Source organism: Pectinophora gossypiella, chromosome 8, assembly GCF_024362695.1.
Source record: "Pectinophora gossypiella chromosome 8, ilPecGoss1.1, whole genome shotgun sequence".
In the NCBI taxonomy this organism is placed as follows: domain Eukaryota; kingdom Metazoa; phylum Arthropoda; class Insecta; order Lepidoptera; family Gelechiidae; genus Pectinophora; species Pectinophora gossypiella.
In genome coordinates this window covers 9,370,684-9,442,772 of record NC_065411.1, presented here as the reverse complement: position 1 = coordinate 9,442,772, position 72,089 = coordinate 9,370,684, and the positions used below count along the sequence as shown (strand labels likewise).

At 37.0% G+C, this 72,089-nt stretch overlaps 4 protein-coding genes and 1 long non-coding RNA gene across 6 annotated transcripts; 2 read left to right on the top strand and 3 right to left on the bottom strand.

Annotated features, from left to right (window-relative positions):
• The first annotated feature begins 8,206 nt into the window (after positions 1–8,206).
• LOC126368773 (uncharacterized) lies at positions 8,207–12,160 on the top strand. The gene is made up of 2 exons (XR_007566632.1): positions 8,207–10,312; positions 10,546–12,160. It is a non-coding gene; the product is annotated as an uncharacterized LOC126368773 (long non-coding RNA).
• A 1,430-nt stretch (positions 12,161–13,590) lies between these two features.
• LOC126368746 (uncharacterized) lies at positions 13,591–39,184 on the bottom strand. Its single transcript, XM_050012887.1, has 5 exons — positions 38,880–39,184; positions 23,361–23,487; positions 20,558–20,875; positions 16,839–16,953; positions 13,591–16,249 (listed from the first exon to the last, which is right to left on the bottom strand). Exons 1-5 carry the CDS (start codon positions 38,935–38,937, stop codon positions 16,124–16,126), a joined length of 744 nt encoding a protein of 247 aa, XP_049868844.1. The 5' UTR covers positions 38,938–39,184; the 3' UTR covers positions 13,591–16,123.
• Positions 39,185–39,518: 334 nt separating this feature from the next.
• Positions 39,519–41,806, top strand: LOC126368726 (evolutionarily conserved signaling intermediate in Toll pathway, mitochondrial). Its single transcript, XM_050012861.1, has 5 exons — positions 39,519–40,081; positions 40,309–40,535; positions 40,698–40,905; positions 41,025–41,147; positions 41,340–41,806. Exons 1-5 carry the CDS (start codon positions 39,697–39,699, stop codon positions 41,510–41,512), a joined length of 1,116 nt encoding a protein of 371 aa, XP_049868818.1. The 5' UTR covers positions 39,519–39,696; the 3' UTR covers positions 41,513–41,806.
• A 29-nt stretch (positions 41,807–41,835) lies between these two features.
• Positions 41,836–43,166, bottom strand: LOC126368750 (TM2 domain-containing protein CG10795). Its single transcript, XM_050012894.1, has 4 exons — positions 42,791–43,166; positions 42,617–42,698; positions 42,377–42,542; positions 41,836–42,262 (listed from the first exon to the last, which is right to left on the bottom strand). Exons 1-4 carry the CDS (start codon positions 43,014–43,016, stop codon positions 42,140–42,142), a joined length of 597 nt encoding a protein of 198 aa, XP_049868851.1. The 5' UTR covers positions 43,017–43,166; the 3' UTR covers positions 41,836–42,139.
• Positions 43,167–45,193: 2,027 nt separating this feature from the next.
• On the bottom strand, positions 45,194–70,636 carry LOC126368685 (nuclear pore complex protein Nup214-like). 2 transcript variants are annotated; one of them, XM_050012788.1, is made up of 28 exons: positions 70,479–70,636; positions 70,151–70,289; positions 64,681–64,847; positions 64,282–64,454; positions 63,764–63,975; positions 62,708–62,828; positions 61,863–61,950; positions 61,273–61,375; positions 60,437–60,599; positions 59,971–60,040; positions 59,034–59,178; positions 57,893–57,966; positions 56,980–57,186; positions 55,899–56,068; positions 55,089–55,253; positions 54,459–54,641; positions 53,802–54,124; positions 53,378–53,527; positions 52,549–52,770; positions 51,714–52,262; positions 51,367–51,501; positions 49,985–51,104; positions 49,542–49,729; positions 49,140–49,277; positions 47,955–48,015; positions 47,259–47,422; positions 46,939–47,059; positions 45,194–45,519 (listed from the first exon to the last, which is right to left on the bottom strand). In XM_050012788.1, the coding sequence occupies exons 1-28, from the start codon at positions 70,515–70,517 to the stop codon at positions 45,489–45,491; spliced, it is 5,421 nt and encodes a 1,806-aa protein (XP_049868745.1). In that variant the 5' UTR covers positions 70,518–70,636; the 3' UTR covers positions 45,194–45,488. The 2 variants fall into 2 exon arrangements, with proteins under 2 accessions (XP_049868745.1, XP_049868746.1); XM_050012789.1 differs by having other exon boundaries at positions 47,259–47,398.
• Between the last annotated feature and the right edge of the window lie 1,453 nt (positions 70,637–72,089).

The following is a 72,089-nucleotide window of genomic DNA, read 5'->3' as shown; positions in this document are numbered from 1 at the left end:
TTGTATAACATAGTTTGTCACAAATCCATTAGGGAATACAAATGATACAAAGTAACCCCAATAGCACTAGTAATTTCCGATCAAACCTTTTATTGCTTTAATCCCGTCACCGGGGTCTCACGAGCTACATCTCTTGTATCGACTTTTAGAACCAGACAGGACCGTACTTGGGCAATCTAGGTAATGGTGCCAATTCCTGTAAACACCATCTAAATTTATTTTAAGTTTTATCTGTCATTTTCTTATCCGAAAACGAAAGCGACGGGTAATCTACAAACATGAAATTAAATGTAAAAATAAGATCTATATAAGAATAAGATTTTTCTGGGTAAGCTCGTTCCAACGTCGATCTCTTCTTCTTGTAGAAGAACGAAGTCAAGAGCAAACCCATCATAATTAAAAAAAAATAAATAATGTAGTACTAAGTAAATTAAAAGTAAGATGATCCGTGCTTCGGAAGGCATGTTTAAGCCGCTGGTCCCGGTTACAGGGGCCTTTGGCGGCTGAATAATAACCCTGACACTAAGGTTGATGAGGTTGGTAAGTAACCTCACAACCCACACGATAGATTATAAAATTTATGGAACACACGTCAATTTTAAGCACAAATATAAAAAACCTTATAAAAAAAATGCATTGGCTAATAACCCGACAGAATTAAGTTGACAGCACACGTCAAACGCTTTGCATACCAGCGAGATACCTTTTTGATTCGCCCGGTTTATACATTATGTATATGCTTATTCTTCCTAAAATTAAGAGCTGTCAATCATTAGTCCCTTTCCTTTTCGGTGGATAAGAAAATGACAGGTATAACTTAAAGTAAAATTAGGGGGCTGCAGGAGTCGGGGGGAATAATTTTCTTAAAAAAACTTAACCTTCTATGTGCCTAATGAAAAATAATAAATATACCTTTTTCGTCGCTGATGTCGCGAACTGACGTATCTGCAATTTTTGGCGAAACTAATTTGCACTTTTTGCAATTGTCAATAAGGCACAAATCACTTTAGCAAAAAAATTTAGATACGTCAGTCAGCAAAATCAACCACGATATTATTACCCCACTATCAGATTTTTTTTTTATTCTTAATTGTTATAGAGGATTTTTTCTTATAAGAAAATGTCATCCTCATATTATTGATACAAAATGATACATCAATCATAAATAACAATACCAGACTTGCGCCTAGTTATTATCTTAAGTGCAGTTTTCAACGGCGATCATAGACGGCGATATGGCACACCACGTTGGTATAACAGAAAGCTCGGTGAGGTGTGGGTACTTAGTTCAAATCAAATCGAAATCAAATCAAATATACTTTATTGCACACAACAAACAAAACAAATTAACGCAGATGATGATAAAAGAGAAGGTGCAGGTCGTGTCGTATCGGGAGGTGAAGGTTTTGGCGGGAAGAAGAGAGGAATGGCGGTTACTCCACCGACAAGAGCGCAGCTCTTAATTAGAGAGAGAGAGAGATGATAGATACAGTACAGTTCATCTTGATGTAGGTACTTCTGACTACCCCAATTGGGATATAGTCGTGAGCTTATGTCATGTTAGGTTAATATATTAACATCCTTATTATTCTGGTATTTTTTAAATTGCTTTTGTAAAGCAATTTCATCTCGAATGTCAATAGCTTTTAGCATAAATCTTTTTATTTCTTTTTATTTGTAGATTTGGAGTACTTAAATGGCTTTAACTACTTGGCCGGATAAAAAACATCACCTTCGTATCACCTTCGTGGTAAAAGATAGGGGTTCATTTCGCCTGAACGAAGACGACCTCTAGATTTAAATTGAAACTGTAAGTAATGCGTTCAAGGGTGACAGCTTCAAATCCGACAGCTTTAAATATAAGCATCTACTAATTTAATTAAACTTATCCTATAAAATTATACATACATAAACTCACGCCTATTTCCCACCGGGGTAAGCTGAGACTATGGATTTCTATATGCTTCGATCCTGACACACTTCTCTTGCTTCCTCCACATTCATCAATCGTTTCATACACGCACGCCGGTTCAGAGTAGATCGTACTGAACCGTAAAAAACATAAATATGTATAAGTGATGTATAAGTATTAAAATGTTCGCTCTGTGAAGCGATGTAAGATACCTACAGACAAATATGAATACAAAAGTGAGAATCCCCAAAAGATACGAACTAATTAAGAAAGGTTCGTTTTATTAATTTCATTAATTCTAAAGGAGAATGCACTTGGGATACGGCAAACAAGGTGCTGAACTACACGAACTATTATAATGCTAATAAGAAAGAAAAAAAATATGTAAAATAGGTCTTCTTCTTATCGTGTGGGTTGTGAGGTGGAATACCAACCTTAACAATCCTGCTGTCAGGGTTATAATTGAGCCGGCAAAGACCCCTGACATGGCAAAAAAAACTACTTGTTTGTACTATTTTTTGTAAAATAGATTTAAAATTACAATGTTTCTATTTCGCATTTCCGAAAACAAACGAATGCGAATTTTCATGTGCATTACTTTTGTTATATTTTTATCGTGTATCAGAATTTGAATTCAGAACAAAGTATTTTATTGTTGTTTTGATCGCGGAAATCCACACAGAATAAGAATACAAAAAATATCGTTAAGTTTCTTCCTTATAAAAAAACTGTGTGACTTTTTCGCGCAATTATAGGTCTGAGTGCATAAATAATAACCGAATGCGAACCGAACAGCATTAAGTATCAGATATATTAATCGCACAAATGGAAATTTTGGCTTGAAATGGAACCTTCAAATTTCATTATTTTTATCCAAGTCTCAAAATAATACCAGCCTTTCATTAATAATTACTTATTTTCTCTCTTTTCAGTTCTATAAACGGACCTGAAGTGGAACCCGGTGATCACTTGTCTTGTCGTATCGTCCAAGGAATAATCGGCTTTCATTAGGACTCGACTGATTTCTCTGAGCAAGCGAACGATTTCCAGCTTAGCGCTTCGAAGGAGATTTATATCGCGGTTTTTCAATCGCATCATCCCGGCTAAAGCCAAGTTAAAAGGACTTTTTTATCATTCTGTATTAAACATTTTTTTGCAAACGGAAATCTAATAAAAATGTGGTTCAGTTCTTTATATTTTATTTTTGAATAAATTCTATTAAAAATAAGAAACAAAAATAGGAAAAGAAGAAAGAAAGAAGAGTAGTTAGTACTTAGTATAGTTATAAGTTATAATAAGTTCTAGGAGAAGACCAAGAAGAGCTTACATTGAACAGATTAAAAAACGTGAACGACGTGTCTTATAAGGAAGTATATCTTCTAAAGAATTGGTGTTTGATAGACAAGAATGGAGAATACTACACCGACGAGAGCGTGGCTCTTAAATTAATGAATGATAAAGTTCTAATAGGCTACTTGACAACCTAAACAAATGAGATACTTTTACGAAACGTCATAACGAAAGTTTTCTTTGGAGTTTGTGGGACAAACTGTCCTGTGACGTCATCAACAAAAGCTGTCAAACGTCGTACTCATTGGTACTTAATTCATAATATTCTAAAATAAGTCGAAAAATATAATGAAATTGATTTTCGATCATTTTCGACTGACTCCCATTTCTAGTTTATCTTTGATCCGGCCAAATACCCTATTGAAGTGCTTATTTCACTCAAATTTAAGTTTTTATATAAATGTTAGTAATTCACTCGAATTTGCTAGCAGATGCTACAACGTTTCTCACTGAATAACTGAAGACTCAAAACATGACGCAAAGAAGCATTTTTAAAATGATACTGAAATATTCCCTCACGTCTGTACGTAAAGTAGTTTATATGCAACGTGAATCCCGCGTATCTTTTCAGTAGTAAAATGTTACATTCAAAACTGCTGTTTAAAATTTGATGCATTTTACCTAGGCGCTATACGGTTGCGTATTGGCAGCCGTAGGCACATAGCTCGAGGCATTTGCTACACAAAAGTATCTACTTTACTGCCCCTATCTCTAAAATGAACCTTTTTGGCTGAGACCGAGTAAGGACAAAAAGGCCGACTGTTTTTTTTTTATATACTGGCGTCATATAGCTATGTAGCCTACATTTCGGAATAGCACATAAAAGTGTGCTTGGCTACATTCTATGAGTAACTTAGGTACTAAACTTTGATTATTATTATATCTAGTTATAGAATAGAGAATTTATAGATATTCAATACATTAAATTTTACTGAGAAATATCACCTAGAATATCAAATACCAAATGCCAACATGCCAGACAACACGATTTTCAGATTTAGGAACCTATAATAAGTAATATCATTCGGAACATATTACTGATAATATCGTAAATCGTAATTCCCTTTTGGGAAAAGCAATATATTCACTGCCATAAATCATAATAAATCGTAACTTTTGGTAAGTTGTCACCGACTAAAATACCTCTATAATACCCTGGTAGTTATAAGTTGCGCTAGAGATTGATACATGGTGCTCTTCGTAGAGCAAACTACTCCATTTCATTAAGGCCATCTCTTACCTACGTCTCCAGTACAATAGCAGATAGAATGTCACGGAAAAGTTCCCATTCTTCAGATCTTTTTCACAAAAACTTTTAGGTACTGACCGACTTTTTGCTTTTGGTACAATGGGAACACGTCGTCAAAGTGTATTTTACTTTTCCTGGACTATTGGGATGCTGGCTACAACAACATTTGAGAACTCTATTGTATTTGCCCAGCTTTTTGCTTCTACTTTATTTAATGTAAATAGAAAAAGTCCGATCGTAACCCTGAAGCGTACCACATACCAACATTGTACGGAAAGTGTACTTGTTAAAAAACTGCGCAGTCTGCCTTTGTTTTAATGCCAGCTACTACGGTTTTTATTTTAGATACTTTTCGGATACAGAGCTTATGACTGCCACACATATGGTCTTTTTTATTTGTTTATATTGCATTCTAGGTACTTACTTTTTATTTTTTGTAGTTACTTTAACTTAGACAATACAGCGGACTAGCTTTATACGCGACTACACTATTATCGGCGTTATATACGTGCGATTTTGTATTACTACAAATTTAAAGCCTAACATTGAGCATTGTTTATTGTCTGTGTCCGATTATGAACAAGTGACTACTCTTGGCTTAATATGTAGTTAGTTTTTTCTCTCTCTCTTTATTTAAGAGATGCGCTCTTGTCGGTGGAGTAATCGCCTTCATTACTCCATAGATAGGGCGTGTAGTTCGGTGGTTGCCCCAATCGCCTTCTGTTCCGCAGTACACCGATCAATTTCCCAATCGGTGATGTCCTAGCTAGAGCCCTACCAGAATCCATTTCCTCGGCCTCCAACCAGTACTGATACCGCTGCTACCCGGCATCAGGGATGCGCTTTTGAAGTAGCGGCGCCTACTCGCTACGTCACAAGATCGTCATAGAACCTAACATCGTATAGTTAGTTTTTTAAATAATTATAATATTTACTTAGTTTAATACACAAGCAGATTAGTTGCAGACTATAAAACATTTGTCCGTCATTAATTCCACTGTGGTTTGATCAATAACAATAAATCTAGGAGAACTGTCCCGGAACGAAGGGAAATGTATTATTATCCTTACTTAACTATATTACTGAAATTAATACTTTCTATGACCCGGCGTACGCGTGTGTTATTGATGAATGTGGAGGAAGCAAGAGATGTCAGAATCAAAGCAAATTGAATTCCATAGTCACTGCTTACCGCATTGGGAAGGAGGTGTGAGTTTATGTATGTGTACAGGGTATTAGTGACATCGTAACGAATACTCAGGGGGATGATTTGATATTAACTCAGAATAATCAGCTGAATCATTCCTCTCAGTATTCGTTACGATGTCACTTACACGGTGAAATCAGAAGTGAATCATTTATTCAACGTAATTATCATGGATTAACTTGTTGAAGGTCAATGTAACATTTTTGAATTTACGTCATTTCGCAAGGTGTTATGGCTGAGGAGAAGAAATGACAAGAAACTGCAACAGCAACACATCTTTTAAAAACCAATGAGGATATACATTACAAGTTATTTAATAACTAGAGGAACACATTCAATACCAGACATTTTTATCATTTAGGTAGTCATTAATCTTATAATAAGCTTTTTTACATAAAGTAAGCTTCACATGAGCTTTAAATTTATTTTCTGACAATATTATATTATTTTATTTTCGGTTTTCTGAATTTTCCGTAGTCGAGTTTTAATTTTTAAACTTATATTTTTATTTATATTATTATGGAGTCTTATTTATTAAGATAACAAGAAATTTGTGGAGTAACTACAAACACCCCCATCCCCAAACCCGCGCCGCTCTTTACAACCCCTATTGGGTTATAGTCGTGAGCTTACGTTGTGTATTGTTGAGTAGCTAGTAAATACTCTATAGGAAAAGGTATTAGATAATTATATTGGACAAAAAATGCTTGAAACTAGATAGTGTGTTCATCATGTCAAACATGCGTGACCCTCTTGTTAGAGATCTGTAGACATTATGATAATTGGTAGTGTTTTTATCCGAACGACTTTACTCATTGTTGTCGGAAAAACATGTCAATTAGGAAAGAAAAATGTAACGGACAACAATGGAGTAAGTATTTATTTCTAATATATATACACTTTATATACTTTATGCCCAGGAAAACCTTTTCCTCTAACGCCTTTATATACGGCTTATTTTATTTCATATTTTGGGACGTCTGCTATTAAATTGAACCATTCTATCTATAGAAACTAAAGTATATTTTCAAAGTGTCTACCATGAAGATCTGTTATTTAAAACGACAGCTGGACTTCGTTTTCCTCTCTAATATATCACTAACACCCGTATTGTAAGACGTTCGACTCATCCTACACTCGACTCAGCCTCAGCTGATCATTTTGGTATTTTAAATTGACATTTACGTTCGATTTGAGGACTACTCACTGGAATAGAGCATAATCATACTGCCAACATAATGTGGAAAATAGTGACGTCATGCCAAAATAGAATATATTCGAGTTAAGTTTGAGGCGCCGTCTAAAAATACCGATTTTGAGTTGAGCTCAAGGAAGACCTTAAGGTCACTTTAACTGAGGACTGAGTCAAGGAAGAGTCTAAGTAAGTGAGAGTAATAATATAATATGTTCGTTGTAATTGCTCTGAAGATTCTAATAGGAAGACTATACAAAAAAAAAACAATTTAATATTCTAAGATGACATAAGAAAAATGTGTAATTAAATTATATTTCTTTTTTTTATACGGAATGTTGCGTTACACGTACCTACTTCAAAGCATGTTCGTTCAGGCGTTAAATTTGTTTGCCCTTTGAAGAGGGTTCTTTCTTCAGATGGAAAAATAATATATTTGTATTTTCTTAATATAGAATTCAGGATTATATTTACTTTAAAGTCAGTAATTTGTTTTAAGGATTTGGATCTTAAAATACCTTTAAGGGAAATGTAAATAAGGATAAACGTTTAAGTAAGTACTCTTGTAATGAGAAAATACGAAATTAACATGTTAAATATTGACAACGCCATCTATACTATTTTTAGGGAACGTAGCCGTAGTAGAGAACGTAGAAAGTACCTCATTCCTACGGGGGACGAATCTACTCATCATAATCATCAGCCGTACGACGCCCACTGCTGGGCATAGGCCTCCCCCGAGGATCTCCACGACGATCGGTCCTGCGCTGCCCGCATCCAGCGGCTTCCCGCGACCTTCACCAGATCGTCGGTCCACCTTGTAGCGGGCCGACCCACTGAGCGTCGTCCGACACATGGTCGCCCAGCGGCCATCGGTATCTACTTATCAAAAGACAATTTGAATCCAGAGTAAGTGGCCTAAAATAGCGAATTATGATAAGCTTGACTACCAAAAAAGAATAGAATAGAATAGAATAGAATAACTTTATTCCCAAAACAGTGCAGTACAATAGTAGAGAAGATAAAGATAAGTATACAAATCAAAAATACACTGCCAGGGAAAAGGGACTGACTCAGCATGTTGTTGCGAAGAATAGTAGAAATACCACTCTTAGCAACACTGATATTCTGCCAGTACCTAAGTTATGCTTATAAATACTTTGAACTATCGTGCCAACAAAAAGTGTCGGGATTTACTTACAATAAATAAGAAAATAAGCAAATATAATTACTTATGAAGAAAATATATGTCGGAGTTAGTTATGAATTAAGAAGAGAAATTGATCAAATCGGGAAATAAAATGAAGTTACATCACTTCCGTCATGAAGTTGCATCGCTCCGACGTCAGGTGGCGTACGGCCAGAGCTGCGTGAAGTCGGGGAGTCACTACAGAGTCGTCGTGTCGAGCGGACGTGTACTGCCGTTCTAGTCGGGCAGTCTACCGCGAACCATCGTCATGAGCGGACGTGTCGAATAATTACGAGGAGTGCTATAGTCGCTCACCTATAACTTGTAGGGACGTCAAGAAAGTGTGATCGGAAAAGAGTACCTAGCAAGTACGTTCACATGTCCCGATGATTCGGTCCGAATATAGGAACCATGGGTGGTGGAGGGCAAGTAGAGGGCGAGTAGCCCCTTCGCGCTAACGTCCTTATGCGCGCTAGATAACGAGAGACTGTGTAACCGTTACGAATACCGTGACGTTGCCGTGAGTGTGTACCTTATGCTGTGACTTTATTTAATCGTGATACAAAAACTATGTGGAAGTAAATAAAATGATTGTGATACTGATGACGGCCATTATTGTCTTCTAACGCCCACTCTTCAAACGCCCACCCATCCCTTCTGACATCACACCACTGTTACGACATCAGAAGTGGGATTAGTGGACTTGGATGAAGACAACGTGATGCGACGTTCACAGCAAGACAATGCAAGTTTCGATTATCACAATCAGAAGAAGATTATGATGATTATCACATTCGTGTGACCACGTGATGAAGATGTAGTGTCATGCCTGAATTTGGAGATGGACCTGACTTTGAAGTGACCTGGACCTTGTTAATGATCGGCATCACTACATGCCGTGAGATATAATGGCGTGAACATCACAATATGTCCATACTGTGTGCTGTCGTGTTTGAAAATTATGGAACCTGAAATTGAAAACTGTTATTACGGTGAGTCGTTTTCATACTGGAACCTTATTGTTATTGACTTTATTGCTGGGTAAATTTCCGTTTCTAGTAATGAGGAAAATTGCTTTTTTTAAAAACCAAATTGGCGAGACATATTGTGTCAATCCGTGTCAATCATACCGCGTTTTCCAATCTGTTTTCATCATTGTTAAATCTTTGTATTTTGGTCTAAAAATATTTCGAATTGGTGTAGACACGCTTAACCTGCGTGGTTAAAGTTGTATTTTCTCACTCCAAGCGGGTGGAGGTTAGTCATGATATGATGTCTTGTTAAATAACGTGTTTTGTAATCTACCGTCATTCATCAAATGTTTCAATATTCAACATTCTTTATTGTAATCTTTTTAAACTGATTGAAAGAAAGTCATGTGAATACGATAATACAGTGAATTCTTTTGTTTCATGTCATAACTTGGTTCGGCAATTGGTGGATTGCAAGCGGGGAAGAAAATGGCGCGGGATGAGCCGTAGCCGTGTAAAGTGACGACATCATGGCAGCGCGTTGTATACCAGCCGGACTTGCTGCGCTGGTGCTGTTGAAGACCTAAACCATGTCACAAGACCAGTGGTTGATCTTTTATTGGAAATTCTTATACGTCCCGGTGAGTCGTATCTGTTTTACCTGATTTGAATAATGGATTTTTTTATTAGGATTCAAACGAATATAGTGCAGAAAGTTCTCTTTTGTTAACTTTAGTTAAATTGGAAATCGTAATGAAGTGAAGTAAACATTGCGAAGTAAAATGATTTGGATTATGATTACTTAAATGAAATAGGCTTAGAAAATGCCCGAAACAGTAAATCATTAGTGAGAAAATTGGAGCAAAACATTCTAAATGATGATCATACCGAATCAGTAATTGTGTAAGTGCGGTAATATTTCCTCGAGGTGTTGGTCGCTACATTGTGACTTTATGACTTGTGTGTGTGAGAGCAGGGTGCTCTGTCGTTTTGTGGTCGTGGACCATGGTGGCCATCCCGGGAGGGGATGTTGTGACTCATGACTGTTTTGTAGCGTAACGGCAGTTTGGGGAGGAATATTACAGCCTGTTGTGCTTTGCAGTAGATGTGTAATGTTGGTTGATTTAATTGAGTAATGAAAGCTATGATTGACCTGTTTCGGAGCAACTCTGATAGGAAGCTGCGCACTTGTAGTGTTCGGGGCTGCAGCCACTTTTGTGCTGCTCGTCTTAGAAACTACAGGTATGCGGTCGAAGCCCGGATTTCATGTTGACTTTGTATTTGGTCATGACATTGCACCTGAATCTAAGTCATGTTGAACTTCGGTAGAATTACTCAAACGAATTAGAAATTAGTGATGTAGAAGAAATTGTGTAACCCATTGACTTGTTTCGGAGCAACTCTGATAGGAAGCTGTGCACTTGTAGTGTTCGGGGCTGCAGGCACTTTTGTGCTGCTCGTCTTAGAAACTACAGGTATGCGGTCGAGGCCTGGATGTCATGTTGACTTTGTATTTGGTCATGACATTGTACCTGAATCTAAGTCAAGTTGACCTCCGGTAGAATTAGTCGAACTGCACAAATTAGAAATTAGTGATGTAGAAGAAATTGTGTAACGCATTGACCACTATTCTACCAACTAAAATGTAAAGTTTGTGTGCTAGCTGTGTTGAGATATCGTCACTTGGTGTAAGTGGCATGAGTTGCTGTCGCTCGATTTAGGTGGCAGTGACGACTGTGTTGAGATATCGTCACTTGGTGTAAGTGGCATGAGTTGCTGTCGCTCGATTTAGGTGGCAGCAACGACTGTGTTGAGATATCGTCACTTGGTGTAAGTGGCATGAGTTGCTACCGCTCGATTTAGGTGGTAGTGACGCCTGGTTTTGAGATATCGTCGCTCAGTAAAGTGGCATGAGTTACTATCGCTCGTTTAGGTGATAGTAACGACAGACGTGTAAAGAGTAATTGGATTTTCAAGTTTGGTTGTTTATAGTGTGTGAATACTGGTCAATGGTCCGTGTATTGTTAGTTGATGATTTATCATGATGTCATGAGAGCTCGTGTAGAGTCACAAGTAGAGCTCGTGTAGAGTCACAAGTAGAGCTCGTGTAGAGTCACAAGTAGAGCTCGTATAGAGTCACAAGTAGAGCTCGTGTAGAGTCACAAGTAGAGCTCGTGTAGAGTCACAAGTAGAGCTCGTGTAGAGTCACAAGTAGAGCTCGTGTAGAGTCACAAGTAGAGCTCGTGTAGAGTCACAAGTAGAGCTCGTGTAGAGTCACAAGTAGAGCTCGTGTAGAGTCACAAGTAGAGCTCGTGTAGAGTCACAAGTAGAGCTCGTGTAGAGTCACAAGTAGAGCTCGTGTAGAGTCACAAGTAGAGCTCTTGTAGAGTCACAAGTAGAGCTCTTGTAGAGTCACAAGTAGAGCTCGTGTAGAGTCACAAGTAGAGTCTCATGTTGGTCAGGAATGACCGAGCGAACTTGGATACTGTGCTGTGGTATGTTGTTTCAGATTAACACACGAGGACGTGTGTCGCGCAGGATGGCCGTGTCGGAGTTAGTTATGAATTAAGAAGAGAAATTGATCAAATCGGGAAATAAAATGAAGTTACATCACTTCCGTCATGAAGTTGCATCGCTCCGACGTCAGGTGGCGTACGGCCAGAGCTGCGTGAAGTCGGGGAGTCACTACAGAGTCGTCGTGTCGAGCGGACGTGTACTGCCGTTCTAGTCGGGCAGTCTACCGCGAACCATCGTCATGAGCGGACGTGTCGAATAATTACGAGGAGTGCTATAGTCGCTCACCTATAACTTGTAGGGACGTCAAGAAAGTGTGATCGGAAAAGAGTACCTAGCAAGTACGTTCACATGTCCCGATGATTCGGTCCGAATATAGGAACCATGGGTGGTGGAGGGCAAGTAGAGGGCGAGTAGCCCCTTCGCGCTAACGTCCTTATGCGCGCTAGATAACGAGAGACTGTGTAACCGTTACGAATACCGTGACGTTGCCGTGAGTGTGTACCTTATGCTGTGACTTTATTTAATCGTGATACAAAAACTATGTGGAAGTAAATAAAATGATTGTGATACTGATGACGGCCATTATTGTCTTCTAACGCCCACTCTTCAAACGCCCACCCTCCATTCTGATGATGATGTTACGACCCCCCCCCCCACTGATACGACATATATATAAAGCAACAAGTTAGGTAGGCATTCCATCGTCTAATAAAAAATAGTTTATCACGTTAGGATACAGACAACATGATACTATAGAAGAATGATAATAACATATTATACATCAATGGTCTGCGCATAAAAAATAATATATAGTCATACATATACTTACATAAAGTCACGCCTTTTTCCCACCGGGGTAAGACCATGGAATTCCATTTGCTTTGATCCTGATACATTTCTCTTGCTTCCTCCACATTCATCAAACGTTTCATAGACACACGCTATGAGACGTTTGACGTTCAGAATAGATCGTACTAAACTTTTTCTACAGTTATGTAATAATAAATATGTAATAATTGTATATTAATATACATCGTATCAACAGCGTGGCTGCAAGTTGTCTTTGATTACTTGTGGCTCTGCCCACCCCATTAGGGATTACGGGCGTGAGTTTATATATGTATGAATGTATGTGTAATATATATATGTATAGCAAGGATGTTAGGGAACTCCGTAACCGTAACCGAAACGATAGGTCTCTTCTTATCGACACGATAAGACGACCTATTTGTATTTTACTTTTGAAATTCATTAAAAAAATAATATCCGTAAGCGAAATTATTCGAAACTGACGGATAATTCGAAATAGTTTATTATCCGTATCCAGTATAATAAAAATTCTTAAATCCGTATCCGAAATCACATATCCATAACATATTAATATACATATTAATGCTCGTAACTGTAATTCATGTCATGTACTTACGTAATAAGCATCTGTTCGCAAGTAGGTATGTAAAAGAATTATTATAATACCCGATCGGGCCGAAGGCTTTAGGATTGGGCAGTATATTAGCACATCGGTTGGTCGTGGCTACGATTTCACAATATGTATATTGTATACGCCATGTCCCGATGGTTCCGGTAGTGCCATAAGGCCTTTAGTACTTCCGTGTCATGTTCCCCAAAAACTATATAGATGGCGTTGTTTAGATTTATTGTGATTATCTATTTTCTTATTGCTAGGGTATATAATTATTTATCCAAAATATAATAGCAGAGCTGTATATAAAAATAATTATTGCGTGATATTTGGATCAGATATGGTATATTATTATATTGCTTCTCTTTATTTTGATCAGAATAATAATGGTAAAAGATGTGTGTATTTGTGAGTATAAACAAGGCTCATCATTTATTAGAAAACAAAGATAAAAGATGTATATAATGTCTGTTATTCACGAAGTTAGAAGGTTAAATAAAAGGCAGCTCTGTTTAGCGTCATCTAGTTTTTTGGGAAAAAGAAAGGAATACTTCAATAGGGTAAAAGGAAAAATAACAAATCCGTAAAAAGCAAATTATTTATTCTTTAACCGAATAATCTCTAGAAGACTAAGTTTTTTAATTCATTTTATCTATGGATGCGGATTGACTAAATAACTCATAGGAATTTCATACAATTATAATATGTATTAACAAACTTGCTACATATTTACAGTACTTATTGGCATGCTTAGCACGACCTCTAACTTAAAATTATAATGGTAATGATATGTAGATATTTATGAAATGTAAGGACCTAGTTAGTTGCCCTGGTACATGGTATGACTGTAAAGCAATTAAGACGCAAAATCGGCTAGCAATAAAAATAATTCATTAGTTTTAAAAATAAAAATATTTAAATAGAGAACTAAAAAAACAACAAAGTATTGCAATATATTTTCAAATATATATTTTTGTAATATATTTTTTATACTATCAAGCAAAAATTAAATTAACAAAACGATTTTAATTGAAAAAAAAAAGAAAGTACAAATGCCAGTATTCCCGCCAACTTATTGTATAGTGGCGATAAATACATGTCAAGTTATTAACTTGTTAAAGGAATAAAACCATTTTTGTGATAGTCAGCCAATTTTACGACAACATTACTGTAAAATACAAACGGGATATCATTACTAAAACTTTTTTTTTAAATACTTAATACAATCTAATTTGTGGGAAAATAGCAACATAAACCATATTGGTGTGGCAACACCAACTTTAGTGTTGCCATTTTCGGCACTTTAAATTGTACCAAATACCTTTAGAAACAATTCATTTTAACAAAAATGTATTGATTATAAGTAGTTATAATATTAAAAACTAAAATATGCATTGAAAGTTAATTCAGTTTATATCTATTCACATTTATGCAATTTCTAGATCCTTTAAAATTTACAGACTAAATAGTCAAATGATTAAATTCACTGTGTTTATATTAAAAAATATATATTTTAGGACATACATACATGCCGCGTTTGACAAAAAGATATATACGTACTTAATGAATATGTTTTTTTCAAAAATTAATCACCTAGATACCAACATTTTAAAAATACAATGCAGTTTATATTTATTTTTGTATACATTTTGTCTATTAATTTCAATTTGTGTAAAATCTTTATTTCAACAACTATTAAAATCTATTTACAAAGTTCAATAGATATGACAACTACCTAATTTATAACATAATAAAATCCGACGTCGTATAGGAATATATAAAACGCTTAAAACTAGATAATGGAAAATAAATTACTAAATCATGATACTCTTGCGTCTACAAGCTATCACAGGATGTTCTGAGCTATAAGGACTGACATCCTTTTAAGGCTGATTTTTGATTATTCAATGCTATGCATCAAAGGCTATAAACTAACCAAAAACCGGTCCTTAGAGACTAAAATAAATCTTCCAGGCTAGTGCAAACGATGATGTGGTAACTATGACCTGCATTAGCCCACACAGTGAATAAACTTCTGACATCCATAATCTAAGCTTCTGAGTTTCCAGTCATTTCTTCTTCGCAGCCATAACACCTTGCGAAATGATGTAGATTCATATATGTTAAAAAGACCTACAACAAGGTTATCTATGATAATTATGTTGAATAAATGATTCTGATTTCTGAGTAATCAGGAACGGGATACGCGTCACGCGCTGTGCGAATTATATCGACGGCTTTGACCAATAGGCGAGCGACGTCTATCCAATTCGCAGCGTCTATTGGTTAAAACTCTCGATAAAATCTCGCCGCGGCGGCGTATTTGCCGTGCAGAGCCTACAGGTATAGACTAAAAATCTTGTTGAAGTTTATTGTAAGCCTTGACTATCTTTAAACTTCATGATCTATAGCAAAAGACAAATAGAGGACCAGCCTAACATAATATTTACACAATAAAACTTAAGTTAATCTACATACAAATCTAATAAAAAATACATAATTCATGTAAGTAAATAAATAACACTTGATTCTTTCTTTGCGACTTGAGCAGACCTATTTGCCATCAAAAAGCGTTTTGAAAAGCTTAACAACAAATTCAGAATACATTAACATAAGTATATTTGGTAAAACAAAATGGAATTTCCTTAGTAAAACTATCATTTGGGCTTGAGATAATGCTCTAATTCAGTCGGCTTTTCGTCCACGAGCGCACAAGGTTAGTGATAGGTAACTTTACTATTTTCAGTAGTATCAAATCAATATTTTTTAAACATGAATTATTATTAGTGATTTTTAAAATTACGGCTACGACCTCAATGCAACTGATAATGAAAATTTTATTTAAAACGAAAAGTACAAGTACCTACTTATTCCAATAGGTATTTAAATAGAGGTAGGTTCGTTAAGACAGTAATTCCAAACATCTTGTGCCTACAAGTGGACGAAATGCAACAAAACTATGACATTGATATCACTATACTTAACTATTATACAGAATCAGTAACCAAGGAAAGTGTCAGTTCACACTCATTATTTACAGTTCATTGAGTATAGCTATACTTGGCTCACTTCAAGTCCCGATTTTACACCCTATTAACTTGAAACTTCGCACATTACGCCGGTACTAGGTAGAATAATAGGGTTACTAACAAAACCATGCTAGCCAAAAATGTGTTTTGGTTGTTGTTCCCCCGGCTGGGCGCCCAACACTCATGCCCCCGATATTCAAGGCAGAAATTCTGTAAATAAATAAAACAAGATAATTAACAAACCCAAATACTGCCGCAATCCACTCGTTAGCGATAATTGCGGGCATTCGACGATACTACTTAATTATTGAAAGTTCCAAAAGTTGATTTAAAATAAAATTAAAAATTTATCTTGTTCTGAGTTTTTGTTCATAATGTAAAATAATTTCCGGTAAGGAAATAAACAGTGCGGTAATTCGATTATATATTTTATTTTCGATTAAATTTAATTAGGTACTTAATTCAGTTTTCCTCCTTCCCCGAGATAATCTAATTTCGTAAAATTCCTTAATCAGCATTAGATAAATTGTAAAAACATAATAATCGGTCGAATAAAATGTTTTTCCACCAGTTTGTTGTTTATATTCTCCACACTATAATGGTTTACAACCATAAAATATAGGAGATATAGTAAATAATTAATTAAAGAATAAAACTATGCCAATTATAAACGAAATACATACGAACGGCAAATAATTAATTGAGAACAATCTTTAATACATTTCACTACTGACATATTATGTCCCATTTCCTATTGGGTATAATGGAATATATTGTGATGGGGCAAATTTAAACTCACCTTAATAATATTAGAAGACATGCGCGTTAGGAAGTCGCTGGTAAAGTTAGCCGCCTCCCTACCACAGGTCCTCAGCACAGTGCGCTCAGAACATGTCAAGTATTCTTGGAATGAACTGGAAATAAATGACATTTAAAGACATTAGCAACGACGCAATCACTTCACGAACCTACGAGCTAAGTGGAAAAGCACAGTTTATAATGAATGTATGATATAATATAGAACTTAGATAAACTCATGCCCATAATTAATGTTCGAGTAATACCTGCTCTGTAGTCACGACTCGTCAAAACCAACTTTGAACTACTTCTAAAGTATGGTAGGTTATCAAAACGTTGCCTATGCGACGGGCACTAGCCAGACCACTAGCTCTGAATTATCACGAAAATATTGATTACATCAGCCCGTTCGACAATTATATATGACTGTTATTAGGAGGCAAAATTATACGTTCGACGGTAGGCAAGAATTTCGAATGACGATACCTACACCTAGATAATAATTAATATCGTCACTGCAAAATTACGTAAACCAAAATATCCTAAAAATACACTCAATGTACAATGACGTTGACGGTTAAAAGTTATGAAAAAACAAAGAAAAAAAAAATTTTACGGCATTTTTTGAACCGGCCTTTTGGCGCATACATAATTTTGCCGTTTCAGAGACGATATTATATCTACCGCATGCCACGTACTTTACCTATCCAAAGAAAACGCGCTTTCCTCCTTCTGCTTAATATCTTAAACTCTGCCTTAGTAACTCAAACTCATTTCCAAGTTAGCCAAAAGTCGTTTTTAGCTTAACAACTGCTTTCAGATGACAACAACTGACACCAACGGTCCATTATGCTCGCAGAAACTAGAACAACGAATTCCACTAAGTGGTCATTCCACTTGCATTTTGGTGTGGGTAATTAACAAAAAGTAAATTCATGAATTATTTGCTAGAAGTGTTTATTATTGTAATTTGAAGCAGGAAAGGCTCAAGCGAAAACAGCCCGAATGGCCACTGTCTATTGTGACCTAATCCCTAATATAAAGTCCTCCTAGACCAATCCGCTTAATAATCTTATCACTTTCATGTTTTTATGTATTTTCACTTTTAAGTCAAATAAAAAGTTTTTGAAAACTCGAACATGGCACTAATTTTCTGTAAAATTATTTCACCACCGAACAATTTGCGTATGACAGAGCCAACCTACTAAATAAACATCATCGGATTTCATTCGTTTATTTAAAGTGGCAACTGTTAAAACTTAGTGCGCGTCGCACCGCCCTTTGTTTTTCAGCGGGTAATAGCGTTTTTGTTTATCTTTCCATTGTGCCAGCGAGTGCGGCGATGTGTGAATCCTGTGATAGCAGACGAATATTTTTAATAGAAAAACTGACCAGCACTAACGTTGGCTACGGACGCCGTAACAAAATGACCAATGTTTTGAAACTAGTAGCCGACGAGCACCGGCTAACTTTTTAAAACCTTCATTGTAAAAACGGCTGAATCAAAAAATACAGAGTGAAGCTAAAACTGCCACAATTGAATACCCTCTATGAAGAAAGTTTAGGTGGAAAAGCTTTTATATTCAATTTTTATAGAAATATAATTTTAGAACAGAGAGTAAATAGATTAAAACTATAGATAAATAGTTAGTACTTGCACAAGTGTTTCGATTTGTAAAAGTAAAATTACAGATTCAATTGTATGAGAATACGAGGGATAACGAATTCATTAATGTTAAAAAATCCCAAGTGCGTCCTTAATACGATAGCGAAGCTGAATTTTGAACAGCCTGTTAATGGCATAAAATGGGAGACAAAAAACCTGTGAAACGACTTGAGTAGCTTAGTCTCAGATATCCATCGAATTCGGGAAGATCTATGGGAAATTAATGACCGATGGAGTTACGTACGGGTTTCCCTGCTAATTCCGCATAATACCTGAGATTAACAGAATATCGGCTTTCCTCAATTCCAGTGCCGTATTAGTCAGTTTACTTACATAAACTATTGAAAAATAAAAAAAAAAGGAAAATCCATTGAAAAAAATAAACTATTACAATTGTCTAGGTTTTGTGTTGACAGACTGGTCTTAAATAGGCTGGAATTTATCCCGTAAAACGTCTTACCGCGTAAAATAAGACCTTTAGTACACGTTAAAAAAAAATAGGCAACGCGTCAAACAGTTTATTGCCTTATAGTTTTATCAGGCGTTACTTCAATTTGATATATTTCTATTGACTTATTGATCCATATTAGTCAGTTTACTTACATAAACCATTGAAAAAGCAAAAGGATGGAAGGGTTACAAAAAGTTATACAACTTTTTACGCGCAATTCTAAAGTCATTTACATGTAAATTGGAAATGAGTAGATGTCACCCAGCGAGATAAATATACATAAGGCTATTTTATCAGTCGATATCGCCTTGGTATTACTGAAAATCACGTCTCGGGAGGTAATTAGGAAAGGTACCGGTTCTATAAGTCGAATATTTTATTACCGACGGCTATTCAATATTCAAGGCCCACTTTGAAGTGCTCGGAACTCGTCTCAATAACTTCCATAACAGTTCGTTTGCAAGCTCAAATCAGATGACGTCATCGCTACACTCCTTTTGAGTTCCATGACATCCTATTCATCGAATTATTACCTACAACATCACCTGATAAATTCGTTTGAAAAAAGAACTGAGTGTTACAGAACCAGGTGCCTTTTTGTCTAACAATTAGACACATACGTACAATGTCTCACTTCCGTAATGCCCAATGGGTGGGTAGACCCACAAGTAATCAAAAACAACATGCAGCTACTGTTGTTGTTGAAAAAAATTAACCTGTCACATCCCCAAAAAACATAATTATAGAAGGCGCAGAACAAATTTAATACCTATTTTCACATTGCTGGGGTAGGCACGTAATTATCCAAAAATATACCTAATAGCAGAGGCATATATAAAAATGATTGCTACTTGATAGTTGGATCAGATATGAATAGAATTATGTTCCTACCTAAAAGCTTCTCTTTATTTTGATCAGAATAATAATGGATGGAAGATGTGTTGTGCCTGGTTGTAAATAAAGATCAAAGATGCATAAGTCTGTTATCAATGACATTAGAAGGTGAAACGAAGGAAACACAGCGCCATATATTTTTGGGGAAGGTAGCCTCGAAAGTCTCTCATTAATATATTAGGGATAAATCTACTGACTAATTCTCTTTGAAATTTTATGTAATCTCAAGATATCCAACATTGAAATTCTCGTACATCAAAGGAAAATTATAAAGTTTACGTAAATCATTTTATGATCGCATGAAATAGACGTTATTGCGCATTATTCTATTTTGGATTTAACATTACTACAACTATTATAATTGTCTAGATTTTGTGTTGAAAAAGACTGGTCTTAAATAGACTGGAAGTTATCCTAAATAATTTCAAAACGTCTGACCGTGTAAAGTAAAATACTTTACACGTTAAAAAAGTAAGCAACGCGTCAAACAGTTTATTGCCTTATACTTTTATCAGGCGTTACTTTAATTTGATACGCTTCTATTGACTTATTGATACAAGAACGCAAAATTAATAACACAAACTGTTGTTTTTGACGAGCCGTGTTTATGCCAGGCACCTCGACAGAGAATTACGAATGCGAGTGTTAAACATCTGTGGTAAAGAATGTGTGATACCTGCGTACTAAAAATAATAATTTCTTTACTTACCAACAAACTTTCCTCAAGTAGTCCTCGTGACTAGCCGCTACATCTTGCTGGTCAGTTTGATAGTGGTCGCTCCTCTGGTGGTCACTGAGGGTCGTCAACGTCGTTTCATACTTCCTACTGCAGACCTCGTACTCCGACCGCACCGTCTTAACACAATCAGCATGCTTCAAGTACTCATCCTGGTATGTACCCCTGGCACACAACTCCTGCACCACGTCTGTGATCCCAGCGTATATTCTCCTGAAGACAACTTGTTCTTGCTTCTCCATACACACTTCTGTGTAGTTGTCTATGCACTTTATCCCGGCGCGGAGCTCGCTGCAACAAATATTTACATTTGATTATTTCTGTCACGAAGTTGACGTCGTCCTGGGAGAGGAAAGCAGGACTTTGAGTACTCCGCCGTGTTGAAAGAGAGAAATATGAAGTAGTTTGCATATGGTTAGCAGCTTCAGTGCAACTACCGAACGTTTAAAGTTATTAATCCTCCATTCAAATAGCTAGCAAATCCACCTGAACGCAGTAAACGACAATCTAGGTAATCCGGACATTTGCGTATTTATGAACGCACCTGATTACAGATGCAAAATTGTAATATGTTCGTCGATCCATTCGCTGCATTGAAGTGCTTCATTGGCTATTCAGCGCCCCATCAAGCGGCGAGCGAAGTTAGTCTGTCGGACAACTGAAGCCAAATTGCTATTTACCGCAAACAAGAACAGTAAATTAAGATGAGCTAACTGCTCTCCATTCCGCTGGAAGTTCTCAACTCGCGTCTTCAAAAGTTAGGCATCGTTCATAAACTACTTGAGCCTTTTTACACGAGGGTTCTACCACAACAACTTACGTCTATAGATTACGACACTGATAAGTACACGGCTCATTGAACAACGTCTATGTTAATTATTATGGTTGTGTCAGAGCATTTGAAGGTCGGCCGCTACATAACACGCTGTAGACAGATCTATTTTTACGCATATCTGCTGTTTTATAATGTGCCTTACAAAGCCGCAATCTGATGACATATGTGTTATGTAGGTACCTACCTACTCATTAGAAAATAGTACTCGAGTGTCTAACCCTGACCTTTCTGAAACATGTATTTTTTATTAGAATTCAGGAGCTTGCATGCCTAAGTGAACTATAATGAAGTCCCGAGCCCGCCTTAAGCTCGCGCAATGTGCTATTAAACCTAACCCTTTTTAGATTACAAGAGGAGACCAAGTCTTCATATAACACTACGCTATTTATATATTTATACTTTTCTTGATGGTCAATTGAACCTAAATATCTTCGAAGGAGATTTTTATAAGAGTCAAAGCTGTGTTGTCTACTGATTTGATAAAAGTAACTAAGCAGGTAATATTTGGAAACCTTCCACTTTTTTAGCCTAATAATACGTGTGATAACATAACACACAGGAAAGATATACATAAATTAGGTTGGGGTCATCATCAAGACTAGATATTTTTCTTCTAAGATATAGTTATCTAAATAGAAAAAAAAGTTGATTAAAGTAGAAATATTCATTAAAATCATTGTTAAGTACTAACATTACTGGATCCAAGTTATCCGAAATAAAGCTTACTTTTGTCAAACAAACTGAATATTTTAAAGAAATTATGACAAGTAGTACGGACGCACCCTACCCAACTGACTATTTAGCAAAAGTTATCTAGTTTTCACAAAGTTCTAGACGTCCTAATTGGGCCAGATCGTCTTGCTATGATACTAGACTCAGAGTAGATAAAGCCCGTATTTAATTACTTCTATCCGTCTGTAAAGGTAGTGAGGCATAATAGCATTGATGAATGTGGAGGAATCAAGAGAGTTCTGTCAGGATCGACGCAAATGGAACTCGTGTGAGTTTATGTATTGTATGTATGTATATTCTATAGAGGTGTAGATGTATTAGGTATGTAAACCTCGAACTCTGATAGTACATTTACATAGTATCTTTGTATATAATATTAGATACAAAAAAGTCAGCTTGCAAAGTAAGCTTTCAAAAAAAGACTAACTTTACTGAAAGGCGAAAAGTCCTTTTTCTTTCTTTATCAATATCATCATACTGTATGATGATTATACCGCAATCTGTCTATTTTTAGTTCACTGGTAACCTAGATTTTCTGGACACCTCTGGGGCGCCTTTTTTCTGGAACAACAATAGGCTAGTTTTCAACTAGTCTAATCAGTTACTTTTTACTAATCGTCAAAACACGAAATTACTATGGAATTTGTATGAATAATTACACTGTGACGTCATAGAAATATATATATGGCCAGAGGACCACCCCAAATATAATCGTGAGCTTATATATAATGTTTATGTTATGTTATTGAATGAAAATTAAAAATCAATCTTTCAAGTTCTGTAATTTTTCCAAACCACAAGTTGTTACCTTGTTTTTCCGTCCGCCTGCGATTTTGTCGTAAACATTTCAGAACGTTCCAGTGGATGTTCTAATTATAACTAGTCTTTTTTTTTTTGTAATTCTGTGGAACTCACTGTAGTTCTTGTCTGGCCGTGGTTCACTGGCTTGCTTCTTGAACGGGAAGCGCCGGTTCGAACCCAGGGACTTGCACCAATGAGGTATTAATTTATCTTAAGTGCAGTTTTCACTATCACAGTTGGCTCGGCCATTATAGACGGCGATATGGCTCACCTATCACGTTGGTCTAAGAGAAAGCTCCGTGAGGTGTGAGTACTTAGTTCATCTTGTGATGGATGTACCGTTACCTACCCCAATTGGGATATTATGGTGAGTTTATGTTAAGTATTTTTTTTTTTTGTAGAACTTACATGCAACTCTTATCCAACTCTTCCCTGGTAAGCGCAAAGGATATCTCCGGAGAACTGAGGACCGGCAGCGCCATAGAGCATCGCTGCAGTAAGTCTTCCTCCTTATTGCAGTGCCCCTTGAGAGCATCTGTTGACAAAGATAATGATGTTGAATTGATTGTCAATTAGGGACGTCGCCGTTGATTGTGTGGTCGTTACGCATATTGGTACTGTGATTGGTCATAAGACTGTTGGTCGCTATTGCGCTGGGAAACATTTTGTTAAAACACATATTTATTTAGGCATATTTTTATTGTAGATAAACTTTTTTTTTAATCATTAGAACTATATAGGAAATCTCATTGGACATTGAAGACATTGGACTTAATACTCCGGGTGAGAGCCTTCAGCGCTCCCCATTTGTCCGGCCAAGTAGTTAATGCCATCTGCGGCAAATCTACAATAAGTCACATCAAAAAAAAGTATCTTAATACTACATTTGGTAATCGAACCTTTGATTAAACGCATGAATATTTGGTGAATATCCGCTTTGTTTAAAGCCACCATCATTAGTTGTATACCAAAAGAAGTATTTTCATTCTACCATTAAATTGCCTGGCATGTACCGAAAAAAGTTTGACCACTGAATAGATTAATAGATTAGTGATGATCACAAAATCTGTTCGACTATCAGCGGCTAGCTGCTCGTTACCAGACCGTGACATTTTAATCTGGTATTTTAATTAGGTAGGTTTAGTTAGTTGGGTACAATAATGTTCTACCAGACAAGTGCCGAATTTCATCCAAAGCAAATCTAGAAGTCATGTCAAAAAAAATATGATTTAGGTTTCCACACATTTTTTTTACGCTTTATACGAAACGGCAATAGACTTCTAAATGATATTTTCTTGTATCTTATTACTTATTTATATAATTCTATTTACTTAAGGAAATATACGTATTGTAGGTACCTACCTATTTTCATAGTCTTTCAAACATATTAAATGATAAGATATTAAGTCTAGACGTAAACTTTTGATGAGATAAAAATGCGTCAAGTGGACTTATAAAATACCTCTAGCGTTATGAGAAGAATAGATTATAAACTTGATACGGTGACCCTTGTGACGGTATCAAACTCATTGGTTGATATTCTCCATCGAATTAACGTTCTGGCAGATTACATCTTAGAAATCATTCTTAATTCAAATTAAGAATAAAATTCTAGAATCCTTTTGGCTTCTCTCAGCAGTCAAATATAATATAAATCACTATGGATTATCATCAGCAAAGAGAATATTATCATTACTATCATCAGTTTTCATTTCAACCTGGCCAGTTATGTACCATTTATACACCTTTATACACCTTTTGATACGTTATTTTACTTTAGATAAATTCCTTTAGTTATAATCGAAATCATGTTAACAATAAAACGAATATTAATTACTGGTGGTACAGTATAGGTTACTGCCTTATTTATTGGTTACTACTTACTGATGTAAGTACGTAGTCGTTACATGAGCCATGTCAGGGCCCTTTGGCGACTCTATAGTAACCCTGACACCAGGGTTGGTGAGATTGGTACCTCACAACCCACACGATAGAAAAATATTTATTTATTAATGTATACGTACGGTCACAAGCATTAATATGCATACACTTTGGTACCATGTCTCATTAACTTTTTTGTCAAATTGAACTGTAAGTCTCACTAAATGTAAAATATGTTAATGCGACAGAGTCCTAAAATGGGTACATTATATTGCTCATGACTGTACACAATAAAACATACAAAGAGAACAGACAGTACGGGTAAACTTATCTCTAAACGAAGATATTTCTTCCAGCAGACCTACGTTATGAGACAGATATTCAACGTATAATATTATATGGCTAGACATACATACGCGTACAAATTATTTAGATATTAAATTAATACTAATAGATAACAACTGTCTTCGTCGTAATATCAACATAATCCAAGAGATTTGAATAGAGAGAGGCGAACAGCATCTGTCAATGTGCTGCACCCTGTCCTGTAGGACGGTTATTATATTACACCCCGTCTCTCAAGTTACGTTAATTTAATATAAGAAGGTGACCTTGACTATGCCCTAATCGCCCTATATTCGCCCGATACGCCTTTTACAAAGTTGTTACGAAAAAAGTAAAAGTAGCTATTTATTTCCATCCATAATTGTAGGTGAGCGGGATCTGATCTTACGCTAGCCAAGTACAGTTGCCAGATGTTTTATTCAATCAACATTTCAATTACATTTGTTTAGTACATCGTCTTATTCGTTAAGCAAAAAGTCAAGTTCCACTTATTGCTTTGTTGGTCTTCGGTTCATTGAAAACAAAACAAACTATTAATCTAGTAGTTTATGAAATTGGAATACCATTGTATTTAAGTCTATAAATTATGTAATACAAACTGGATTAAAAGAAAAGAAAGGAAAACATGAAACAGTAGGACTAGGGCCCTGTGCTCAGAGGTTTTCTGGCCACGTCTTTCCCTCAGCGTTACAGATTCCGATGTGGTAGTAGTTTTACAGCTAGTTACACAATATGTAATTTAATTGTTTGACGTTCAAAAAGCGCTAACTTTGTATGCCAATTTTGAAAAATAAATATTTTTGAATTTTGAATTTTGAATGAATCCAAAAACTTAATAGGTACCGTAACGTGAAATGCGGCGAAAGTAACGTGAGAATCAATGCATTATCATTCTATATATATATTTGCTTATTACATAATATAATAACACGAGTAGGTACATATTATATAAATCAGTTTGGGCTTGCCACGTGTTACAGTCCCATTTGTATAAAACGAGGGTTCCTAAAGAATTCAAATATCATTTCTATACCCAAGAATGAACAAACATTTATTATGTCAAATACCTATTCAAACCTCACAGTGAACACTCGAAGGAATTAACGTAATTATCACATCCAAAAATGGACATGTATCTACCTATAACAAGTTTGGCGGTCGTTATTATACTATTTAGGTATTATACAATTCCATCTGTATAATTTTTGATAAAGTGCCAAAATGATTACGTCATCCTAAGTGATATACAGGAGTGGATGATACAGCTCATATTAAAGAAAGTCGATAAAGATCGTGATTGTTTCTCATTGAGGAATTTCTTCTTCACCTATATTTACTGAGTTATTCTGTTCTGTGCTAATTTTATTCGACATTTTCCTAAGATATATTCAAGTATTTTAAATAGCTCTAGTGGTCTACTTATTTATAATGTATGCTATTATTATTTAACACACTTAAAGTGAACGAAAATGAATAAATCACAGCTCAAGTTTAGAATTAGTTGGGTTTGAATGAAAGAGTAAAGCGCATTGTAAATGTTTATCAAAGGGAGCGTTCAAAAGATAAGCACTAAAACGTGCTCTTTGCACGGGCATATTGTTTATTCACATTTTCGCTCCGGTTTTATTACATTTTTCAATAATTGATTTTGATACGATGTGCTTTTTAGAGAACAATTTGAAAGAATGTAGGGTTTCCTGTGAACTCGTGTCACGGCAGGAAATCTTTACTCTCTTTTGAACTTTCCTTTGAAGATATGAACAGGTGGGCACTTCACGAATATGAGTTTCTTGTACATATGGGTACTTTACCTACCAGCACACCTTTAATGTACAAAATTAATCTTTATATCTACTTAAGGTATAAATAACTAATCAAAATTACCTACGCCGTTACTTTAATGAATTAATTTTCATTATAAGTAACAACCTACTCTCTAAGTACCTAGGAAGGTAGGTACTTAGAAATCCATAATATTTTCCTGTACCTAATTCATATTAAGACGCGATAATTTTGTCGATTTTCCTCTTATATTTTTACTTAATTCACTATTTCACAAACTGTAGTTGGTTACACTTACACGCTATCTATATTTGTATAGTGTGCGCACAAGCACGTCATCGTGGCCGATCGTGTTTCACGCGGCGCGCACGCGCGATCAGCTGTTTACGCACATGTGATTGGAAAAATTCTACTCCTGACTGTGGAACCTTATCCTCGGAACTATTCCGCTGCCAAATAGAGCAAGACATTCCTAGGGCTTCCCTTTGGCAGATAAGAAACGGTAAACGCATTCTAATGGAACTTCACAATGCCACTTTCAGTTTTCTTCGTTCTCGTGTACCTACTCATTTTCTCTGGAATTCTTACATCATGACGTTATCGCAATGAGGGCTTGTAATATTGCTAATTAAGACCTATTACGTTGTAAACCGTTATAACAGATCGCTCCTTCATATCTTGGCATTGGCCTCGAGCAGCTGACATCGTGTGTGTCCTGTAGAACAGGTAGTTATTTTTAACAGTGCCGTTCTAAGAACCATACATTCCGCGGTATGGTGGGGAGCCGAGCCCACCACGCCGCCTGCTGTCATTGGCTGGCAAACATCGTACGATGTTTTTGCGCGTGTGTGAACGGCTGTGTCAACACGCAACACACTCACATCCAATCGAAGCATGATCGAGCAGCAATTTAAGAAAGATCGGTGGAGCACCGCCAATTGACTGATTAAATTGCTCTGATGCCTTAGGAAGTCAAGCTTCGCCTTGACACAATGACGTTACTCTATTTGTTTTGATTGACTGTTAACCCCCTCGTAAGCAAATTGTTTGTGTTTGTTTCTATTGCTGACGACACTAGTTCTAAAATCGTGCTATGTACTCTGCCAAGCCTGCAAATGTTATATTTAGTTCGTTTAATATTTAGGTTAGTCAACGGGCAAAATATTTGTCATTGTCGTTGTTGTTTACTGTCTCCTGCACATGTTCTTGTTTATGCTGCTTTTCCGGTTCGAAAAGACACATTTCGTTTTTTAAGTTGAAAAGTTTAGAATTTACTAGAATAATCTAGATACTACAATGATGACAGTGAACATTTTTTTATAATTTAGATTTCAGAATAGGGCCTGTTCGCCAGATCCTTTGATTCGCATCGCACCATACTCGTAAAAATTCCATTGATTATAAAATTTGACGCTTACTAAGTGAGGGGCTAGTAACCTATGCCTCGTATGTTGTAAACTATAAGTAACAGTAGAATATGATAGTTCATAACAGGATTCAATAACGTATCGCGGGGTTTAATGAGCGCAGTAACTAACACTTAGTCTAGGTACATTCATGTTACATAATAGGAATATTTATCGTCAGACGCTATAGTTATGTTAGATTGTGTGAAATGATTGTAATTAGATCAATCTTGTACATTTCAGTGATATCTTGCAGTATTTTAAGGTTTTGATAACATTAATAGCGCCACTAAGATGCAGTCACAGAAAATATTTAATATTTTTATAATATATCAATAAATAAAAAATATTAGTAAGTAGTCTTAGTGTAGATGGAAGATGATTAATATAGGAACCGAGACCTTTCAAATGAAAGAGCACAGAATGTTTACGTAGAAGACGTTTTTAGAATTATCGCGCTATAAGTTTTTATACTTGATAACTTTTGAGGACAAGTACCAAAACCGAGCAGAGACGAATACTTTTGATTGCAGGCAAACAACAATACACATTGATTTATCAAATCACTATTCCACAATAGTTCCTACTTGGACACGTTCCAAAAATATAACGTCCAACATTTTCTGTCCACGCTTATTTCCGCAATCAGTAACTTGGGATTCGGCAATCTATCAATTTCAAACGGTATTAGTAAACAATCTATTTCCAAAGCCCCTGGAGTGTACCCATCTACAATTTCTTGGAATTTTCGCGTGTAAGCTTTCTTTTTAAAACGAAGTTTGTAACAATTGCATTGGATGTTAAAAACTTTGAATAACATCGAAACACTACCGGCCTTACAGATAAAAATTCCAACCTTATTTCAAGATTATACTAGGAGTAGTTAAACCTGGTATAATAATAAGGAGATAATTTAAAAAATCAGAGAAAAAACTAACAAATCACCAAAAAATCACATCTGTAAATGTCAGTCAGTTTTAGGTCATTCCGAACGTAAGGGTGAGGGTTGGTTTAGCGATAGTATGAGACGTTACACCTAGGTATAAGTTATTCTGAGTTTATTTGTAGATTGTGCTTATTCTTAGGTTATGATCGGTATAAAAAGTTACACCAGGTTTATTGGTAAGGCCGTAATAAATAATTATGATTATAAATAATCATGTTTACTTCTGTAATACGCTAATTGCTTCAAAACAGTAATAATATGGTGTGTTGCATGATACTACAAATTGCAACTTTTGTACTTACGTATTTAGCGCTAGTAATATAGTTTAGTACAAAAGACATCAACGTCATCACTCCTGTCGTATTATTTCTAAACGAATTTTATTTTAGTTCCGCACTCAAAGTGTAAAAACGCGACCCTATTACGAAGACTTCGCTGTATATCTGTCCGTCTGTCTGTCAATCAGGCTGTAGCTTAAGAACCGCGATAGCTAGACAGTTGATATTTTCATAATAAAATGAAATAAAAAAATAATAAATTAATTTATTGGGGACTCCCATAAACAAACGCGTTTTTTTTTAAAATTGCTATGCAATATTTTAGATCACCTAAATAAATTAAATTTATCTTTTTCGGGGTTATTTGTTTAAATGTTTTTCAATAGGATATCAGCCCATATTTTGAATTTGTCAGAAAATAAATTTAAAGGTTATAATGATAAAAATGCCAGGTATTAAATGTGTTACTCTAGTTATTAATTAGTCATGTTTACCTTTTTTTTTATTTATTTTTATTTATTTTCTTTATACCTGCATTGATTTAAAAGATGTGTTACTGTTGCAGTTTCTTGTCATTTCGTCTCCTCGGACAAATCATGCGAAACGACGTAAATTCAAAAATGTTAAATTTATCTTCAACAAGTTTAGCCATAATAATTATGTTGAATAAATGATTCTGATTTGCTCTTTTTGGCTCTATATTTATAGTGGCAACAGGTTGGTAATATGAAATTTGTGTACCTACTGTTTTTTACCTAGTCAATGGTACGGAGTTCGACTCACACTTGGCCGGTTTTATGTCATTCTCGAAACTTTTATAACTATTTTCCTAAACTTATACGTGGATAGGTCAAATCACCACTGTTATCGTTACAGATCATGTGTTTTGTTACTAAGAATTAGTAGCAATAAAAGTAAAGATTATAAAATTGCATCATGGAGATGCACGACAAAGTGGTGTTACAAACATTGATAACAATGAGTGCAGTACTCGTTGTAAATAGCGTGATGCGTGATCGGTTGCGATGACATGTGACCTATTAACACCAAATATTATGTCAAATTTATCACTTTATCTACTTGCTGTTGGCGCTTTATCTCCTATATATAACCTATACAATATACACATATATAAATCACTAGCTTTTTCCCGCGACTTCGTCCGGTTGGCGTGTCTTAAATAAAATAGAGATCTTTGTGTGTGTGGGAGAAAGGTTAAAAAATGCTTAATTTTATTTTAACGGCGAAATGCCTAAGAACAAAATTAAAATAACCTAAAGACTTATAACCTACAATTATTTCAACAAAATTTAAAGCGTCTAACTTAAGCGGTTTAGATTTTTCATACAAAAGGATTTTCCCGCTACTTCCCGTTCCCGTGGGAATTTCGGGAATTCCTTTCTTAGTGCACCTCTACGGTATCTAAGCTACGTCCCTTCCAAATTTCAAGTGCCTACGTTTAGCCGTTTAGGCTGTGCGTTGATATGTCAGTCAGTGAGTCAGTCAGTTTCTCTTTTTATATATTTAGATTTTTACAAGACATATCGTTTTCTTATTTAGATTTCTCCCTGCACTTGATTTGCAGATAATACTCTGACGTTGAATTTAAGTACGTCAGCCAAATAGAGATAGCTATCTCATATAGATTTATAAGATAGAAGGTGTGACTAGCAAACTTGTCAAGATTATACAGATAAATATTCGATATTAAATCGTGCTGAAACTTGTTTGTTACAGGAGTTTTCCACATGAAAAAAAAAACAGTACGTACCAAAATATACTTCGCTATTGCGTCACACTTCGTGACAAGGATAAGTGAGACAAAGCAAGGTGATAGTAGTAAACATTATACATTTCGGAAAAAGCAACTCTTTGGCAACAGAAGTGGACACGTTGTTTATTCTTTGATGGATTGGTTCAAGTGATCGGAATTTTCAAAAGGATAATTTCAAACCCTGTTTTTGGTACAGATTAGAGATGATAATTTAGAAAAGTACCATAAATACTGTCTTTAGTGCGCTCCTTATTTGTTTGGCCCACAGTTAATGCCCAAGTCACCTAAAAAATGCAAACTTACAGTAACAAAAAACATGAAAGGTAAAAGAATGAATTAAATAGTTATAAGAGGAAGAGATAAATCACTTTTACCCGTGTGTTTGCACATGTTACATATAGACATTATGAAATAATTCCTCTTTTACTTTGATAGTGCTGTTTACCTTTCATTCATTTATTATGACTTAAAATCATAAACGAAGTTACATTACATTTTTAATCCAAGTCTATTGTTTTATCCTAAATTAAAAAGTACGGTAGTTCGGTCTGCGATTGTTGAAGTAAAGCAACTTTCGCAGAGGCCGGTCATAGGATGTGTGACCACAAAAAAAGTTTTCAACTCGAGCTCCTCCGTGCTTCGGAAGGCACGTTAAGCCGTTGGTCGTTAATAACCATCAATCCGCACTGGGCCCGTGTGATGGTTTAAGGCCCGATCTCCCTATCCATCCATAGGGAAGGCCCGTGCCCCAGCAGTGGGGACGTTAATGGGCTGATGATGATAATGAGTTACTCAGTAGCATACTCGTAGGATAAGGAATGAAAAGTATTCCGCCAGTAGGTAGGAAAGTATCAAAATATCAGAATATAGACGTGGAATTTTGAAAAAGGAAGATTTACAATTTGTTCTGAAAAGGTACACATCTTCGTCTATCATGTGGGCTGAGAGGTGGGTGACCAACCCATGGGCGGGTTGTCACTGTCATTTTATCTAATACTCTATGGAGATAGGTTGTTTGCGACCTGCAGGGCTAAGGCGATTCTCACACTGCCCCGCATGATGCCGCATGAACGCGCGTGGATGCATTTTCTATGTGTTAGACCGTACGTGTTTTCTATGGAGATACTTACAAGCAACGGAAGAACACGCATCCACGCGCTACGCAGCATCATGCGGGGTGTGATAATCGCCTTACATTCGCAACGCGATAAAATTATCGATCGATTCAATAATAAGTTGACCGGTGGGACTCTCCGATGCTGGCTCGCTGGATTCGGCTGCACGCAGTCGTATGATTGGCCGCCAGCGTCTGGGAGTCCATCCGGACTTGCCATTTTAATATATTTGTATGTTACTAACACTAGTTTTGTAAGCTTGCAATTTTACTAACAAATATGGATGTAAGCAATGTGGATGAGTCCGAAATAAATGATTATTATTATTATTATTAATAGATTTTTTAAAAATCGATAAGTTTGTTTTTTTCGCTAATATGCGTGACACATGATTTTGTTCGTATTTTGACAGAAAGACATGACTTATGGTTTCACATATTAGCACCAATGGACAAAACGACATAACTATATCGTTAGACGGTTAACGGCCTCCGTGGTCTAGTGGTTGAGCGTTGGGCTCACGATCCGGAGGCCCCGGGTTCGAATCCCGGTGGGGACATATCACAAAAATCACTTTGTGATCCCTAGTTTAGTTAGGACATTACAGGCTGATCACCTGATTGTCCAAAAAGTAAGATGATCCGCGCTTCGGAAGGCACGTTCAGCCGTTGATCCCGGTTACTACTTACTGATGTAAGTAAGTAGTCGTTACATGAGCCATGTCAGGGGCCTCTGGCGGCTGAATAGTAACCCTGACACCAGGGTTGATGAGGTTGGTACTCCACCTTACAACCCACACGATAGAAGAAGAAGAAGATCGTTAGAATCGATACAATTATCGTGACATAAGTTTATTTACGTTGCGCATGTTAGCCCTACTGGCGACCCCCCTGACGCGACTCCCCTGAAAGCTGGATCCGCTAACCCAACCCCAGTAACCCTGATTTCAGTGTTATTATTCAGCCGTCAAAAGCCCCTGACATGGCACATATGAGGCCTTTAAAATCAAAGGCACCTAAACACCATATAACTTGGCTAACTCGCTTTGTATAGTTGGGCATTAATTTTACTAAGTAATGCAACTAACTTCCTTTAAAATTAAATTTAAAAATACTACGTTTCTAAAACGAATCTTGACGAAATATAATAGCAGCTATTTTTTGTTTTCTGAACACTTGACACACTTGGATTTAACTGCCTTTGATTTAATAGGCCTCATATAACGACTACTTCCTTACATCAGTAAGCAGAAACCGAGACCAATGGTTTAACGTGTCTTCCGAAGGCCTTAATATCATATTTTCGGACTATAATGTCCTGAACAAACTAGGTATCACAATAGAAACGCTACGACATGTCCCCACCGGGAGTCGAACCCGGGGCCATACAGACTGGAGAATGGTTACACAGCAGGTCATCTTCCTCTACGTTCTTCATTAATCTAATTCATTTGAATTTATAAGTGCACACTCAATTCTGACACACTGCACTGTACTAGGACTAAGTATCTTCTTTTCGTATGGTTATGAGATCAATGACCAACCTAGTCAACCACTAACAGCTATGATGATATCAGACAATACTAGCGTAGCAAATAGTGTCCTCACAATTGCGGCAGCAGGATTAGCGACAGACGTCCGTAAACCAGTGAGATAACGCGGTGGATTATGCCGCGTCTCCCGTCTCCCCTGCTCTATATCAAATCTGAGCCACATTCAGGCAAATATTACTACGCTCTAAGTAGGTATAGAGACACATTCCACAGATTAGCTTTGAGAATATATAAAGTGAAAATATTTTAATCAATCGTGGTTCTAATTAAATATAAGTTTCATACCCGGGTTTTACTATTTATTACGATATATTGAAAAATTGGCCAAAATTATTTCATGAAGATTAGTAAATGTCGCATTTCTAGACGCTAACTTTTTTTCAAAATATTTTCTCGCCAATGTTCTTTAAGATTTAGGTCGTTTACTCGAGCTGAGATTCGAGCCCAACTGGGCACCCTCAGGCCTGTGTCTGAAATGTTGTACCGGGTGAGAGCCCTCGCTCCCCATTTATCCGGCCAAGTAGTTAATTGCCATTTACGGCAAATCTACAATAAGTCACGTCAAAAAAAGGCCGTTTACTGAATCAAAAATCTTTGACAACTTAAATACGTTTAAATCTTAACTTTCAAGAAATCACTTTTTGGCATATAAGTAATAACATCTTATCGTTTCAGCTATCGCAAATAACATTTTCTTTTTTGAGATCTAGAATTACTTTCTTATTCAGAATATCTATTAGGTACTTTTTCACAAGACAAAACTCTTCTTTTTGTAAGGGTTTTTCCATATCCTTTCATTCATAACTAGAAAAGTAGGCATATTGCAGAATTATCTAGACGTGCATATCATAACTTATCGAACATTTGGCTGTATCTTTATTTTTATCATTTATTTATCAATAGTTGTTTTATCTTTGCAATCAGTTTTACTATGGCGGAAGATTTCTGGCCCATATTTTCATAAAATGCGAATTTTCCGCGAATTTATCGCTTTTAAGTATACATGTCATAGCAATATATCGGCAAAAAATATCAGAGTTATCGATCAAGATATCAGGTAATACTTAAATATTGTCTGCAAATGTTACATGAAACTGGTTAACCTTGTAAGAGACTTATGCTAGGTACCTACCTACTTTATTAATAAATTAGTTTGAATTACTCTAAACATAGCGTTAAAGAACTAAAAAAGAAGTGGAGCAATAATTGTTTACTAAAATTGTATTTTTCAATAATGTTGACACTCAAAGAATTAAGACTACTCAAACTGCTCGCTTTCTAGTTTCCCAAATAAACCATCGTTTTTATCAAACGACACTATAAAATACCGTTTTCCCTAATGACACTATGAATCCTCGAGGAATCAGTGCTGACGGTATAAAGCTGGGAATGATCGCGAGGCAAATCGGCCATTCCCGACGTCCCTGTGACGGCTCTTGCTCATTTGTCATCGCACTTGGATGGGATAACTTTTTGTACGGACCGCTGACTTCATCCCAACTTTTGTAAGGAAATCGCCTCATTATCGCAACACTAATGTGTTCCGGCGCCGCTAAATCATCTCGTTTTACGCGGAACGATTCGCAATTGGGCATTACGATAACGTTTTTGAACACCCGATGTTGTATCACACGATCAATTATAATAAACGCTTTATTTGCTTTTTTTATTAAACATAATTGGTATTTTCACGTTGACTCATACGTGGGTATTTGTAATTTACTAGTTGTACATACACTATTTTAATTAAATAAGGGAAATATACAAGGGTGTGTCGCGTATTTAAAATGCATTTATTAAATATACTAAGTTGATCACTCATTATTTCCTTGATGTGGTTAAAATTCATGTCTATTAATTCTGTGTGTCCACAATACTTACAACTACTACTTACTTGTGTGTACAAAATACGATTATTAATAGGTATATTTTATTCATACAAGCGAATAAATACAATTTTGATAAAACTGCGCTATCATCCCTATATCATTTTATTTATTTAAAGGTTTCGGATTTAACACCGAAAATGTTTAAGCCGACCTCCTGCGGGCAATAAATTCGGATAAAACAATTTCATCTCACTGGATTCGCGTCCCAAACTATGCGGCTTACCTCATAAATCCCGATTAGCCTTCCCCCGAAAGAATTATAGATTATTTGCGATACTATTTCTCTTTACGACACAACTTATCGAAAGCCCTTTTTGGATACGAAACAACATATTTTTTGATTACTTACAGAAAACGTATGATCTCACACATTTTTCGGAAAGTGGTTTTTATTGTATCTTTGTGAAGGTGACTCGAGAAAGCAAGCAAGCACTTTTTCTGCTCGACTTAGCAAAACTCTGTCTACAAATTCTAAGAAACATTTGACTTTCAATCCACATAAATCTATTAAGTACAATGCTGGGTTTTTCTACTTTACGCTGTTGTTTATAACGTAAAAGCGGCTAACGTGCGCTAGTTGGCTAGAATGAAGCATTACAGTAAATAGTACCTGGCACTAATACGCTAATAAAAACGGCGTTCCATTTGTGAGAGCGATATTGTTTCGCGCAATTGAGTTGAACAATGAATCGCTAAAAGTTAGGCTGTGAGATTCGAGTCGAAAAACTCGAGACAAAATGTTCATTGCCGCTTGTTGACTTAAGTGTTATGGGCCATTCTTACTGCTCTATTTGAAGTAGTTTCTGAGTCACTCCTGCAATATTTGCGCAAGCAGGTAATTAGCGTTGACAGTAAGTAGTATTGTATACTAAAGTATTACATAACTACGATACACTGTACGATACTACTATAAAAAAAAATGTCCATACGAATATTTTTAATATAATAAGAATTTATTTGAAATTAATACCGTAAGTAAAGAGATCGTTCCCGCATAGAGCAGGTAGGTAAGTACCTAATAAAATATCATAAAGTAATGACGGTTTTCATTTAAAGGAAAGTATTAAAGTTTTTGCTCGTTACAAGACTATTAATTAAATGGAGCGACTACATGGGTTTCAGCAGTCAGGCTTTTACGGAAAATAATGTTTCTTTCCTTTCTTCGTGATAGGGTGATAGTGTGATGGTGGTAACACCGTAGGTAGGCATACCTACCTACCTATGTACTTTTAGCGTTTACTATACGAGTTTGTGAATCATCTATTCCTTGTCCTGTTCTCAATAGGTATAAATTGTAGGAGATTTTATCTTTTCTATTATACAGTATACTTACTTACCTACCTATCCAAGTAAGGTTTTGTAGATAATACCCATTTCATTTTCTCATTTTATGGTTTCTCCGAGGATATAACATAAGTACGTAAATAATAAAGTGTATCTGATTATTCACTGTAAGTGAACGAGTGGAGTGAACCGTGCAGTAAATTCTGTGGCTGAATTATGCATCGATTCCAACCGGTCATCGTCGATATTCATCAGGGACCCATTGAATCAATCAGGGAATAATTGTACGGTACCGACAGTGCTGTCGAGCACTGATAAAAGTTCAAACCAGTATTTTGTAAAGGAATAATACATTTTCTCTTCGTCGCTGAAGTATGACGCTCATCTACGCAAATCAATTAGGTACCTACAACACACATATTTTAACTTTTTAAACATTTTATTCACACACGTCGTCATCGACTACAATAGCAGATTTATAGACGTTTCTAGACTATTCGGACAATGATTGGTGTTATATTGTTAATAGGAAACTAAACACCTATCTACACAGAAGGGCATTGAGCCAGCGAAGAAAGTTCACTATGCAACTGAAATTGTCAAATTAGATAGGTACACTTACCTACCTATCGAAGATTTGAAACGGATATTCCCAGCGCAAATATCAATACGGGGAACTCATCGTCACAGCGACAGATCTGTGGGTGTTTGGACTGTTGCCCACGGATGCCACGCCTCAGGTTAAAAACAACTTTGGGGAAAATAGCCCAGCGTTGAGCTTGTGGGCACGACCAACGCTCCAATGAACTTGGTCTAAACAACCTATGACGCGGTCGATACGTAGATATGCGTGATATTCGAATGAAATACCGTGTTTTCCGCGTCTGGTATGCTTATTCTATTGGATATTTGTTTATAATATTATAATATTTGAAACTCTGCCAGAAGGACGAGTTTCGACCTTCAGTTTCTTAACGAAGAGTCGGTTTTCTATCATAGTTTTCAGTGCTACGCTACGTACGGTTCAAGAGTTCACCAAAAGGGGTTGCACCAGTAGCCGCTGTTGTTAAGCTCAAAGACAAACCTAGAACGATATTTTTGTTACTAGCTTCTTTCCTACTTTTCATCATAAAAAATACTTTTTTTTAATCATAAACAATAAAAATTCAAATTATAAATAATTTAAATTATTTTGTAGTTGGTAACCTACTTAGTAGTTATTCTGAATTCCGAGTATTTTATAATGAATTGATATAAATAATTTAGTACTTATAGTAGTTAGCATATAGGTAGTAGGTATGATTACTTTTAAATTCAAGATAGTACCTATCTATAATAATATTATAACTACGGACGAGCCTCTCTCCTAATACAAGCTACCTAAAAGTTTGCTTAAAAAGACAGCTCAGCCTCTGACCTGATGTTAAAAAGCTTTCTTTAAGTTATAACAGATTTTTGGATGGTAGAGCAAGAGGATCCGAAAGTGAAATTATAACAAAACTGAAGCAGAAAGGACCCGCTTTTAGATTTAGGCAAACAAAGTGTGGCACTTCAACAAAATAATCTGAATTGACTGGTAGGTAGGCTAGTATTCATAATGAAAGTTCTTAAAACTCATGTTTAAAACTTTGAAACCGATTCTTTAGAGATTAAAATAAAATTTATATAAACTTACCTGTATTGCTCAACGTGGCCAAAATGATAAAACAGCAAAATAACATTTGTTTGTACATTTTGAATAACAGCAACACACTTTCTTTAGGAGTTTACCTTCAAACTTTATCACTATCAAGTCTACGAAAACCAAATAAAAAATTCAATACAGTAATTATTTACACAAATTTATACGGGTATTATAAATGTTAATTCTACATTATATTTGAACATTTAGCATATTAATTTCGTATCTGAAGACGTCGACTTATTTCAGCGAAAGCAACGACTACCTCCTTACACAGATAAGGCCAAACTGTTCCAAAAGGACCGAATGAATCACAATGCCGCGAAAACAAACCCAAAGTGGGAGAAGAACGAATGTATTTTGTAATATCACATGGAGTTCATGTAGCACAATCTGCACAATAAACATTATTACTAAACTAATGGCAACAACTCCGGAAATTCAAATAGCCATGTCTAAGTATTCTTTTTAAAAATTAATTTTCTATTATTTAAATATTACTTACTCAAGAAGACAGCTCCAAGACAGCTCATTTAATATTTAATGTTATTGTAGTTCTTTTGCCTGAAATAACTGTCCAAAGACTTCGATTATACTTCTGACTGACCATTCATTCATTCGATCGTTCTAAAACAGCTGTTTGTCAAGTAGCGATAACAGGACTTGATTTTCCGAATTTTATTTCAAAAAGTGATAAAAATACAATGTTTTTGTATATGAACACTTTTACATAAATGATATGTACAACTAGAAAAATAACAAGTTTCTCAAATACTTCACATTAACAAGCTATATAGGTACATAACCTAAAATGGCTTCGAAGATTTTGAGAAATATTTTGATATGTAGATCAACAAATGTTATGTTTAAAAGATGGGAGAGTTCAGAAAAACGGGTAGCAGTGTATGATCCTTTCGTCAACAAACCAAAGAAAAATAAAGAAACATACTTAGAAGTAATAAAAATGTTTGAAGGGAGGGACACAAGGAGAAGAGGTCATGTTGAATTTATTTATTCAGCTTTAAAAAGAATGAAAGAATTTGGGGTGCAGAAGGATTTAGAAGTGTACAAAGCGTTAGTGGAAGTCTTGCCTAAAGGAAAGTTTATCCCCACAAATATATTTCAAGCCGAATTCATGCATTACCCTAAGCAGCAGCAGTGTGCTGTCGATTTACTTGAGCAAATGGAAGATAATGGTAATTATTTCATTTATATTATATAATTATGCTTGAGTAACCTAGGTTTTAAATTGCAAAATAAAAAGAAGTAATTTTGTTTTAACTTTGCCCACCGTAAATATACAGGCTTTTTACATTTAAATTATAAAAACAATAATTTAATTGCAATTATGAATAATTATTAATGCAACAAACAGTTCTTCTGCTATTCCTTATAATCATGATTTTTCTAATTTGTATTTCAGGAGTCATGCCAGATAGTGAATTAGAACAACAGTTGCTAAATGTATTTGGCCGTCGAGGTATACCAATGAGGAAGTTGTGGAGAATGTTGTACTGGATGCCGAAGTTCAAGAACCTCAGTCCGTGGTACTTGCCCGATCAACTGCCTCAGGATACATTAGAGTTGGCTAAACTTGCTATACAAAGGATAACATCAGTCGATCCTGAAGTTAAAATTGAAGTTTGGGAGGTGAAATAATTTTAAAACTACTATTACACAATTCATTTATTGAGCATTTCTTTATACTCATTCATTTGTAAATAAGCTTAATTGTAGACATTATGCTTTCACAACAATTTTATGTTACTTACCTATTTCTGTCAAATGAATGACCAATAACTTTTTTGTTAGACAGAACAAATAGAAGCATCTTTGGACAAGACATGGGTAGTCAGTGCACAGAGTGAGACACAGAAAGTGCTTTTAGCAGAGCAACCACTAGAAGAGCCTCTGGTTATCCGAGGACCCTATGTAGTTTATTTGAGGGATCAAGTTGTCACTTATTTCATACTACTTGGAAAGACCAGACCTGAACCTAAGGACGATAGAGATCTAGATGGTATGAATTTTAATATTCAATTATTATTATTATAATACTTTAAAAATTACTTATCCTACTTTATAGCTTATGAGGCACTAAAATTTTGTAATAAATACATATGTTGTAAATTATTTCAGATGTATCAAATCTGGAAAAACCTCCTGGCATACCAGGTTATATTGGTTCTACAAAGCTGCCCTCGGTAAAATGTACAGTACATGAACAAGATGATGGTACTATAGTTTCAGTATGCGCTACAGGTATATTATCATTATGAATGGCTATAAAAACAGAAAATGAAATGTCTTTTTTTGTCTGATTGTAAAGCAGTGCTTAATTTATGTGTCACTAATTTCTTCTGTTTTTTATTTGCCATTTATTTTGTCTGTTCCATTTTAGTTCTTGTTTTAATTTATAATATTATAACAAATTATTTCTTTATTATATTACAGGTACATCATCAAGAGATTCCCTGTTATCGTGGATAAGATTATTAGAGAGACATGATAACCCAATTTTATCTAATCTACCAGTTATATTCACATTAACGGCACCACCTACAGAAATAGCTATACCGGAGACAGAGGTTGTTGAAGAAAAGACGAAATCTGTTGGGCCTAGTTAATTATTTATACAATGGTGCTGATTCCAAAACATTACCATCTAATTTTAGTTTATGTTATACCTTATGAAAAGGGATGACAATCGTCAGGCATATATTTTATGGAACACATGTCAATTTTAGGCAGAAACTTAACATGTTGCATAGCAGCGAGATGCCTATTTTATTTGGGTTATTAATTCATTTTAAAATGAATAGTATACAGGTATAACTAAAATAAAATTAGGTGTCTGCAGGAATCCGGGCCAGTGTTTATATAGTGACATTGCTTAGTTTTAGTAAAGCTTATTTACAATACTAACTTGTATGATTCAAATAATCACAAGAACATCGACAGTAACATTTATTCCTTACTTATAATTATTCAGACTTATGACTTAATCTATTCACAAGTTATTATAATTCATTATGCCAGTAAATAGTTCATTCACAAGATCCACATCAGATGTTCACATATACAGGAACCACATCAGTTACACTTTCAGTATCTGTATTACTTGAACACAATTATTATTTAGTGCATATGATTTCTGTAGCATTTCAAGGTTACAAACTCATTGGCATAAAGTGAGGTTTGTATTATGTCCATTCATAGTCCTCGTCAACTTCGAAGGAGATGGTACCCCACTGTCAAGTGATGTTGTGCCAGTCAGCCTGTGGTAGGAGGTACGTCTCATTGTCACTCCTGACAACAGATACACCAGCTCCGAAATATGGTATAACATATGCAGAACCGTCCGCAGGACCAACCACCTGTGAATAAAAATTCTGTTGAATTGGCATAAACACTAACACATTTCACAATTAAATTAATAAATTATATATTATACAGGTTTCAAACATATATTCATTTACAAAAAACCTTACCTGAGCTGCTATAAGAATTATATCCAGAAGTTGTCCAAGAAACATAAAGCCCAATGTGCATAGTTTAGCCAGGCCAATCCCTGGGTAGCCAAGATAGAAACGGTCTAGTCCAAACATGCCCAGAAACACTGAGAGTAGTAGTGCTATTTCTAATGAGTAGCCATTCCTGCAAAAAACAAAACAAGTTATAGATACTCATTAAATAATAAACATAATATATAAAAACTGAAGTATACTTACGTCCATTTGCAAGGTAATTTTTTTCTGAATGTAGAATTCTTGGTTTCATTACAAATTATGCCATCAGCTGCAATGCACTGCACTGTAAAATAAAACATAAATTATAACATTAGACACCTTCCAAACACAAAATTGTATTATGGTATATAGATAATACACAAATTGTAATAATACCTTCTGCCTCTCCTTCCGATGGTATTTCCTTCCCCTTTACACAACCTTTAAACTGCTGTGTATCCGGGTCTATAGGGTTTATACTGGGATCCGGACAGATATATTGTCCAGGTCGAAGGGTACTGCAATCCACCAAAACAGCTGTGTCCGCCTTGGCCTCATCAGAAGCCCATACTTGAGAACACAGGAAGAGTAAACTTATGGTTACAGAGAATGTTCGAACCATGATTGAAGCGTTTTTCAATACGATATGATAAACAAGTATCCTGTAAATATTTCTATGGGAGCAGTTCGTTATACATTGTAAGACATAATGAAGTAAAAACCTATTTAAAAAATAGAAAATGAAACATCACATAATTTGCCAACAGCAACTGACATTGACACTTTTGTAAACGTTTAGAAATTCATCATTTTTGTCAATTTTTGTGAAGAAAAGGCACAGAACTATCAACCATACAGCCTCTTCTCACTTTACTTCAATATTTTATTTTTCACAAAACTTACTTGTTATTTTTCAAAATTATAAATACCATGACCTGGAAACTCCCTCATTAATACTCATTATCGATTCAATTATCATAAATAAATTGCCGCCAAACATGGTCCTCATATTAGTAAAAATAAATTTCGTTTGTCCTTTCGGTCCTCTTTCTAAAGTCGTTAGTTGACGTAAACCTGGTTATAAGCCTTCCGGCAGCCTAAAGTACTCTGCCAAACTAGTTATACTTGTCCTCAGGTCATATAGATACACAAGTCTCCGGCGGACTGGAACCCGCGGGCATCTATCTATCTAAGTAGGTTAATCCGTTTTTGGCACGTCCGTTTACATTACGTACGTAGGCATAATAAAATTATCCTACTTCTTTGTACCATAAACTTTTAAATAAATATGAATACGTACCCATTAAGTAGACTTGTACGTAGCGTTTAAGTCATATTACCTATTATTAAAGAGTAAATTGTTGAAGAGGCCGTTATTCCGATTGATGGTCGCAGGGTTGTCGACCGAACACTTCATTTTAATTGAGGGAAGGCACTACTACTAGTGTCAAGTGCCCTTGCTCACTGAAAAGTCCTCAATGTTTCAATCAAACTATAAATGAATTTTAATATACTCGTATAAAGAGTCGACGTTATAACGGATTTACGTTTACAATATTTGATTGGCTTCATCCATTAGCTCACGATTCTCGTTGATACTGGGGTAGATAGGCGAAAGGCTGTGAAAAAGACAGATAGGTACGTCTAACAAAGGTGACGGACGACTGTAGGTATTTTCCCTTGGTCACGGTAAAACTTGAGAACTTTCCCGATTTAATTCATCTTTTTTCTTAAGTTCTCTAATACTTTCTATCATAAGGTGATCGGTATGAAAAAATAAAACAATTAGGTACTTACCTACAATATGAAACAAAAGGAAAATTTCAAAAACTTACCGGACGTCGACGCGGGCGGAAAGTTAGTGTAATATTTTTAGGTAAGTTAACTAAGTAGGTATATTAGATCAACTAGATAGTTGATAGGCAGGTACCTACTTACCTGAAATTACATTCCACCTACCATTCCATGCAATGCAACCAAGGCAATATCTAAGAAATACGCTTAACCACATAAGATGCCACTTTATTGTTTGTTTGTGCAAAGTCTCCCTGTAATTTGTGACAGGGCAATAAAAGTGCTAATTAGGGCACAAGGTACGAAGGGCGAGGCACAGGAGGTAAATGAGTTCCATCTGCCGACTAGGGAGGGACATGACTGCCTCACAACTGTAGGTAATTGTAACGACTAATTGGGCTAATTTTGTCAAGTTTTGTCCCGGCCTTTCGAAATATGGTGATGCGTAGTACTTACTTTAATTTTACCTACGTACATAAGACTCAAAATACTAGTTACAATTTGTTTTCTTTATTACTTGTGGCTTTGTCCACCCCATTACGGATTACGAAATTGAGTTTATGTATGTTGTAGTATAGTTAACAACTTCAAACGAGCACAGCTTTCAAAAAGTACTAGAATGGAATAATACTTTTATAAGTGGATAGTTCAAAATTTTCTATTCACAGACAAAGTTTGGTTCAATATTCCACCCGTCGCTCATTAGTACCAAAGTGAACTTTTCAATGGTCCAAGTTGTGAAGTTGCGATGGACTCATTATATATTCAAGTAACTTGCTAACAAACCTTTGGGTTTCTTACAGTTCGACCCGCTGTGATTAACGATGACTTTTCTATGATGAAGTTTCTCATAATGTTACCTATTGATATTGAAATAAAAATCATTCAAATGTAATTTCAAGTCAAGTCATCAAGTTTGTCGAGTAGCGCATACGATTTCGCCTAGATGTATCGAGTAATTATAAGTTAAGCAGTGCAAATTGCCATAGAGAAAAATAAACAAGATTTAAATACAAAAGTCATTGTTTTATTTGCTACAAATTACCTTATTATTTAGATTACACGGACAAATGCCAGAATTACACGTTACATATGTTAGAATTACAGAAAAAAACATATCGAATACAGGTTTTACTACAAAATCTGATTTCAAAGTGGTACTGTACAATATATTTGTTAGTTTCAAAAGACTTGATTATATCTTGAGAACTATACGATATAGGTAAATGGTAAATATAACTGGAAAACGTTCGTTTCATTGACACTGTTTCTTCAATGCTCGTTCCTTATAATACAATCATCAGCCACGCCAACCGGTGAAAGACGGTGACCTATCAGAGAAAACATATTTTTTTCATTTCGGTAATGGTAGACAGATGTTTTCATTTGTGCTGATTCCTGCAGACACTTTATTCTATTTTAAGCAATCCGCCGAAAAGGAAAGGGACGGATGATTGATAGCTGTTAATTTGAAAATAAATAGGTAGGAAATATAATTATAATATATTATGTATGGTATAGGATCCGTTAGACTTATGATGTCAACCTAATGAGGATAAACACTACCTATTTCTTCTGTGAGGTGTCGCTACTGTTGAGTGTTCTTAAATTTTGACAGTTCCCTATACTGTTTGAGTAAACATATTGTTTTGGCTATATTTTTACACTATAACCCTTTGCGCAGCGATTAACTGCAAAATCATAGTGTTCTACGTATTTATTCCCTTAAGATCGGAAAGAAGGAAAGTTAGATAAACTTAATTTCAATCAAAACTACCTTTTTACAACTGATGGCTGCTTTTCTTTTTCGTAACTTATCCTTCAGACGGGATTCACTCCACGTTGCTCAACATTATATAGCAATTTTAGCTGGACACTATGGAGAACTGTCAAAATTTACCAACTGAACTGTGTAACTAAAAAACTAAAATTAAGTTCGGGCCGTAGAAATTGACATCAATCTTTGTGTATAGTATTGTCTTTATATAATCCGTTATCTTGTAAAAGGATTATATCACGGCGGGAAGTGACGCGGTAACTAGCAAGATTTCCTCTACTCCTTGTCCTGAGTGGTTATAAAAGGATTCTTGCTTAGCGTCGTGATAATCATAGTTGATACGTCTTATGGCGACTATCAGGTTTTATTTAGCCAAGTAAGACGCCATATGACACCTTAACAAATTGGCTTTGAACCCTCCACCAGTCGTAGTGGAATAAATTAAGTAAAATATGTCTAGATATCAATTTCATGTCTTACACCGTTTCTTCCCTTGAGCCATAACACCTTTCAAAGCGGCATAAAACATCAAAAAATGTATTATCGTTTTAATAGTTTTTTTATATTATAATGTACATATTTTAATTTTCAGTGGTGAGCTTGGCCTATCCGACATCTGCCCGAAAAAATCTTTAAAAAATTAAATATAGTTTTTACATTCAGCTATCCATTTATGTCTATTTCCGAACTATAAAGAAAAACTTAATTCTGATAGTTGATAACTATCCTATTTGTAGCTATAGTCTGACCATTTGCGCTATAATGCGCCTGTCGATAGCTGCACGCTCCACTTTATCTGTCTCTGTCTGTGGAGAGCACACCCTCTCTCTTTCTCTCTCAAAGTGTTTGTGTTATTTGAACTTGTGATTTTGCGAGGTTATCCAAGGCGCAGTACAGCGCTCGAAGTCAGACTATATGTTTAAAGTTGCTAGATTTGAATAACTTCGAATAAATGCTAAAAATAAATGCTTACGCGTTGAAGCTAGGTGCAGGCGGGCTCGGTGTGGTAGACTGTTGTGCCAGGTTGCCAAACGTTAGTGTGTTCTGTGTTGCCAGCGATTCGAATGTTGCGTTTGACTGTGTTGCTGCGAAATCTAAACACACAAATATAATAATAATTTTTCGGCGCGAGAGGCATTTATAATCAGCATCCTAATAAAAAACTGTCCAAATGTAAAAAAAAGTGTGTGTGTTTAATAACTCCGATAAGAAAAAAGTTACCAATAAATTCACAAATTGAAAACTAAATATACGATTTATGATATTCTTAAAATCTAATGGAATTATACATACTTGGCGCCGGAGCAGTGCCTCCGAACACTTTGCTGGGCGAAGTACCACCGAAGGCCGGAGCTCCGAAGGCAGGAGCGCCACCGAAGGAAGCGGCGCCACCGAAGCCAGAACTAGGGCTCTTGTTGAATCCGCCGAAGCCACTGAAACCGCCGCCAGTCGGAGAGTTAAAGTGAATGAGAAATTGGCACTTCGAATGTTTGTTGAAAACACCGAGCAATAAACAAAATCAATAGGTATTGCACTATTAGGTGTTTAAGATAAGGAATCCATACTAATATTATAAATGGGAAAGTGCATGTGTGTCTGTCTGTTTGTTTGTCCGTCTTTCACGGCAATACGGAACGACGTTATAGTTAAAGGGATGGAGCGTGACATAGCCTACTTTTGTCCCTTTCTAATCCCTCACTTCCCTAAAATGGATGGTGGAAGTTTGTATGGAGCATTCCGCAATTTTCAAGGTAGAAAGCTAGAAATTGGTATACGGACTATTTGTGACTAACAATAATCGGCTCCCAACCCTATCAAACAGGGGATGAAATTTTATATGGGACTTTTCGCAGTTTTCAAAGTAGGAATCTGAAAATTGATACATTACGAAAGGAGAACCGTGTTACGCCAAATTCAAAGCAAGCCAAGCCGCGGACTGAAGCTAGTAAAATAAATAAACAAACGAAGGTTTCAAATATTTAAACTTACGCAGCAGGTTGTCCAAAAGCAGGCTTACTGCCAAATACAGGAGACCCTCCGAATGCAGATGCTGTAAAGAAACATGTGGAATTTCAGCTTTAATGTGTAATTAAATAAAAAAAAAAGACACGGTGACAGTGACCCACGCGTATAATATATGCACTATCTTCAGAAAAAACAAATTATATTGGAATCTTGATCCTAATCTGATTTACCAGGAACCAGAATAATGATTTTATCTATTAGCTAATAGTACTATTCTAATTTTATTTTAAGTTATACCTGTCATTTTTTTATCCGCTGAAAAAGAGAAGGGTAATCGACGGGCAGAAATATAAAAAGAAATTTAATTTAAAATTTTATATTGGCCAAAAACCCGACAGAATTAAGTTTTCAGCACACGTCAAATGGGTTGCATATGCACGAGATACCTATTTTATTCGCCCGGGTTATTCATTCATTTTAAAATTCACAGTTGTCAATCATCCGTCCCTCTCCTTTTCGGCGAATAAGAAAATGTCAAGTATAACTTAAAATAAAATTAGGAGATGTGTGCAGGAATCTGGCCAATATCGTCATGCGTTCTGGCCAATACCTTTCAGTAGTCAGCGAATTTCCACCAGTACGGTAGACATAGAGTTTGTCAGTCCGTCTCTTTCGGGGTCTACCTCATTTTCGATATCTTGCGAATAACATGATCACTAAGTACGTAAAAAAGTATAAGTTTATCCTGTAAATATCTTGTAAATTTGTGTAAAAAAAGTGTTTTATTATTATTAATGTATGTCGTTTCCATATCTCGGGACTATGGAGTCCCGGACGTTTGGAAGACGTGCGTGGGGCCGAAGCCAACACGTAGAGCCCCCTCAAGACAATTTAATTTAAATGTGACGTCACACCAACCGGCGATTATACCTGTATGCACTATGGGAGTACACCCAAAGACTATCCCCGGTTTGTGTAGGACTATTGCAGATTATGAGAACAAAGGGAATTGGGCTATTGGGGTGGGAGTTAGTGAACCGGGATACTGGGGCTATGGGGGACTAGTGCGCCTGCTCGACCAATGTTAATAACAAGGATACAATGAGCAGGCAGTGGCTCGCCACACACTGGATGGGCCACCTATGTAGCCGACCAACATGGTTGTGAGCAGCTCATTATTATTATTAAAAGCACAAAAGTAATACTTACAAGGTTGTTGCTGTTGAGGCGAGCCAAATACAGAAGACTGTTGTGGACTTCCAAACGGTTGGCCTCCTGACGGAGAGCTGAAACTACCGCCTGTGGTGCCGCCGAAGATCGACGATGCTTGCGTTGTTGTTTGTTGGCCTAGCATTCCAAATAACGGAGATCGTATTATCCACCGCGACTATTCAACATAATCGAGTCAGTCTATTGGTAAATTTGGAGGAAAAATAAAAATATGTCCACATCGAAGCTGATGGAAACCCCTAATCTCTGCTAACCCCGATGGGAAATAGGCGTGAGTTTATGTAAGCTTGGAATATGATTCTGATGGTCAAATGAAGTTAGGACTTTACATTTACTTAAACCACGATGCAAAAACTTGGCCAAAAAATGTGGGTTACTCACCAAAACCTGAAGATCCGAACGTATTCCCGCTATTGGCGTTACCGCCAGCCCAGAAGTTAGTTGAAGGCTTCTGTCCAAAGGCGGTTCCTCCGCCGAATATAGACGCTGCTTGGGGGTTGCTCTGACTGAATGACGTTTTACCACCGAACACGTTCGGGCTACCTCCGCCGAATACTGAGCCTGAAGATCTGTTATGTACAATTAAGATCAATTATTTGAGTTTCTTTTTCAAAAGGATGTTTAAGAAACTGTATTTAATACAAATTTTAAAGTGGTGGAATATTATTAAAGCCTTTTGTTATATCTTAATCCTTACGTACACATTCCGATTATATAAAAAATGTTTAATACCCACTGTTGACCCTAGGCATCCTCTGTGCCCTACTTTATTTCTTTAATTTCCTTATACAAAGAACACAAAAAAAAGAATAATTAATCCTTACCCTCCACCAAATATGCTTCCGCCAGTAGTTGGCGACGCTGCACTCGTGGTGGATATACTTGCTGCTGCAAACAAGTTATCTGTCCCTCCAAATAGCGATCCCCCAGCCGTTGTTGTAGGCTGACTTCCAAATACGGATGCCTGGGTTGTTTGAGTTGGACTGCCGAAGACAGAAGCTTGCGTAGTAGCTGTGGCAGTACCAAATACTGAAGCTTGTGTTACTGCAGTAGGCGACCCGAAAACTGATGCCTGAGATGTCGCTCCGAATACTGACGCTTGTGTAGTCGGACTGCTAGATCCGAAGATAGAAGACTGCGTTGTTGCTGTACCTCCAAATATCGAACCAGAAGCTTGTGTTGTAGCTGCTTGTGCTGTTCCAAATACACTTTGCGGCGTACTGGCTGAGCTTCCGAATACGGAAGATGGCGTGCTTACTGCGGCAGCCGAGCCAAATATACTTGGAGAACTTGCTGAACCGAACATAGATTGAGTCGTCGTTGTCGTCACACCGAATACGCTTTGAGCAGTTGTTGTCGTGGCCGTTCCAAAGACAGTCTGACCCGTGGTGGTTCCGAAAACGGGAGCTGTTGTCGTCGTCGTTCCAAATACTGACGGGGATCCGAATACTGAAGAAGATTTAGTAGTTGTCGCAGCAAATACGGAAGCGGAAGATGACCCAAAAACGGATTGTGCTGTTGTTGCTGCAGATCCAAACACCGATGACGGAGAAGATGGCGAAGGGGTGCTAAAAACTGAAGGTTTAGACTCTGAACTGCTAAAAGCTGACTGAGCAGTTGATGTTCCAAAGACAGATGTGCTTTGGGTTGTCGTAGAAGTAGTGCCGAATATAGAGCCTTGTGTTGAACCAAAAACGCTCGAAGGCGTCGAGGTCGATGAGAATATTGATCCAGATTGCGACGGTTTTGCGAATGCTTGGGATGCAGCAGCAGTGCCGAATAAAGAAGCGGCGGAAACGGACGTTGTCGTAGCGGGTGATGAAGGCTCTTTAGACGCAGGACTATCCGTTGGTGTTGTTGGTGGCGTGGAAGCGGCTTTAGCAAATATTGACGCCGCGGATGAGGTTGAAGTAGAGGACCCGAATAATTGTTGCGGTTTTGCGGCTGAAACAATCAACAGACACATTTTTATATTAGTATTCAGATTGTAAGCTCAATAAATTTCGCATAAAACTCTGGCTTGTAGATTTCTATCTACAAATATAACAGAATTTATATTATTGAAATGACATTATTTGTCATTATTTAAAAAATCTGTATGTATGCCTGAAAAGGTAGTAGTATTTGGTGGTACTAAATTAATTATGTAATAGCTGTTTGTAATCTAAATACCGTGCAAGTACAAGAAATAAGAAAAGAGGCTCACCAGTCGGTGAAGCGGCATTAGCAGCAGCAAATAACGATGAGGCTGCGGAACTTGCGGGTGGCGTTTCTGATTTCTCTATTTTAAGATTTTCAGGCTGGCTTACAGGTTTCACTTCTACTGCTTTGGGGGTCTCACCTAAAAACAAATTAAGATTTTGGACACAAACTTTTAGCCTTTCACCTATCAAAAAAGTAGATATAGTCATTTTAAAAAGTATTAAAAACTTTTCAAAGGATGATAATTTCGCAAGAACTGCATTGGAAACAAGTTCGTAGTAAAAATATAGAGATTATTTTGAATTTAAATAAGTTTAGTTGATTTTATTAGGAAAGATGGTATCTACTTACTTGGGGCTGGACTAGCTCTTGTTTGAGTAGGACTTGTTAGTCCAGTTGATGATCCAAATAGAGGTGTAGAGGGCTTATTTCCCAAATTTAAAGATTTTAGTACGTTTTCATTCTTTTCACTTTCACCATTTTTTGGCACTGTTGGGGTCACATTTTCGATAGCCTTTTCCGGAAGATTTTCTTTAGACTTCTCAGGTAGTTTTTCAGCTTTAGGAATGGGTTTTTCAGATTTCGTTGTAGTTTGGGTGTTAGCTTTTATAATATCTGGCACGTTTTGTGTACTAGAAGTCAGTGGTGTAGATGTTTTCATTTGAAACATTGACGGTTGTGGTTTATCTTCTTGCTTTTTAGTTTCTGCTACTTTAGGTACTTCTGTTGGGACAGTTTCGCCGGTTTCTTCAGATTGTGTTTTGATGGCAACTTGAGGTTTAGATTCAGAAGAGAATGCTTGGGGTGTAAATTTGCTGAACATGTTATTTATGTCTGAAATTGGTTTGGAAGTGAACGATGCGGTAGGCGCTTGAGGAGTCGCTGATTGTACTGTTGAGACTGAAAAAATACAAATATGTGCTTTACAATAATAAATTTAAAAATAGCTTGGATAATCATAATGTCTTTTGGTTATGATTTATACTTGGGATTATTTTTTACGTTTATAACGCTGAAACTTAAGAATCAAACTATTAGCTATCATTTTTAGCGCTTAGAGACACTAGGCCTCATTATTAAACGAGTATGATGAGTATGAAATATGGAATTTTATTTACTTGCTTATTTACTATGCATGCAAAAACCAAATAAAAAAAATATCAACCAAAAATCAAAACATACTAACAAGCAAAAGCACTGGGCGAACATATTTTCTGTCCCATAAAAGTATTAGCATCGTTCTTAGCTTCGATGTTCGCTTGTTTATTCTGTAGCATGTCTTTGAGAATGCTACGAGTGTGCACAGATGCGGTTATATTGGTCGACGTTGGTGGAGCGAAGCCAAACGTTTGTGGTTTTATTGGCTGCTGTTGGGCCGTTTGTGGTGGAGAATGCGTCTTGTTTGAGTCTGTGGAGAAAAGGGTTAGTTACTGGTAGCGACATACTTGTTATAATTAGTTAACCAGGAACAAACGAAAACGAGATACGTTTTAAATAACTTTGGGTCGATTTAGATCACCAATAAACACAAGTTGAAACCTTACGACCTAGTCTATAAAGATATTTTGTCAATTGTGCGAACTGCACTCTGATCTGGCAAGCACGTCACTATAGAATAAAAAGTATTTTCTTGTGACAAGGTTGCGACTGTACAGTCATGAGCAATACCATGTACCCACTTTAGAACCCTGTCGCACCTATCATATTTGTCATTTAATAAGACTTACGGTTTAATTTGTCAAAAACTTGATGTGACATGGTTTCAAAGTGTATACATACTAGTACTCGTGACCGTACAAGACGAAATAGAAAAATATGTTAAATATTATATTAGAATAGTTAAAGGGGCTCGTCAAACTTAAAAATCCACTACTTATTGACTTGAACGAACAAAAAACAAAACAGTAGAATACAAACACACACAATAGTCACAAAAAAGAAAAACACAGATTCATTGCTAAGAATCATTATCAGAAGTTATTGCTAAAATTGATAAGTATAGAAGATAGACTTACCTTCAGTAAACAAGGTTCTGGCGACATTCTGCACGCCAGGCATTGATGGTTTCACGTTGCTTACAGGGGTAAAAGATGGAATATTTATGGGCATATTCATTTGTGGTGCTGGCTTTGGCATCTCTTGTTTAATAGGTACATTGGTTGACTCTGAAATTGGATATAGCATTTCAGTAAGCTCATTTAAGACATCCATTTCAAATTATTAAGAACATGATTTATTAAAAATTTGTTTTGCGTTGAAAGCGTAAGCATAAAGAGTGAGAGATAGTGTTGATGTTATATTTCTCGTACTATTTATTTGAAAACCATTCTATGTACAACAACTTTGGTCAAATTTTAGCACAATAACTCTACTAAAGGCAATCCTTGTACTTTTTAAGATATTGGTTTTTTAGCATTGTAACAAAATCATAGTACTCACGGATCGGCTTAGCCCCTTCAAACAGGCTTGCTTTAGTCGCTTCATTGCGTTGTTGCGCAGGTTCCATTTTCACTGGAATTTGCTGAGTATAGACTTCCGGACTAGGCTTATCTTTCACGCTTTTCTCATAACTAATCCTCATTTGAGCCAAATGCTGCCGTAACTCCACACTAACAGGTTTAATTTTCGTTGGCTTGTGGTTGGATAATATATCCCTAAGTGCGTCCAGTTTATGTGGAGTCAGAAGCGAGTCTTTAGTTTTATTGTTTTGAGGTTCTACGCTCATGTTAAGGATGTTCTTTGTCAGTTTAGAGAGTGGGTCCCTGTGAATCAGTAAGGTTATAATATTTAGATTCAATAACCTGGTCGGTGCTTTACACGAAGACTACTAAATGGAGTACGCAAATTTCAATTTACGGATCTTGTAGTCGATCGGATCTAACGGGATCACAATAAACTACATAAAAGAGGGAAATATCAAAAATGGCTGTAGTAAATTTATCCTAAAGTTTCATAAGCGATAGGGCTGGCAGTTCATTGGAAGAACACCTTTTGGTTATACCTTACTATATGTTTCAAGATGAGCACGAACTATTCCTATTATTTAATACTAATCGTTTCTGTACATGAGACTGTATGTTAATTGTGAACACTCACTTGTTCCTAAAAGGTGTGTTTCTAAGCAGCGAAGTGGACTTGAACATGGGCGCAGTGTCACACTCTTTAAGCGTGTTGCGCAGAGTTCTCAGTACTGCTTGTTGTCTACTCAATATCTCTTGCTGCCTCACCAGCGGTTGGTAAACGTCGTCTAGGATAGGACGGATCATACGCTGGCCTGGTCTGAAAGAGACGGTGAAAGACAAGGATAGACATAGTTTTGTTATTTCTATTAAGATTGGTGATCGTATTAAAACGAATAAGAGATGTTGGATGCATTGAAGATGAGGCAAATATAGGATAAACTCTTACGCGTATACCGTTGGCGGTACACCATTTTCCGTACCAAATAAACGTACATCAAGCGCAAATACTTTATAGCACATATAGGAAGTACAATAATAGGTAAATATTGAGGGGGATGATTCAGCTCATTATTCTCAGCTAATATCAAGTGGAATTTTCCGTCGTCATGGTCTGAATCATCTCCATCAGTATTCGTTACGATGTCACTAACACCCTGTATAGGTTAAGTTACATGTAAAAGTTGTTTTTGTCTGTTGGCAAACCTAATAAATAAATACTAACTGAATATATACTTTTGTTTGAGTTATAAAATATCCAACTTACTTGTTAAACTGCGGGTCTCTAGCGGCCATTTCGTTCCACTTGTAGTCGAGCGCCTTATGTGCTTGTTCCAGCTGAGTTTGTACGTAGTAAGCGAGGTTCTTCACAGAGGCCACGCGTTTGGTGGTCAGCGGGTCCGCCTGTGTCCATTGGTGGAGATCTTTCGCTCTGGAGGTGGTGGGAGTAGATTGTAAGTAACAAGAAAACAATTCTAACGATGCATATACTCTCCGGTCATATATATCGGTAGATTTAAACATTACAGTGGCTGCAAGTTGTCTTTGATTACTTGTGGCTCTGCCCACCCCACTAGGGATTACGGGCGTGAGTTTATGTATGTATGTATTTAAACATTAAGTGACTTTAAGTATATAAAGCGAAATTTGGTGGTAGGACTGGCAAAGGAAGTCCTAGAAGGACGTACATATTCAAAATTGTAGATGTCCTTAGAAAAAGTTCAGTACGATCTATTCTTAACCGGCGTGCGTTTGATAAATGTGGAGTCAGTCCTGCTTAGTCCTGCCGTGCATGATGTAAAAACCAATTAAGGGACTGATTTCATTTCAACACGATGACGTCGGGCTTATAAGTTTTTTCTATTTCATACTTTTATTTTATTTTGTTTGGGGAGCTTACAGCTTTTATACCAAAAATATACATGTATTAACAAGCATCGTTAAACCCGAGTAGATTTGTGATGGTGCTAGGAATTTACGATGTCTACCATATCTGTCCTATAACTTCTTTATGACTGTGGCTATACATAAGAAAAACAGTAAGAAAGAAAAAAGTAATCGAAGTGGTTTCACTTACTCCGCGTGTGTCCGAGCCTCGGCAACTACAGCGCATGCGCGAACCAACTCTAACTTCAGCTGCACTATGGCTCCTCGTAGCTCGTCTAAAGAACATTCTTTCTTCAAAGCTTCCGTGTTTAGCGATTGGAAGTTAAAGTTAGCGTCTATTGAGTTTAAGTCTTGTTGGAGCTGAAAGAGACAGAAATATTATGATAAACCTTAAAGGCATGCGATTGAGCCGCCCGGCCCAGTAGGTAGAACGCTTGCCTCTCACTTTGAGGTCGCATGTTCGAATCCATCACAGGCCTAAACCAATGATTGTCGAATTTGTTTTCGAATTCATGTTTGGATCATAAATGTGCTCAGCGGTAAAGGAAAACATCGTGAGGAAACCCACATTACCAAGAAATACATTTTCGAAGGTATGTGACCTAACCTGTATTGGGCTGGTTTTCCTTTCGCGGGTTGGAAGGTCAGACAGGCAGTCGCTTCTGTAAAAAACCGTACTTCAGGTCAAATCTTCAGTTTAGGTTCGCGGACCCTGTGAAAAACGGGATAATGCAAAAGAGATGATGAACCTTAAAGGCATGCGATGAGAAGCTCATGGTTTTGAAGTGGACCTAAAGTTAAGAAAGATTTGCCACCTACATGGCCTACTGGTTTCCCAATCTGGAGTTACCAGGTTTGATTCCCAGTGGGGACATAACACAAAAATATTTTTGTGATCCCTAGTTTCGATAGGACATTCCAGGTTGATCATCTGATTGTGAACGATCTGATTGGCACGTTAAGCCGTTGGTCCCGATTATTACTTACTGATGTAAGTACGTAGTCGTTACGTGAGTCATGTCAGGGGCCTTTGGTGGCTCAATAGTAACACTGACGCCAGCGTTGATGAGGTTGGTAATCCACCTCAGAACCCACACGATATGAAAAGATCTGATTGTCCGAAATAAGATGGTCCGTGCTTCGGAAGGCACGTTAAGCAGTCGGTTCCGGATACTATTTACCTCAGAAAGTATACAGTCTTTACATAATCCCTGCTATTTGAATTAAAAGCTGTTATCTATGGGTTTTGTCTTCACCAACTGTCTACTAACCTTATTCTGCACCTCCCGGGTCTTACAAACAAACTTATACAGTTCCATCTGGAAGTCATTGACCTCTTTGACGAGCATGCTCTTGAGTTCCTGGTCGGCCTTCATTTTGTTCATCTTCTCCTGCTCCGCTTTGAGCGCCGCGTTTATTTCTGAAGCCTGCGACGGCTGGGGTTTAGGCGTCAGTACGGCTTGGGTTTTTTGTGGTAGCTGAAATATGTAAGTAAGATATTCATCATCATTCATTGAAGAGCCACGCTCTTGTCGGTGTAGAAATCTCCGTGCTACTTTTTGAGGGAAAATTAAGGCAGTGGTTTCCCTCTTGGCATCCGCCCCGCAGTACTCTGTCTGACGCGAGTGGGATGGCGCCCATAGTGATCTATTTCAAAGGAGTCCTGTCTGTGAAGTAAGATATTAGCAATAGCAAATACTACCTCCTTCTGGAACTAACCCTGAACCGAGGTTCGCGCCCAACTGGGCACCCTCAAGCGTGTTGTCCGGCACATTAGTCACTGTCATAAATGGCACAAAAAAAAATGGAACTTATTTAAATTTCCATCAACAAGAGCAAGTAAGAACAGTAGTGAATTAAGTCGAATCTGTCAAATGTAGAATCTGTCAAACGTAGCACCTGTCAAACGTAGAATCTTTCAAAAGTTGACTAAAGGGTTTGAAAAGGTAAGAAGTAAATACCTATCACAACAGAATAACAGTTTGGGTGTATAGTGTGAACGCTTGTGCTATACCACGCTTGTCCGGCAGCTGCGCAGCCCACTACAATCAGTCCATCTCTGTTTATCATGAGCATTACGCTTTTCCTTTCCCTTCCCCGTATGTCTGTCGCCATCCAAGGCGCAGTACAGCGCTCGCGGTCAAGCTATAGATTAGTTCTAGAAAATGATGGAGATATATTTACCGGTGGAGGTTGTGTTTGGACCGCAGGTGCCACAGGTTTCACTTCTGGTTTAGGCGGAAGTTGCGGAGTGGGTGCTGTAATGTTTATAAAGTAGTAGTAGCATAGTAAACAGACAAACAGACGTACATAACTCAAGACCGTAATCCGATGTATGTTATAGTGTTTGTCCATCCATGCTTACATAATACTCGTGTGAGACATCTTGAAACTTCGCCCTGATAATTTATTATTATTGCGTATGGCAGACAAAAATAAAATATCCTGCGTGGATCATATATCCAGCTTAAACTCCCCTAACCAAGTCTCTGCCGCATCCGTCACACAATGCAGCTCGGCTATGCTACCTGGGAACCGGTGTAGAGGGCACTCGTTCACTATGATAATTAATTAAGTCGTATACAAGGTGTTAGTGACATCGTAACGAAAACTTCGAGGGATTATTCAGGCCATGATTCTGAGTTGAAATCATTTGGAATTTTCCGTCGCAAAAGTATAGAACTGAAAATAATTTAAAACGACACAAAAAAATTCATGAATTTTCCTATAGGAAATTCCACTTGATATCAACTCAGAATCATGGTCTGAACCATCCCCATCAGTATTGGTTACGGTGTCACTAACACCCATACCTACTTGTATGGCTACTGTATGTACTTGTATGGGGTGTAAGTGACATCGTAACGAATACTGAGAGGGATGATTCAGCTCATTATCCTGGGTTAATACCAAGTGGAATTTTCCATCGCAAAAGTATAAAATTGAAAATAAATAAATAAAACTAATAAAAAATCATGAATTTTGCGACGGAAAATTCCACTTGATATTAACTCAGAATCATGGTCTGAATCACCCCCCTCAGTATTCGTTATGATGTCACTAACACCCTGTATAGTTTGTACTTTGCTTCGGGATGGAACACGGTTCACAACTTCTTATAAAGCAAATATGGAGCACCTTGAGGGGAAACGGGAAAAGAGTTGCATCCAAGGAATATCTCTATGTTGCATTCCAGGGAGGTGTCAAGTTTACTCACACGAGTATTATGTAAACATGAATGAATAAACACCATAACTTACATGCACAGGCCTCCCTACAATGAATGCATAAATGCCATTAATAATTATTATTATCATAAAAATACCTGCAATACTCGGAGCAGGTTGTGAGGGCAGGCCAAAAGGCTTAGCTTGACTTGGAGTCATCGAAGGGAACTGCCCACTGGCATTGAACGCTGATGGCGCGGGCTGAGGCGTTGGAGCGGCTTGAGGTGCAGGTTGTATTTGAGGCTAGAAGACAAATTTTACAAACTATCCGAAACAATTACTGCCTTACCAATAAACCTGGTGTAACTTTTTATACGGATCATAACCTAAGAATAAGCACAATCTACAAATAAACTAGGGAATAACTTATACCTTCGTGTAACGTCTCATACTATCGCTAAACCAACCTTACCCTAGTTCCAATTCGGAATAACTTAAAACTGACTGACATTGACAGATGTGATTTTTACCGACTTCAAAAAAGGAGGAGGTTCTCAATTCGACCGTATGTTTTTTTTTATTTGGTGATTTGTTGGTTTCTTCTCGGATTTTTTAAATTATCTCCTTATTACAAAGATAGAATTTTTATTTGTAAGACCGTAAGGATTTTTATCTTTACTTTTCATACACAGGCGACACGGGTTGCGGGCCGCGCGAGTCGATTTATATCGAGAGCTTTCACTATTACGAGGGTATTTGTTTCGTGGATAAATGTCAGACGGCTATTGGTCGAATTTGATATGATTCGCCCCTCACGCGGTTCGCAACTCGTGTCGCAGGCGATGAGACAGGCGAGTAATTTTGTTTGGATGACAAACGGTACTGTAACACTGTTGACAATATGCAGGTATAACTGGACTAAGCAATAAATTAATAAATATCTTTAAAATATTTCGGACGATGAGATAGAAAATTTTACAACTGCCTATGTAGATTATCGAATCATTAATTGAATGTGGCAAGTTACATAAATATGTGACATGCCAACGACCAGGCGAAAAAGTCTAGACGACCTAAAACTTTTAGTAACCGTACCTTAGGAGCTGCGACAACTGGCGCAGGCGCCGGAATGGTTATTTGAGCTGGCACGTCATCAGGTATAGCGCTGGAAAAATAAACATACACACATAAACTCACGCCCGTAAACTCTAATTGGGTCGTGTACCAGGTTCAAGATAAAATATGAAATTCTGACAGATCTGAAACTAATGAAAAACATTTCCTTTTTTGTATTTAACTTATTTATATGAATTTTAAACAAGAAAACCGTATTAATAAGTCCGATATTTGTGTGTGACATGTGTGTGTTTTTTTAAACAAATTCCATAGTAATTTCGTGTTTTGACTTATAGTAAAAAGCAACTGATTTGATTAGTTATACTACTAGTCTATTATAGTACTTTTTCGTACTATAATATAGATGTTCTTCGTTTACTTTACGCCTGATGTAATGGTTTAGCAAGACAATAAACACACAAACAATAAAAACGTATGCCCTTACCCAGTCAAAGCAGCGCCAGGCAAGGCTATAGGTTGCTGCTGTTGTGGAGGTAAGCACACTTGTACTGCATCCTTCTTCAGGTTGATCACGTTGAATATCGTGAGCAACCCTGTCTGAGACACCACGTGGAGAAGAGGCATGTGGGGTAGGGTCTCGTTCTCCCCTGAATATGCAAAAGAAATATTTATTACTTCACGACGCCATTAATGCATGCAAACAACTTACAGCAAGGTAGGTTAATCTTCCTCGTGGTTACACTGGTGTAACGTAGGGTGAATTGTAACAAAAATGAATACTAACATCCATACTAATATTATAAATGGGAAAGTGTGTATGTGTCTGTTCGTTTATCCGTCTTTCACGACAAAACAGAGCGATGAATTGCGTGATTTAATAAGTGGAGATAGTAGATGGGATGGAGAGTGACATAAGCTACCTTTTGTCTCTTTATGACCACCCACTTCCCTAAAATGGGGGGGTGGAAATTTGTATCGAGCATTCTGCAATTTTCAAGGTGGAAAGCCAAAAATTGGTATGCGCTAGTTTTCATATAACTTGTAGCTTCCATTAGAAAATTATACTTATGTAATAATATCGAAGTATTTGTTTAAAGGTGCAGTAATGCAGTATTGAAAATATTCATTTGCTAACATTCCATGGATGGGGTGTTGTTGTAACATTCGAGTTTCTTTGCATGCGTACAGTCATATAAAAATATGGGTGAGTCTTGGCCGTTTCATAAAAAACTCAGCCTTGGTGTATGAAGGCTTTAAACTGTGAAGGAAACGTAAGTCAAAATACAAGTTAGTATAGTAAGATTGATAAGTAAAACATACCCCAAGGTAGCTGATGTATGCCACAAATGTCGATACACACTCCCACAGGGTAGTTCTCCTGTTTCTTGTCCGTTAGCGGCAGCTCTGGCCGCGCTTCGTCTGACTGTATAAATTTAACACATTGTGACGTCAACATTCACTGTTATATGGGCAGAACGAAAATTACCGGCCCCGGAACCGGACCTGTCAAATCTTCAGGTTAGGTAAGCGGACCCTGTGGGAAACGAGATAATGGACTAGGAACATGATGATGGGCAGAACGAAAATTATAAGGAATGATTCACGTAAACACTCTTACTAGGGGCTTAAAGTAATTAAAAAGTAATTCATCTAAAAAGCAATATTTTTATTTGACATTTTATACATATATGTGCAAGTGTTAAATTGCAATATTGCTTTTAAATTGGTCTTTTTAGCCCCACTGCATTATATTTGTTAAGATATTTTTATTAATATTTAAGAGTAATTGTAATACAATATAAGTAGAGGAATCGGTATACAAAACAAACATTTGCGTTTTTGAATCGTAGAATCAGAAAGTGAGAATCAAAAATATATTTTTTACTGTCTATCTATAAAAATATACATACCTGACACCATTGCACCCAGTTGGCACCATCTGCCGATCCCAGTGTTGCAATTTCCATGCTGTTTGATGATGACGCAAAGATCAAATTCCTGTGAAGATACGGTAGACATTATTTCCGCATTGATGCTACTTAGTAGGGCTAACGCAAGCACTCACACAGTTACACACAAACACACACACACTAATATATACACATACACACAAACACAATTAACATACAAAATGCATGTTTATTTGTTTGCCTAAACCGACGTTATAAAAGATGTAATTGCTGAACACTGCTTCCTGAGATACAGGTCTCCTAGTTCAGGTAGCAGGGTTATACTTCTGTAGCATTTGTGTGTCCTAGCTGTAGTACCCAATGTTGTGTCGATCTTTTTCTATGACAAAAAACATTTTTTTTTTAATCTTATTGTAGTTGCGTAAAACTTGTAACACGCGTTCAAATCTGATAAAGCGTCCTCTACGACCTCTTTTTAATTTGGAGAAAATTGGAAAGATATTATTATTTATTTCAGCTTCGTACAAGCTTTTATTTCCTCAGTAGTTACGAGAGCCACCTTTAGATACGTAAACCCCCTACTAAGAGAGTAACATGGTTGATAATGCTCGAAAATAATGTCTCTTCACCAACGATCTTATCTAATATTTGTTACTCAACATCGTCGCGTTATAGTGAAACCCACGTAAGCGCCATGTTGAAAAATGACATTCTGCAGGCCTAGCATGCTATGTAAACGCGAAACGACGCGACGTGACGCGAGCTTAACTAAGGTCCTTGGTACACGCGACTACCGGGATATCCGCGATTTTTTCGCGATGTACATTAAAGAAATATAAACTTACCATTGAGGTATTCCTTGAAGATAATAATACCAGGGTCTATTCGATCCCATGCTGTAGCAAATATCTTCAAAGTTCAGACAAGATGGCTGCCCAGCTTTTGGAGTGTTGACGATGGTTACAGCTGTAAGAAATACATTTTATGATTAAGATAATTTATGATAGTTTAGGGCTGTTATCCTAGTACGTCTTTGAAATAGACTACTCTGGGTGGCATCCCACTCGCGTCACACAGAGTACTGCGGGGCAGAAGGTAAGAGGGAAACCACTGCTCTATTTTTCCCTAAGCAAGAGGATGTTGCACCGACTAGAGCCTGACTCTTAAATTAATGATGATGAGGGCTATTATCATGTATACAGAAAACATCACATATAGTGGTATGTTATAGCAAGAAATCGAATGTATTTTCGACATAAACCGTTATTTTTGTCATATACTTCGGAACAGTTACTTGCCATTGTGATAAAAACCAGCACGGGATTCGGGATTGTCGAGAATGCGGCGAACTAACATGGAGTAAATACCGTCGAGTGTCACTAGACACTACAGGAAGCTCATTTCTTAATATTGATCTGCACTTTCATATTATAATTTACAGGGAGAAAGTAATAGATGGATAGTGTAAGAAGTAGAATATGTTATGTTAGTGGGCTCAGTTTTCCGCATTTAAACTCTAAGGTGGTCTATATGGAGGTTGTTAAGCTATTGGCCCCGGATACCACTTACTGATGTAAGTACATAGTCGTTACTTGAGTCACGTCGGGGGACTTTGGCGGCTCCATAATAACCTTGACACCATGGTTGATGAGGTTGGTCATCCACCTCAAAAACTCACACGATAGAAGAAGGTGGTCCATTATGCGTGCTATTGGTAACTATGCAACTCAACCTAACTCTTTCCAGAAGCTCAAAAGCCTCCTGGGGTTTCCACAGGCTTCCATTTTTATTCAGGATTTGTATGTGTTTTGCTGTCACTCCCACGCATTTCCGAATTACATGGGAGACATTTTCTTCTGCACTCAGTCTCTGCAAAGTGTAAGAAGTAGAATAATACTAACATGGACGACTAGCACTTGAAGCATCCCGGAATACAACAGCAAACTGGAAGGTAGATATCCAGTAAATAGCCAAAGCTTCGACTGGGGCTCCTTCGAACAAGTTCGGAGCAGGCACTGTCTTGGCCAAGGTCAGATCCGGTTTGAACTGGCAGAGAGAGCCATCGCTGTTGCCTGTCACAAGCTGTTTGCCTTTTGGACTCCAACAGATACATCTGCAAAGAAATAAAATGTTTTTGCTTGAGATAGGGTGACAATAATATAACAGCAACAAATACAGACTGTATATTATATAGCTTTTTGTTGCCACATAAACAAATCATAGATATTTTGTACAGTATGTATTGAAAGTGTAGGTAGGTATTATTAGTTTATATGTGTACAAACACAGATAGACTAGTAAATTATTCTAAATCTATTATGAAATAATAAGTTATGATTTTCTCTAATTAGTTATTTCTCTCCATAACTTACTGACAAGTTGCAAACAAAGGCAAATGACCCAGAAAAAATATTGTTACCTTGCTTTAGCCTGCACTTTTTTAACTTGAGAAGATGTCACAGTACTAACAAGGAGGGTGCCATCAAAAAACGCAATAGCAATGTTATCAGGAATGCACGGGTTCCATTGCAGCGCCGAAACAAATGTTGACGGGTTCACATCCAATTTGATAGTCACAGATGGAGATACATTCTGTGAATGAAAGAAAATTAAAAAAATATATATTCTCATAAGAGAACTTGTGACCAAGTAGTTAATGAAAAATCTACAATAAGTCATGTCAAAAAAAAAAAAGCTTTAGAGAACAAATGTTTGAGTACTCGGGCTTGTGAAAGAATAACATAAATCAAAAGTTAATATAGTATAGGACTGCAACATATAAGTTTATATTATTATGTAAGTATACTGTGAATCTTACCACATTCTGGAAATCTGCTACTTTATAAATACACAGAAGCTGCCCCCCTGTGGTGGCAAGTAACTCCTGGTCACAACTAACAGCAATGTGCGTTGGTTTCTCAAGTAATTTCACTGGGAAGTGTTTAGGGTCACAATCCTTGTCAATCAATTCCTTCAGTTGATACACTGAAAGTATATTCAATATTATACATATTAGTAATACTTTATATTGAGTAAATATCGAGGAAAAGCATAATATTACCTTCATTGAAGTCGTATTGAATTCAATTGTTATTTATATATTACCAATATGTATATCAGATGCAAATCAAAACATTTTTCATTACATAATAGTAGGTTAGCTTTTTTTTTCGGCTGTCAAACGTCATTACGCACAAATCTGTTGCTGCAAGTTATTTGTGATTCCAAGTGAAAAACAGTGATAAACTAACTAAAACCATCATAATAGTGGACTATAACATCTGATTAAGCTGTGATATTGTTATTTGCCCATATAAACATGGAAAAGTGATTACAAAACAGTGAAATCAAATACGCTAATTTCGCCTCGCGTCACACAAATTTTTAATTACCCTCATTTGTTATCACATTTTAACGAAGTCAAGATGACATGTGACATCTGGAAAAGTGTTGCCATAACTTAAATTATAAATACTACCAAAATTGTAACAGCCAGACAAATGGAAACAAACCGTAACCCGAAAACGCTCACCCAACAAGTGTTCCATCCGGGACTATTTACCAGACAGCGATCAGCTTCACTTAGTGAAAATAAAAATAACATCGAACCGCCATCTTGTGAAATATCAGTTCCAGAAGATACCCAACCAAGCCACATGCAGACCAACAATTTAGGAATCTCCCTGACAAGTCAAAGGGACTCTTCCGGAAAACAGAAAGTAGCACTCTCAAATCACCAATGGCAGCAAGATAAGGTACCTAATAATAAACGCAAAAGGCATGATAGCCCAACTGAAGGTCAAAATAAACAAACATCCACGAAACGTATCAATTACACAGTTCCTGTACAAAACACATTTGACATCCTCAGCGACGAAGATCCTGTAATTGCAAATGAACAGAAAGAATACGTACCGAAGCCTGAACCGATTTTTGTAACTGGTATTGTGGATATAACACCCCTTAGAGATTTGTTAAACAAAATTATTGAAATGAACAAGTACTCCATGACTACACTGAAATCCGGACACATTATAAAGATAATGCCAGCAGACGTCGATACTTACAAAACAATAAGAGATAATCTCATGGAAAATAACATCAACCACTACACCTACAAATTGAAGAGCGAAAGGGCCTACAGAGTAGTGATTAGAGGCCTGCACGCCTCTGAAAATACTACAATGATCAAAGAAGACCTTCAAACAAATGGACATGAAGTACGTCAAATAGTTAACGTTTTGCATCGAACAACAAAAGAAAAACTTCCCCTCTATTACATAGACTTAGAGCCGCGAGCCAATAACAAAGATATATTCAACATAAAGTACATCAACCATGTCAAAGTAACGATCGAAGCACCCTACAAGAAAAAAGAGGTATTGCAGTGTAAGAGATGTCAAAGATTTGGGCACTCAAAAAATCAATGCTTTAGACCTTTTAGATGCGTTAAATGCGGAAACGACCATCCAACAACAACGTGTGCCAAACCGCCGGAAACAGAAGCTACCTGCGCTAACTGCCAAGGCAAACACCCAGCAAGTTACAAGGGTTGCAACAAATATAAGCAGTACAAAGAGAAGATACTAAAAATTAAACCTGCCCCTGAACGAGTCAATCATACAGAAGCGACCACGCACCTGAGACCCAACACTAACGAAAGCTTTAAACAGAAGCCTCTTCCACGAATCAGCTATGCACAGGTACTGAAAAACAAAAGCGACAAGCCTGGAACACAACCAAACGTTCCCACGTTGGAGATAGGTCAGCATGATATCACAAGTATATTAGACACAATGTTCAGTAGATTTCAAACAATCATGAAAGACATGATGGACAGCATGATGAATCAGATGATCAAACTTATCACCCGCCTGGCCTCACCGAAGGACTAAATATCCGCATCGTCACCTGGAACGCCAATGGGCTAACCGACAAACGGCAAGAATTTGAACTGTTTATGAATATAGAAAAAATCGATGTTGCACTTATATCGGAAACAAGACTTACCCATCGATCACACGTAAAATTTGACAATTACGCAATATATAGGACAGACCACCCTTCCGGCAACTCCCATGGCGGAACTGCTGTAATTGTTAAAAATAATATCAAACACTACCCGCTTGAGCCTTACAAAAGGGAAGAAATACAAGCAACATCAATTAAAATACAACACCACAACACTGACACTACTTTCACTGCAATCTATTGCCCACCCCGGCACAAAATTGGCGCCAATGAATTCAAAATGTTCTTTAATCAACTAGGTTCAGTGTTTATCTGCGGGGGAGACTGGAACTCCAAACATACATATTGGGGATCAAGATTAATTAACCCAAGGGGCAGACAACTACGTAAAGCCATGGTAGACCAAAATCTGGAATGCATCTCCAATGGAGAACCAACACACTGGCCTACGGATCGCAATAAGATACCAGATTTGCTTGATTTCTACATAACGAAGAACTTTAACCACAATTACTTAAAGATTGAAAATTGTGAGGATCTATCATCGGACCACACTCCAGTCATTTTAAATGTGTACAAGCAAGCTGTTCCTTTGGAGTCACCCCATTATATCCATAGTAAAAACACTAATTGGGACCTGTATAGAGAAATAGTATCGGGTAATATAAACTTAAACATCAAATTGAAAACAGGTGAAGACATTGAAACCATTATCGAAATGTTTAACAGCACAATACACTTGGCAGCCACCGCTTCTGCACATAAAAATAGAAAAGCAAAAACAAAACAAACTGAATTTCCAAAGCACATTATGACAAAAGTTAACGATCGGCGGCAAAAAAGGAAGGAGTGGCATAGAACAAGATACCCTATGGACAAAACAAGGCTTAACAGAGCTACAAAAGAACTTAAGGAGATGATCAAGGAATATGAGAACCTTTGCCTACAAAGACACTTGTCTTACCTCACCCCGCATAAGGATACTAATTACTCATTATGGCGCGCGACCAAATGCCTTAAGAGACCAAAAGTTCATATCCCGCCATTGCGAAGACAAGACAGAAGCTGGGCTAGATCTGAGATAGAAAAAGCAACTGAATTTGCTGAAAACCTAGAAAAAGTTTTTACTCCGTTACCTTGCACTGAAAGCGATAGGGAAGATGAAATAACAGACTACTTGCAATCCCCGAATCAGTTATGCTTACCCCTAAAAGCTGTAAGTCCTACGGAAATTATTCGAGAGATCAAAGCTCTGCCACCAAAGAAAGCACCAGGATATGACCTATTGGATTCCGTATTGCTAAACAACCTTCCATATAAGGGTATAATGTTCTTAGTGATGCTTTTCAATGCCTGCCTAAGACTCTCCCACTTCCCACTTCAGTGGAAACTTGCTCAAGTTGTAATGATACTTAAACCTGGTAAACCTTTAGAAGAAGCCTCGTCCTACAGACCAATTAGCCTCTTGCCTTTGGTTGGCAAGCTGCTTGAAAAAATTATCCTCAACAGAATTCGTCCTCACCTAGACACCATCCTTCCTGGGCATCAATTTGGATTCAGGCAGCAGCATGGCACCATTGAGCAGGTACATCGGTTGACAGATACTATTAGCCAAACACTGGAAAACAAGAAATACTGCTCGGCGGTATTCCTCGACGTCAGCCAGGCCTTCGATAGGGTATGGCATAACGGACTCCTGTTTAAGATAAAAAAGTATCTACCTCACTCTTTCTTCTTCTTACTGAAAAGCTACTTGGACCAACGCTGTTTTGAAGTGAAATTTAACAACATCACGTCAGATTTGCACGAAATCAAGTCAGGTGTCCCTCAGGGGAGTATTTTGGGGCCAGTGCTATACCTCATCTTCACAGCTGACATACCAACAGATGACAAAACTTTCATTGCTACATATGCTGACGACACTGCAATATTGTCAGTGCACACCAACCCAGAGATTGCTTCAGCAAATCTGCAGAAGCACGTATATGATATTGAGAAGTGGTTAAAGATTTGGAGAATAAAAGCGAACCAAAACAAATCTGCACATGTCACCTTCACTCTAAGGAAAGGAAACTGTCCCCCAATTACTCTAAACGGTGAACAAATTCCACACGAAGATACTGCAAAATACCTTGGCATGCACCTGGACAGAAGGCTAACTTGGCAAAAACATATCTGGAGTAAAAGAAAAACCCTAGACACAAAGCTGAGAAGCATGTACTGGCTGATCGGTAAAAAGTCACAGTTAACCAACGAAAGCAAATTGCTAATATACAAAACCATATTGAAACCGGTTTGGACATATGGAATTGAACTCTGGGGAACAGCAAGCAACAGTAATATTGATATCTTGGAAAGGTTCCAGACTAAAGCTATGAGAACCATGTTTGACATCCCTAAATGCATCCACAATAAATACATCCTGCAAGATTTGAAGCTACAAACTGTGAAGCAAGAAATCGCTACCCGTAGCCAAAACTACCAGAAAAAACTAACTCGTCATGTCAACTCTCTGGCTGCTGACTTATCGGGTCCGGAAGTATTGTTTACTCAAGACTTAAGAGAAACAGTGTTTCATCTTTAATAAACAGATTTCCTGCTGAAAAGTGAGACCGATCAGTGGATCATTTCTCACCGCTACAAAGACCAAATACAGGAGAAACCAAACAAAGAAGCAGCTAAATGTCCATGATGACAGATTGCTGTGTTGAGCAGGATACATAAAAGAAAAAAAAAAAAAAAAAAAAAAAAACATAATAGTAGGGGAGCCCAAGGTTTTACGACTCAACTCCAAAGTCTAGATGAAGGGTAGCTTGTCTGTCGGTCTTTTATAGGATACACTTTGGTGAGTATACACCGGAACTTCACAAGTTAATTCCACCCACTCCATTCCATTTACAACTAGACGTAGGCGGGCATTTCATCCTTATGTTGTGGTATAGTTAGTGGGCTCTGTTTTCCGCATTTAGACTCAAAGATGGCCCATTATGCATGTGTTGTGGTATACCACTAATCCCCACTAAATGTTTTGCCTCTTTGATGCAAGCAGCAAAGGATTGGAACTGTCTGCCATCATCTGTTTTTCCAACTCATTATAATCTAGGAGTCTTCAAGGCTAATGTGAATAAGCATTTGCTAGGAGAGTGTGATCCACCCTAGTCCACATCGTCACTTACCATCAGGTGAGATTGTGGTCAAATGCAAGCCAAGCAAGAAATAAAAAATACGCTCTTATGGGCAAAGGCGTCGTTTATCATACGGAGAGGTAGTTCTAGTACACTGTATAACTGTACGTTGATGTTAACTGATTTATTTACCTGACAAAGTTCCATCGGGTGCTCCAACAAAAACAATGCCATATTTGCTGCTGCTACCTACTAGGTTGTATCCACGATTGCTCAGCGCGTTATTTGTGTTGAAAACTTTTATCTTCCTTTGCAATTTATAAAGCAAATTCTGAAAACAAACAGTTCTATAACCTAACCTATAAAATGTATTTACTTAACAATTTACGACGTTTGTTGTTTGTTCTACATAACATTATGAGGTGTATATCGTGCACAAACGTATAATATAAATATGTTACAAGCTCGATCACATTAGTTGTTGCGTATTAAATTCTAATTCGAGTATAAAATCACCTACCGGTTCATCCACAGAATTAGGTCCAAATTGAACCTCCATCGTGCTTTGTTAGTCTTGGAATTGTAACAGTGTAGATTATTACGTTAATTTAATAAAAACTAGTGCATTTATTAAAGAGAAAGATATTAAAAATGTGTTTTTATGTATAATAATATCACTTGCTCCACTGACATTTAAGTTTTTTTTTGTTTTGGTTTTCCCCGAAGGGCAAGGCAAAAGGAACTATGCTCATACAGCCATGTATTATGTATTTTCTTTTCTTGATGATGAATAATGAAATGATGAAAGATGATGACGATGAATGATGAAATCTAAGCCCCTCTCCTCGTAGCAGACTCCTACTCCGAACCCCAAACGAATTAACTCAAAAGTCCGCATAAACTTTTGATTTATGAAGCGGCTTCTTGACACAAAGCGAAAATAGATGGGTACACTTTGTTTATTGAATATTCCGATACAATAACAGTATCGCGAATGTTTTCCGACTAATTTAATGCGATCAATAACTACAAAACAACACTTCGTATTGATTATTTAGATTATTTAATAAGAAAGCAACCATTCCGTTTCCGTTCCCGCCAAAACGCCAAAAACACTATAATACAGCTGCAGTCTACAATACTTCAACTGTCAGTTCAACTGCCCTCTGGTGAATTCAACAGCGAACCTGATGAATTTAACTGTGCAGTCTGTCTCCGCAGGTCAGCTTGTGGCGAGCTGTTGGTGAGTGACGACTTAGATACCCGAGAGTCGGTCAGGCCCTTCGTCTCCGGCTTGCCTTTACTGAGCGGCCGGAGTGGACCCCAGCGGAGGCCGTAGGAATCTTACCCCTGGCTTGCCTTCATTGGCTGGCCAGGGAAGGGCGTTAGAGCTATACGCTCGCAGGGTGGAAGTGAAAGATGCATAAGTCGCGAGTTGGTGAGGCGGGTAAACCACCTCGCAGATAGCGGTGTACAGCTCTCGACACCCTGAGCTGCTCACAACCATGTTGCTGCCTTGCAGTTCAGTCGCGTCGTTAGATAGGTGGTCCATCCAGTGAGTGGCGAGTCACCGACTGAATTGGTCGAGCAGGCGCCATAGTCCCACATAGCCCCAGTATCCTGGTCCACTAACCCTCAACCCAATAGTCCAGTTCCCTTTGTTCCTATAATCTGCAATAGTCCTACACGAACTGGGGATTGTCTTTGGATGCACTCCCATAGTGCATACAGGGATAATCGCCGATTAGTGTCACACAACATTTAAATTAAGGGGTCTTAAGGGGCCTCTACGTGTTGACTTCGGCCCCACGTACACCTTCCTTCCCGTCCGGGACTCTATGGTCCCGAGATATTTATTTATTTATTTATTTATTATGGACAACTTACAAGCTACACTCTGCACATGCAAAGTTAAAGATAATAAAAAAAAGATTAAGAGCTAGCTCAATTACAAATTGTCACAGCATGCACAATCAAGTGAACAAGAAAAACAAGATATAAACTATATTAAAAAATAAAAAATAGACATAATTTAACAAAAAGCAGCCAGTGCAATATTTTTATATGCATTTAAGGGCATAGTAATGTCAAGATCATGATATCTGGCCAACATATTATACAATCTACACAA

What these genes read in the sequence shown, in the direction of transcription:
- LOC126368726 (XM_050012861.1), top strand. Translation starts at nt 39,697, where the DNA reads ATGGCTTCGAAGATTTTGAGAAATATTTTGATATGTAGATCAACAAAT. An exon ending in TGAGCAAATGGAAGATAATG is followed by an intron (nt 40,082 to 40,308) that starts GTAATTATTTCA and finishes TTTGTATTTCAG; the next exon opens with GAGTCATGCCAGATAGTGAA. An exon ending in AGTTTCAGTATGCGCTACAG is followed by an intron (nt 41,148 to 41,339) that starts GTATATTATCAT and finishes ATTATATTACAG; the next exon opens with GTACATCATCAAGAGATTCC.
- LOC126368685 (XM_050012788.1), bottom strand. Translation starts at nt 70,517, where the DNA reads ATGGAGGTTCAATTTGGACCTAATTCTGTGGATGAACCG. An exon ending in ACTGGGTGCAATGGTGTCAG is followed by an intron (nt 61,376 to 61,862) that starts GTATGTATATTT and finishes AAATTTATACAG; the next exon opens with TCAGACGAAGCGCGGCCAGA. An exon ending in TTCGCCCAGTGCTTTTGCTT is followed by an intron (nt 52,263 to 52,548) that starts GTTAGTATGTTT and finishes GTATTTTTTCAG; the next exon opens with TCTCAACAGTACAATCAGCG.
- LOC126368746 (XM_050012887.1), bottom strand. Translation starts at nt 38,937, where the DNA reads ATGTACAAACAAATGTTATTTTGCTGTTTTATCATTTTGGCCACGTTG. An exon ending in GGCCACGTTGAGCAATACAG is followed by an intron (nt 23,488 to 38,879) that starts GTAAGTTTATAT and finishes CTTTGTCAACAG; the next exon opens with ATGCTCTCAAGGGGCACTGC. An exon ending in TACTTGAGGAAAGTTTGTTG is followed by an intron (nt 16,954 to 20,557) that starts GTAAGTAAAGAA and finishes ATTTATTTCCAG; the next exon opens with TTCATTCCAAGAATACTTGA.
- LOC126368750 (XM_050012894.1), bottom strand. Translation starts at nt 43,016, where the DNA reads ATGGTTCGAACATTCTCTGTAACCATAAGTTTACTCTTCCTGTGTTCT. An exon ending in ATCGGAAGGAGAGGCAGAAG is followed by an intron (nt 42,699 to 42,790) that starts GTATTATTACAA and finishes TTTATTTTACAG; the next exon opens with TGCAGTGCATTGCAGCTGAT. An exon ending in AAATTACCTTGCAAATGGAC is followed by an intron (nt 42,543 to 42,616) that starts GTAAGTATACTT and finishes TGTTTTTTGCAG; the next exon opens with GAATGGCTACTCATTAGAAA.